The sequence below is a fragment of the Strongylocentrotus purpuratus genome, unplaced genomic scaffold, assembly GCF_000002235.5.
Source record: "Strongylocentrotus purpuratus isolate Spur 01 unplaced genomic scaffold, Spur_5.0 spur5_scaffold_2, whole genome shotgun sequence".
Classification (NCBI taxonomy): domain Eukaryota; kingdom Metazoa; phylum Echinodermata; class Echinoidea; order Camarodonta; family Strongylocentrotidae; genus Strongylocentrotus; species Strongylocentrotus purpuratus.
In genome coordinates, this window is record NW_022145605.1 from 23,564,013 (window position 1) to 23,630,900 (window position 66,888).

The window sequence follows — 66,888 nt, forward strand, 5'->3', positions numbered from 1 at the left end:
ATTTAAAGAAATGGGACCGGAATATGTATTACCTTGTTATATTAGGAATATTGTTATACACTGTTGGTGATAAGGGTGGAATAATTATTTTACCCCAATTTATTAAATGATTTGACAATGATTTATTTCTAGTAGATCTAGATAAAAGTATACATTCTCAGATTTAATTGAATGACAATTGGGGAGTGTTTGTTTTGCGTGATTGCTAAAGTATTTGTGTGCTACAATACTAATCAACTAGGGGACCTACATCCTTAAGTCATAACTGACAGTAATGGGGATTAATACCTTATAAAAGGGCACTTATATAGCACATCGACACGGTTTTGATCCTGATGGCTCACAGTAACGAGGCCATTGCTTAGCCAATGAATCATGACTGTACGCAGCGGGCGCTAGGGTACGTCGACGCCCCCACAAAAACAATAAAACAAAGAAAATGCAATAAATTTTCAATAATTCATTGCATTTTCCCCCAGTCCCCAACAGGAAAAATTCCTCCGTAGGGCTATGCATTATGGTTCAAGGCATGCCCACATAGAAGATTTTTTAATGTTGGGGTCGGGGCAAAAAATAATTATTCCACCATTATGACCAACAGTGTATGAGATCTCTTTATACTGAGTTTCCACTGTAGATTTATTTACTACTTTATCTTACACAAAGGCAGGTGTTAATTATTGTGTATGTAATTTCTCCATCTTTTAACAAAATCTCTGAACAGAAAATTCAGTTTTGAAGAATTTTTTTCTCGCAGAATTAAACTTTAATAACACTAAAATACATTCAATGTACTCATTTTGATAATAGCGAAAAGGATAATCGCCTCCTTAGAATACAGTATGGTCGAGTAATGGTTGGGTTTAATGAAGAAAGGGCATAATTACACAAACATAACCGTTTCTGCGAGAGAAAAAAAAAATCTTAAAAACTAGATTTTCTGTTTTAAAATTGATTTCTTTTTTTTCTAAAGCACACATGGAAGTGGTATCTCCATTGAAACTTGAATAAAGCGGTATTTTCCATATTCATCAAATGTAAAAGCCTGACATAAGGCAGAAAATGTCTGAAAATGTTGGGGTTTTTCTTCCTTCTTTCGATTTTCATTTGTTTTTATATTACAAGAGGGATACTTTTCATCACCAGAGTGATTTCCTTTCTTGGGGTAGTATGCCCTCAGCCATCCCCTGTAAAGTGTATCAGCCTATACTTTGGCATTGATCCATATTACTTGGACTTGGAGTTAACGCCCTTGTGACCCCAAATAGACGTCATTTTAAACGTGTCCGTTAATATTGGTGTCCATTGTGTCACAAGTATTCCATTTAAATACATTCACTTGAATGCATATACTCACACAATGGTAGTCTTGTGCATCATATTAAAAGCTTATATCCCACTACATTATGTTGAAATATAATTCTAACACTTGCATGGTTATATCCATTGCTGGCATTAATGGGTTGTGACTTTCTTTTTCAAAACATTGTTGCTTCGTGAAGCGCGTATGGATACGTTTTATCAAACAATTTTGATAGCACCACACGTCTGTTTTATGGGAGGGGTTCTGGCCTTCCATTCAAGGGATGGACTGAGGTCCCTTTCTCCGACAATAGGGACTTTTAGATTTGCGTGGACTGATACGTGTGACGTCCATTCAAGGCAGTGCATTAAAAGGACGTCGATCGCAGCAATCCACAATGGTCGTTGTGCAAATCTAAAAGTCCCCAATGAATCAAACAGCCTTCGAGTCAAAGATGGGGTTATAGTAGGAAAACTGTATCAAATCCTTCCCAGCCTCCTTTACCAGTCTGCCACCGATGTAATCTAGAGACATTTTTAACCGATGACATTAAATCAATCAGAGCACATTGAAAAAAAACTTTTTAATTTACGCCCTAAAACAGTGTTTTCATATTAAGAATTGATTAGGATTTACATCTTCACTCTGTATCCACTAGGTCTCCAATGTCATAAAAGCAAAGTCAGTGAGTTTGCTAGCATACTGCCCCGTCTCATACCCACCCACATACACTACCTGAAGAGAGATTTACGCCCTTTCACATGTTTAAGGAACTTTAACGATCGTCATCCTCCTTATAGTGATTTCAATGAGACACAGATAGAGAGAGAGAGAGAGAGAGAGACAGGGAAAAAATAAAGAGAATTCTAGTTAAGACAACATATATAATATAAGTTTTGTAAAGATATATCAATATTTAAACTAAAAGATTGTATTGTATATATTCCATTGTGAAAGACTAGGCTCACGTTCAATTTCTTATTTTGCACGACACCACGTACTGTGAGGTTGCTATTGTGACGTAGCGCAATGAACCTTGGGTATTGTGTGTATGATTTGTTTTATTTTATGTTACCATTGTGACGTTGTGTCTTGAATTCAAGAAATATTCAGCATTGTGCGGGGGATACCACTGTGGCGCACCGCAATATAACAGACAGTTCGTGTATACTACATTTATGGTTGTTGTGTGAGTGATTATAGAGCCGTCTTGTACTTACGTTTACTGTTTCAAAATGGCGCCCGGTGGATGTATACGATGCTCGTTTTGGTGGCGACTTATTTTCGTTCTTTTCTGGTTGAATAGTGTCTACAGTCGTAAGTAATATATTATCATATTTCATATCTTACATATGCAAATATATTGTGCTATGCTATCGTGCAAAATATGATTATATCTGTATTGTTTCGTTGGAATTTACTTTCCCGTAGTCTGTCATCCGGCCATGTTAAGTGTTGTTGAAATATACCACTTTATAAGTAAACAAGTATACCACTCATTTCGCCACTCATGTTTACAATTCGATATACACCCGTAGTACAGTTAATTTCAAAGATTCGTTTTTAAATCAAATAGAACCACTGTGATCTTAAGTCTTTATACATAATATAAAGGTAGAACAATAGTTATGACCTAATGCATTACAAAAACGTAGAGGAGATATACAAGTGGTGTCGAATTGTATCACGCATAAGCCTCGTGTCGTAAAGTAGCCTATATTCGGAGTGCACGATAATGTCTTGCAATATTATTATTAGCTTGAAATTATATGACGATAGTCAAATTATATTTTGCTGTAAATATGAATTTTGTTTCATGCAGGCACTTCCACGAACTTAAAGTTATTGTGAAAAACATTTAGTCCCAATAATATGTACGTATGCATTTGCATTATTGATAATTTGTAATAGGGTGGTGTTTATTATCAGGCGGAAGAATATAGCAAACAAATCCTATTTCGATATCATCATATCAAAATATCATTCCACTCTGAATCCAGTGCTGTAAGCTCTCAACGCCCCTTCGTGTGTTCTCTTGTATCTTTATTTGCTTAAATTAAAACATAAAACTGGTACTATCCAATCATCATAAACAGCAAAGACTAAGTAAATCATTGGATTTAGACTAGATGAGACAACATTCCTGCAGGTTTAAGCTTTTAAACAGGAAAAGATAGGAGTTAAACGTTCAATTTATTCCAAGTAATAATTATCCACAAGTTAAAGATATTGTGTCTTTTTTGCAGCCAACATTAAACTATGTATACCTTGCAGGAATTATGAATATGTCATTTATGTCCTATCTGTGAAATTTAAACATTAGCCGTGCCCTAGTATTCAAATTATGCAAGGAAACCCGTTTACTTTCTAGACTTTCCTGTCAGACACTATTAAGTGACTGACTCTAATTTGTATTCGGTAATAACTTACATAAAATGAGCTGTACCAGGTACATGAGCATTTGTCTACATCGATTAAACCCACTACTTGTAATGGCCAAAATTAAACTGATTGAATATTTGTGCACACAAAACGTACAAGGGTCTGAAAATAAGACTATTACTTAGGTAATTGCAATTACTTATGTCGATTCGACAACTAATGTTTGTTATTTTCCCACAACAAATTTCGTCTGAAGGGAAGTTCTAAATAAGTATTTTTTGTCAAATGCCGTTGGAATTTAACCTTTTCATTTTTTGACCTGCAAATGGGACAGAGTACCTTAAACAGACATATAAACAGTATTACATACAATTGGTGAAGCAATAGATTAAAGGACCTAACAAGGCTATAAATTAAAAACAAATGGACAGGTTATAAATTAGCGATACGACCTTTAGGGGAAAGAATTCAAGTTAAGAACTATTTCTCAGAAATGCAGGGATCAAAGTTGTTTCATAGGCGTATAGGGCAACGGGTTGAACTGATTCGAAGCCATGCAGCCTGTTTTCGGGATTTGAGAATGCGAAAGGAAGAAGCTGATGTATATTAAAGTATATCGTTTTCAACTACTGTCATGTTATTTGCTGTTCTTCTATCACCTCCCCCCCCCCCCCTTGTATGCACGTTGTTTCTGTGTTTATTCGTTTTGTCGGTATATCGGGCCGTTTGCCTTATGTAGGTAAAACACGCCCCTTCTTTCTCCTTTTCTGACAGTCTTGGATCGGCCCCTTTAATTAAACAAAATAGTGCGGTGATGCATCTTAACGAATCCGATTCTCTGAAATTTAGAATTTAGTCGATAAACTCTTTGGACGTGTCGTTGATTGATTTTTTTTCCAAATTGCTATTTTTCTATTTTTTTTTGCAGTAAAACTCCGTGACCTATTGAAATGTGTGAAAATGACACTACCCTACTATTGTAATTGCCCTAGATTCGATTTGGGTTATATCGTATTGAATACAAACACTGTGATTGATATGCATATCAGGAATTTAAAAAAAAACCAAGGGCAGAGGTACCTGGTTCAATAGGCGTATGTTTCGGGCCTTTCCAGAAGACCGGCCATAAAACAAATTAGCTGTTGGCGGTAGCCCATGGATTAACTAACTAAATGATTTTAGTAAATGCGTTAATCACTTTACCTGGTCAGTTTTAAATGGGTGGTCTGGAAAAAATAGATTCTAGAAACAATTGCTCGGTCTTCATATTGATTGTAAATTATCATGGAATGTCCACACCGATTTCTTATGTACATTATTTTCAGAAAATGTAGGTCTTATCAAAATACTTACATATTATTTCCCTTTATGTTTATGAACCTTATTTTCTATTTGATTGCTGCTATACTTAACGTATAGATCATTAGCGTGGGGAATTTTTTTTCTAAAACGAAAATTGAATCCATTTTGAAGATACAAAAAAAGCCTTGAGCACAATAAAACTCTGAACATTTTCATGCAAATACAAACTCTATATTCCATACAAATTTTTGAAAATATCAGACTTCTTTTTATATTGGAATATTCATATATCAACTAAATAAAGGCGATCGGCAATTTTCTTTTTAATTCCTATATTTGTAATAAGTAGGGAAATTCATTCCGATTCTTCCAGGCAAAAATCTATTTTCATCTCTTCCTTACTATAACTTATATAGGTCCCTCATTTTTGTAATAGATAGACATACAATATAACATAGCCTACGTCTATGAAGCATGAGAGGGGCAGGTTAACACACAACGCAGGCTTCAGTAATCCGCCTTGGTTAGGTTGAACCCACCTTGGTATGACAGGCAACTCTAAACCAACTCGCCTCCTAGATTTTATCCAGGCATGCGTGCAATACATAACTTTTTAACCAGCTAAATATGACAGACGTACTTCTCATTCAGTTATTTTCTATGATATTTCCCTGCTCTTTATTTCATGTTGCAGAGGCACCCTATACTGTTCGACTTGTGAATGGTCCATCGCTCAGTGAAGGAAGGGTAGAGATTTGGTACAATGGCGAATGGAACACTATCTGTGATGATTACTGGAATCTTGAAGAAGCGCGGGTTGTATGTCGTCAGCTCGGCTATGACACCGATAATGTCGTAGCAAGGAGTTTAGCCTACTATGGTGAAGGATCAGGACCGATGCGACTAGTCCAGTGCTTTGGTTGGGAGTATAACTTGATCTCCTGTACTCTGTCTTCAGGGGATTTCGCATGTAGCCATAGTGAGGATGCAGGAGTAAGATGCGGTAAGTTTATACTTTCTTTTCGCATGATGAGCAGCTACACTCAGCAAAAAAAGAAAATGGATACTATGTACTGTTCAAAATGTTTGATTAAATCCTCAATTAGATATAATAAGATATTTATATCGAATTAAAGAAAAATTGGTACTTAAACGACGTCAATTAAGATCAAGTTCTGAATTTTAACGCATGGATGGGCACAATCATTTTAAAGGTCTGACTACGAAAATTGCAAAACTAGAGTGAGTAGCCTTTAAAATAGTAATGAACATGTGCATCTGTAAGACATTGTGTTTAACAATAAAAACAAAGAATGACAAACATTGAGAGGGATGAGGTCTGGATCTTATCAGTAGTCTCGGGACTCCATGATATTGACTAGCACGGTCAAGATGCTTTTCCTTTCAGCCTAAAAGCGTGGACGAGCCTAGGATACCTCCAATGCTCATCTTTCAGAGCAGGCGCGGATCCAGGATTTCTTAGGGTGGGGGCCCAAATTTGAAATTTAGTGTGCTAAAATTTGAAACTCGTGCCGGCCAATATTTCACTCAGTAGGGGGGGGGGGTAGTGAGTGAGCACAATTTTGTTGGCCCTTGAAAATTTACAGAATCGCGCAACCCCCCCCCCCCCCTTGAACCCCAGGGGGAGGGACCTATTTCCAAAATAAGGTAAAATTAACGTGTTTTTTACACGTTTTTTCCCAGGGCCGAGCCCCCAGAAGCTCAGGGGTTTTGTACATTAAATTATCGTCGGATGAGCATAATAGAGGGCGCTGTTATGCTGCTGACCCATACTTTTTTCGTCTGCTCCTCTTAAACATACACTTTTGTTGATATTTATAACAAAATTTTAGATTTTCAGTCTAACCAACGTGTATGTCCTGTTGTATTGTCGTCAGTGATCATTATGAGTAGCTTTATGCTTTGTTTTGCTGAGTGTTCTGACTGTTTTCAACTTTCTTATAAACATCTAAATGTTATCCCACCTACGTATCATTGTTGCAATGAACCTGTAAATTGTCTATCTCATGTAAAACGAATGACAATTTTATATCATCAATGAAACTGTAAATCCTATTTAAATATACACAATATTTGTTAAGTGGGCTATATATTTTAATGTGTTATCAATGCAATGTTATGCCATGTACTTTTTTACTCTGTAAATTGAACAATTTCAGCTTTTAGCTGCATGTCCGATGATTTTTATCTCAATAAACCAATACAATACAATACAATACAATAATTTTATACCATATTGTGACACTGGTTGGTCACGAATAGGCGAAGGGTCCAGTGGACAGGGCCCCGGAAGCTCAGGGGTTTTGGGCAATAAATAACGGTCAGATGAACATATTTTTATACCTTATTTGTGACACTGGCAGGACACAAATTGGCGAGGGGTCCAGGAGGCAGAGCCCCCTGAAGCTCATGGGTCTTGGGCATAAATAACGGTCAGATGAGCATATTTTTATACCTTATTTGTGACACTGGCAGAACACAAATTGATGTGGCATCCAGGGAGCGGAGCCCCCGGAAGCTCAGGAGTGTTATACATCAAATTATCGTCGGATGAGCATAATTTTAAACCTTATTTGTGACACTGGCAGGACACAAATTGGTGTTTGGTCCAGGGTGTGGAGCCCCAAGAAGCTGAGGGGCTTATACATTAAATAATCGTCAGATGTGTATTTTATACCTTATTTGTGACACTGGCAGGACACAATTTGTGTTGGGTCCAGAGGGCGGAGCCCCCACAAGCTTAGGGATTTTATACATTAAATTTCCGTTAGATGAGCATATTTTATACCTTATTTGTGACACTAGCAGGTCACAAATTGGCGAGGGGTCCAGGGGGCGGAGCCCCTGGAAGCTCATGGGTTTTGGGCAATAAATTACTGTCATATAAGCATATTTTGATACCTTATTTGTGACACTGGCAGGTCACGAATTAGCGTGGGGTCCAGTGGGCGGAGTCCAGTGGACGGAGCCCATGGAAGCTCAGGGGTTTTGGGCAATAAATTACGATCTGATGAGCATCCAGGGGCCCGCCTTAAGGCCATTGGTTGAGTTCGGGGGGCAGAGCCCCGGAAGCTCAGGGCTTTAGGTATGTAATTACGTCAGATGAGCATAATTACACCTTATTTGTGACACTGGCAGGTAACTAAATGGCGTGGGGCCCAGAGGGCGGAGCCCCCAGAAGCTCAGGGTTTTTAGGAATTTTATAACGGTCAGACAAGCATGCAGGGGCCGTCTTAGGGCCCCTGGTGGGGTCGAGGGGGAAGAGCCCCGGAAACTTAGGGGTTTCAGGCATTTAATTACGGTCAGATGAACATATGTTGATACCTTATTTGTGACACTGGCAGGACACTAATTGGCATGAGACCCAGGGGGCCGAGACCCCAGAAGCTCAGGGGTTTTAAGCATTAAATTGCCGTCAGAGTAGCATCCAGCCGTCCGCCTTAGGGCCCTAGGTGGGGTCAAGGGGACAGAGCCACCGGAAGTCAAGGGGTTTTAGGAATTTAATTACATTTGGATGAGCATATTTGATACCTTTGATATCTTTACCCCTTTATTTCCTTCTTTCTTTTTTTCACTTTTTTTTCCTTCTTTTTTATTCCTTCTTTTTTTTCCATCTTTTTTTTCCTTTTTTCGTTTTCCTTCTTTTTTCGCCAGAGGGGGGGGCGGCCCCCCCCCCCCCTTTGATCCGCCACTGTGTCAGAGACCCATTTATTGTTAAACGGCAATGCTCACTCGTGGATAAATAGCTCGCTTGTATTAGCTCATTCATCTAGAATAGGCTACTTAACCACCCTGAATAATACTACCAAAGGATTCCAGAAATATAGCTTGAACGTAACATTTAATGTAACTCAAATTAAGGAGGATATTACAGATATCCTTGCTCAAATGGAACACATCATATTATTGTTGTTTACAAAATAATAAGTTTATGTAAATAGGATACAGTCATTCAATGAAGTTTAAATAAATGTTTGTCTTCTCTGAGTTCATTTTACGTTTATACTTCGATGAAGCTATACGACGACTGCAACGACGAACGTGTGTTGATCAGTAGCGACCGCGAGTCATTGCCCTAAACAGTGGAAAGCTAGAGATGCGCCCCGTTGATCTGGTTGAAGATAACCCTTGAATGACTTTGAAACACCCGACTTTGTCCTAGCCACGGTTGCCCTATACGTAGTCCGAGGTCGACTAAACTGAGGCCGAGGTTTACTGCGGTCTAAATTAATAAAAAACCGAAATCGTAATGGCATGGGTCCTACAATTAACACGAACACGAAAAATACAACTTGTATCACATCGAGCTTCCAACATTAGCAAACATATCCATATTTTAAAGGACTCAGCCAAACAAACAATACATATCATTCGGTAATAAAACAACTTCATATCTATCCTCTTTAAATGTCCATATTTTAGAGGACTCAGCCAGACAAGAAGTACATATCATTCGGTAATTTAAAAAAAATCATATTTTCCTCTTTAAATGACCATATCGATGACTGTTTAAGCATATAAAAATGACATAGGTTTACAATGATATATACAAATGTACTTTATTTACAATTCAGCATACACTGGGTTGCATGGCACCATACCACGCCTGGTTCCTTTCCTTGGAAATTACCCCCCAAAACTGTAACACAGACCTCTCCCTTCAGGATCAAATATCAAAGTGAGCTGTCTGCATGTGCATTTTGACTAGCACACACAAATGAAAATGTGTCATACAAAGAGTCTGCAATTCTACACACCTGACAGAACCTAGCTATTTTGTACACTTGAATACACTTAATATGCATCTAATGAAGCAGAAATCTACATAAGCACCTGTTCATAACTGGGCTCCCAAAAGAACATCTAATTTGCATCCGATCCTTGCATAACTTACATGGGCTCACAAACGACATCTAATTTGAATAAGAGCCTCACAAACTCAAATTGCATATCATCTCTATCATAAATAGTTTTGTTTATTTTGATAACATGAAAGATTAATATAAATTAAACATTTACTTTAAAATCCTAACTATAAATCGTTTCCACTCTTTTTTCTTCCTTTTTGCTGAGTGTATTCCAGCGAAAGATATGGTCTATGATTGCATCTATTTTACACACACGAACAATCAACACTATGGATAATTTGAAGTGATCGATGTCAACTTCCTTATCAATCTAACAGGGAAAATACTCAAATTGATCTCAGAAGAGGCATGGGGACTGGCATTGGATAATTGGGGGAGACATGACTAACAGGACCGCAATTATTTCCGATAAAAACAACTAAAATGGCACTGCCAATACCCTCGGGTATGTCCCATAGAATTAATGTTCAAATTACGTAATACGTCATTTTCATGATCGCACATTTCAATAGTTATAAATAAGTTTTGAAAAACTATTTTAATATTAGAACTAACAAGATTTTATTGTATATATTCAATTTAATTCAATCCATTCCTTTTTATTTGCACATTAGATAAAAATCACAATAACAAGCTTAAACAATACAAAATCAATTCAAACGTGTGTGCTAAAGCCGGGTGCTGAACCAGTAATAAATCGTATTGCTCTTTTTTCTAAAATTGTAATTCTATTAAGACGGGTTGAAGCACAACTACCACAAATAATGTTACGGAACGTCAAATAAGGTATAGGCCTAATCATAGACTGATAAATAGCAATTAGAATATGGTGAGGTAAAACTTCCTTTAATCGATTTAACCCCGCAATGACTTTTGATATTTTACATGCTATCTCAGAATTATGATTCTCCGACTTAAAGGGGGTGTAGCAGCACTGCGAGACTGCGTGCCTTTCCCGTGGCCTGACTCGGGGCCAATCGACGCTACCGCAGTATTCACGTGCGTGCAACATACGCAAAACCGAAGCGTGAGGAGAACTTCGGTCTGTTTCGCGAACGCTATAGCGCGCCCTGAACGTTATTCAAATCCATTCGTTTACGTGTGGTTGGCAATGGTCAATGATTACATTCATATAAGTTATTTTTATAGTTTTGTTCTTGGGTTGAAAAAAACATACATGTTTTGGAAAGATTTATTTTCAATTTGTTAGATGCAAACAAACAAGAAAAAAAATTAGCTCAGTGTTCAGAGTGTTACATGGATAATCAAAATTGTCTCCTGATAAGTTAGTATCATTGGCGTAAATAATTTCATGGAAAATTTTGCTCACAAATTGAATGCCATTTATGTATAGAATTTTAAAAAAGTAATTTTAAAAATGTAACGACGTGAAGTTCCAAAGAAGACACCAGGGGACTAGCGACCTTGTGGAGATTATCGCATGCTTAATGCTCGTACTATTCCTGATAGATACCCTATTCCTCATTTGCAAGATTTCTCTGCGTCACTTAGTGGCAAGACAATCTTTTCAAAGATTGATCTCATCAGGGCATATCATCAGATCCCAGTCGAGCCTAGCGATATCCACAAGACAGCTATAACCACGCCTTTTGGATTATTTGAGTTTGTAAGGATGCCGTTTGGTCTCCGCAATGCAGCTCAGACATTCCAAAGATTGATGGATAATGTCATTCGCGGTCTTCCTTTCGTCTATGTTTATCTCGACGATATTCTGGTAGCTAGTACTACCAAAGACGAACACGAGACACATCTCCGTCTTCTCTTCGACCGCCTGCAAGAGTATGGAATCATTCTCAACCACGCCAAGTGTCAGTTCGGAGTACCTTTACTGTCCTTTCTAGGGCATAAAGTTGACTCAGAAGGAATTCAGCCTCTTAGTGACAAGGTGAAGATCTTCCGTGATTTTCCGATACCTACATCACTTACCAAACTACGAGAGTTCCTCGGGCTGATCAATTTCTACAGACGGTTCATTCCGCGGTGTGCAGAAGTACTCCAACCTCTCACAGATCTGTTGAAAAATAGATCAAAGAAGAACCAACCAATCACCCTAGGTGAACAAGAACTTTCTGCTTTCAATCAGGCTAAAGATCAGTTAGCTAACGCTGCAGTTTTGGTTCATCCTAGAATTGATGTTCCTCTATGCCTGTTGGTTGATGCATCTGATGTGGGAGTTGGAGGAACTATCCAACAGCTGGTAGATGGTGTTTGGCAACCATTGGCTTTCTTTTCTAAGAGACTACAGCCTGCTGAGACTAAGTACAGCACTTTCGGTCGGGAACTGTTAGCAGCCTACCTCGGTGTAAAGCACTTTCGAAATCTACTTGAAGGTCGCATATTGACCATCTACACGGATCACAAACCTCTCACCCATGCTTTGAATTCAAAGCCTGGCCGACACTCACCTCGTGAAATCCGCCAGCTTGATTTCATATCCCAATACACATCTGAGATACACCACATAGCAGGAAGGGAGAACACAGCAGCAGACGCTCTCTCCCGTCTGTGTATCGACAGAGTTGATTCATCCTCCGTCATAGATTTTGCAGCCATTGCGAAAGATCAAGAGGATGATAGTGAGGTACAAGACTCCTCGCTTCGACTCAAGTCGATATCGCTTCCTGGTTCTCTTACTACCATGCTATGTGATGTTTCGACAGGTGTTGCTAGACCCCTTGTTCCAGTCAAACACAGACGAGCTATTTTTGACGCCCTCCACGGACTTTCCCATCCTGGGATCAGGGCCACTCAAAAGCTCATTACGGAACGTTTCGTTTGGCCTGGTATTAATCATGATATCAGGAAATGGGCCAGAACATGTCTTGAATGCCAGAGATGCAAGGTGCATAAACACACAAAAGTTCCACTTGGCACTTTTACCTCACCTGGTGCACGTTTCTCTCATGTGCACATCGATCTTGTAGGCCCGCTTCCTACTTCAGAGGGTAACACGTACCTTCTTACTTGTGTGGATCGTTACACCAGTTGGCCAGAAGCTATACCTATCCCAGATATCACTGCGGATTCTGTAGCACGTACTTTTGTGGCCAGATGGGTAGCGGTGTTTGGTGCTCCAAGTACTCTTACAACAGACAGGGGTAGACAATTTGAGTCAGCACTCTTTCTTGCTATCTCTAATCTTCTTGGCACTAAACGCATTCGCACAACAGCATACCATCCGGCAGCCAATGGGCTTGTTGAGCGTTTTCACAGGCAACTCAAAGCCTCTCTCAAGGCGCATAACACAGTCCGTTGGACTGAGGTCCTTCCCTTGGTATTGCTGGGTATACGTACAGCTATCAAGTCTGATTTGGGATGTTCCGCAGCAGAACTCGTTATTGGTACTACGATCATGCTACCGGCTCAATTTGTGGATCCTTCACAGACCGACTCTGCTGGCGATCCAGCTAATTATGCCCACAGACTGAAGAGACTGATGCGTGAATTCCACCCACCCCTACTCGCAAGCAACGAGCTACCCCTACACAGGTACACCCAGAGTTGCATTCCTCATCACACGTCTTTTTGAGGGTTGATGCAGTCGAGGGGCCCTTTCAACCTCCTTACAGGGGGCCTTTTCGAGTCATTCAACGCTCTGACAAGTTTTTTACTATTGATTACAATGGTAAACGTGAAACTGTCAGTGTTGAGAGACTTAAAGCAGCTTTCATTGAGCAAGACCTCTCTGCTCAATCTAGGAAGGATCAAGATCCACCTATCCAAGTCCCTCGGCAATCCAACTCCGCAGACTTAGCATTGGATCTTGCAACCTTGGCATTGGATCCTGCTCCGTTAGCATTGGATCCTGCTCCGTTAGCATTGGATCCTGCTCCGTTAGCATTGGATCCTGTTCCGTTAGCATTGGATCCTGCACCGTTAGCATTGGATCCTGCACCGAAGCAAGAACACTCCCGAGATTCGAAAGACCAGGTCTGGTCGTCAAGTTAGATGGCCAGCGAGGTTTGTGGACTTTTTCGAAGTCGGGTGAAGCATATTAAACTTACTGTGTTTCAACAGTATTGCCTTATTTTCGTATTTTCCAGTCAACATACATGTAGGTCTATATTTCCTCATCGATTTGGTGCTACTTTTCATTCGACAACAAATCTAGAGGGGAGCTACTGTAGTGACTTGACCTTTGGAGAACTTTGCATTTGTATATATTATTGTCTTGTCTATATTGTATGGCTTGAAATCTAGCCTTTTATTCCATTGTCACTCATTTCTTTAGTGACACCTGTTACATTACTAGAGTGCCACACATACTTATTCTGGCAAGCACATTCCACACCCTATGGGTTGGGTTGTGCAACCACCTAATGTACTGGTATAGCTTATACTGTACAGGCACATTACACTTGCTTGCTTTATTTGCCACACCTATTTTCATCACTTCTCCTGAGCTGTTCATATAGAGCACACGTATTCTAGAGAGTTTTGAATCGATTTACAGCAAAGCTAATTCAGCCTCATCTTAATTCTTGTCCTATTTCTTCGCTTGTTTCTCTACTCGGTTCTGAGGCCTTATTACATTATAGTGATTATAAGTTTCTTCTTCTTTACTTAATTCGCGAAGAAGCGTCATTACTTTGTACATGGTCTTACATATTCTTTCTACGGGTGCTGTGCAATATTTGAACTACTTGTGATATAATATATGTTCCAAGTATCTGTACTCAACAGGTGTTTCGAGACAAGGTAGGAAAGAAATATATTTCTATTTCTTTTATTAAGGTGATTAAATTCCCTAAAGCCCTAACACATATCCTTGTGGAACACCGATATTTGCATTCCTGGTAAAAGCCCGGACACACATAGGGACGCATGGGGGACGCACGGCCGGCGCATTGAAAATCGAAAAAAAGTCGTGAGCCCGACTTTTGTCAGGATTTGGGAGAAGCTAGCGAGCTGAAACCGAAAGCTTAACGTGTTGCTAGCGCGCTACGTGTATACAGGGCATGTGCCCCGCGTATGTCTGGCGTCCTTTTGGCGTGTACATTCATGCGTCGAGCTCCGCGCAAACTTTTGAGCATGCTCAAAAAATCCCGACGAACACAGCGAATGACACCGAATGCATAACGTGTTGCTAGCGCGCTACGTGTAAACAGGGCGTGTGCTCCGCGTATGTCTGGCGTTGGTCTAGCGCGCTCCGCGCATGTCTGGCGTCCTTTTGGCGTGTACATGCGTCGAGCTCCGCGCACACTTTTGAGCATGCTCAAAAAATCCCGACGCACACAGAGAATGACAACGAATGCATAGCGTTGGTCCAGCGTTGGTCCAGAGCACACGACGAATGAGTAACGAAGTATGACGCACACCTAACGCACGATAATGCACTGGCAGATATTGCAAATTTTCAATGCGCTGGCCGTGCTTCCCTCGTGCGTCCCCTGTGTGTGACCGGGCCTTAACGGAGGATTTGTTGAAACATATTGCACTCTGTCATTTAAATAACTCTCAAGCAAGTCTTTTTATATAGAAACCTACAACACCACCACGTTTACATTGCCTTCATTTACCAAGAAAGGCGTACCAGTCCAAATTCAGAGATTCTTTACCACTATATTTCTGATAATGCAATAATAGAAAAAGAATGGGAAACAGTTGAGAGAGTACATATAAAATTGTCGAAGTTTCTCTTAATACTTGTGCAGTTGATTAATGAAGTATAGACAGAGAATTGATAAAGTTGCGAATGTTATTAACAACAACATTGTCATATTCATGGGGAAGTACGTAACGCGTATCATTAACGAAATCATTCTGTATTGCCGAAAAGTTATCGTACACTGCAAGGGTGTCGATTTGTATCCTCGGTTGGGGGGGGGGGGGGGGTGATAGGTGCCAAAATATTTTCGGCAATGGATCAAAGCAACCAAGAGGTAGAGGCGTGTGGCAGGTTGCACCCCCTCCCTTCCAAGTTTTTAACTTTTTTAAATCACCCTCAATAAAGATAACATTTTAGATAATATGGGACCCATGTGTGTCCCACATGCTTGCTACCTGGGTTATTATCCTCTCAAGCATATAGGCAGGATATTATTTTAGGGGGCGGTAGTGAGCACCTCCTAGGGGGTGGGTGCAGGGAGGGGGAATTTCCCCCCCCCCCCCCCCTCCCGCGCGAAGCGCGAAAGCTCTGACGTTTCATTAAATTATTAAAGAAAGAAGACGATTCGTTGTACCATTCTCGACTCTTAATCCTTAATTGAACTGATTTGAAGCCAGCCTGTTTTCGGGATTTGAGAATAAGAAAGGAAGGAGCTGATGTATATCGAAGTAAAGTTCAAGTATTTTTGTTTCAACTATATTATTTCTTCAATTCATTTGTTTTCCCTTGCATGCACGTAACTTCCATGTTTCTTCGCTTTGTCGGTATATTGGGCCTTCGGCCTTGTGTAGGTAAACTACACCCTACTCCCTCCTCTTCTGCTTGGATCGGCCTCTTTCATGATAAATAGTGCAGTGTTTGTTGCATCTTTACGACTCCGATACCCTCAAATTTAGAATTTAGTCGATAATCTCTTTGGCCATGTCATTGATTGGTTTTTTTTTCTCCACATTGCTATTTTTTTTTTAAATTGCAGTCAAACTTGGAATGTTATTTGAAATAACACGAATTCAACTGCTTTCGAAAAATCAACTAAGGGCAATTTTAATAGCCCTCTCCGTGACCTATTGAAATGTGTGAACATGACACTACCCTACTATTGTAATTGCCCTAGATTTGATTTTCGTTATATCGTATTGAATACAAACACTGTGATTGATATGCATATCAGGAATTTAAAAAAAAAACAAGGACAGAGGTACCTGGTTCAATAGGCGTATGTTTCGGGCCTTTCCAGAAAACCGGCCATAAAACAAATTAGCTGTTGGCGGTAGCCCATGGATTAACTAACTAAATGATTTTAGTAAATGCGTTAATCACTTTACCTGGTCAGTTTTAAATGGGTAGTCGTGAAAAATAGATTCTAGAAACAATTGTTCGGTCTTCATATTGATTGTTAATTATTATGGAATGTCACACCGATTTCTTATATACATTATTTTCAAAAAATGTAGGTCTTATCAAAATACTTACACATTATTTCCCTTTATGTTTACGAATCTTATATTCTATTTTAGTGCTACATACTTAACGTATGGATCATTAGCTTGGGGAAATTGTTTTTAAACGAAAATTGAATCCATTTTGAAGATACTAAAATATCCATGAGCACAATAAACTTTTGAACATGTTCATGCACATACAAACTCTATATACCATACAAATTTTTGAAAATAACAGACTTCTTTTTAAATTAGAATATTCATATATCAGCTATAAAAGGCGATCGGCAATTTCTTTTTTAATTCCTATATTTGTAATAAGTAGGGAAATTCATTCTAATTCTTCTAGGCAAAAATCTATTTTCGTCTCTTCCTTACTATAACCTATACAGGTCCCTCATTTTGAAATAGCTTGATCATTAAAACAATAACACAGCCTACGTCTATGAAACATGAGAGGGGCACGTTAACACACAAGACAGGCTTCAGTAAACCGCCTTGGTTAGATTCGAACCCACCTTGGTTTGACAGGCAACTCTAACCCAACTCGCCTCCTAGATTTTATCCAGGCATGTGTGCAAAACATAGTTTATCAACCAGCTATGACAGACGAACCTCTCATTCGTTTTTTTTCTATGATATTTCCCTGCTCTGTATTTCATGTTGCAGGGGCACCTTATAGTGTACGACTTGTGAATGGTCCATCGCCCCGTGAAGGAAGAGTAGAGATTTGGTACAATGACCAATGGAACACTATCTGTGATGATAACTGGAACTATGATGAAGCAGAGATTGTTTGTCGTCAGCTTGGCTATGGCACTGATAATGTAACACCAAGGAGTTTAGCCTACTATGGTGAAGGATCCGGACCGATTCAACGAGTCGAGTGCTGGGGTTGGGAGGATAGCTGGGAATCCTGTACTTTGTCTTCAGGGAATTCCTCGTGTGGCCATTATGAGGATGCAGGAGTAAGATGCGGTGAGCTGAATTATACTTACTGTTCGCAGGCCGTACTTAACCCTAAAAAGGCCGGGCTATTTGAGGTCTTAGTACGGCCGGGGGGCATTTTGACCCCCCCCCCCCCCCTTAAGATCTCGGCCGCGAAGCGGTCGATCGCCTCGAAAATTTGCACGCATGTCAAGTAAAGTATAAAGAATAATATGATAATTTCAATTTTTTGAAAAATTTACTCATTTGCATATTTATGGTAATTTATGCAAATAAAGTCATAAAAATCACATATTTACCCATAAATCACATTATTCATATTTAAGCATTCTTTTTCACTACATATATTCATTAGACCATTCTGAATAATAATACAACTAAAAAATTTGGAAGAGCCAGCTTATTCCTTATGTTGTTCCTTGTTTTGATAATTTCTTTCGTATTTCATTGATTTTTATAACTTATGTATTCCATTGTTTTTGTTGTTTTATTTCATTTCTTACTACAATTCAACTATTTTGACTCCCAAAACAACCACCTAAACTTTAAACAAGACCCAATAACCCATGTTTGATCTGTTTTAGGAAAAATGACTTTTCCATATGTTTTGTACACAAATCACGAAAATGAGCGATTTTCGGGCTGACATGCAAAGACAAATGGTCACGTGACCTTGTAACCGTGGGTCCGATTTTCAAAAAACAATATTTCAAAAGTTGCGCAAGACTTTATTATTATCGAATAAGGCCTTATTAGGGTGAAACAACGATATTTCACCAGTATTCGCATTGTTTCATTAATATATGCATCCATCTAATAATTGTTTCGTTCTTTCTTTTTAGCGGTTAAAAAATAGAAATTTTATGAATTAGAAATACAATTAAATTAAACCTCTTCAAGCATAAAAAGCATATAGTTTTTAACCAGCTTTAAAACACGTAAACCTGATGGAGCTATTTTTCTCTGACATTTCCCTCTTTTCCACTTAATGTTGAAGGGATTGACATTTCCACAACGACCGTAGATCCATTCCAATGGCTAACGACAACCACAAGCTACTACGATGGGATCTATGATGTACGTCTCGTGAACGGTCCATCGCCCAGTGAAGGAAGAGTAGAGATTTTATACAATGGCCAATGGAACACTATCTGTGATGATTACTGGAATCCTGAAACAGCGGCGGTTGTATGTCGTCAGCTTGGCTATAGCACCGATAATGTCGTGGCAAGGAGTTCAGCCTTCTATGGTCAAGGATCAGGATCGATTCAACAAGTCCAGTGCTCTGGTTGGGAGTATACCTTGGCGTCCTGTACTCTGTCTTCAGGGGATTCTATATGTGGCCATTTTGAGGATGCAGGAGTAAGATGCGGTAAGCTTATACAGACATTTCTTTTTTTTTCTGCCTTGTATTATGTAACTGAGCGGATACATGAGCCAGGGGTGTAAAACGAATTGAGTATTCGCATATAATATGAAAGAGAGATATGTTGATCGAATACCCCCCCCCCCCCTCCCGATATCATCCTCGTTATCTCTATATGTGCACAATGAAGGAAATTAATCTTCTTAAGAGTGACGGCACGGGGGTCCGGCCATTGACACCAGTTGCACTGGTGTTATGGGATCATGAGGTTGGTATATAGACACCGGTCCAACTTGGTAAATGAAAGTCAAACAAGAACAAGACCATCAAGTATTGTGAGAATGTGACAGGGGTGTTATATATCATTTTATGTTGCCTTTATTTCTTTTCTGGCTGCCTTTTTCCCATTTGATCGGGGGCACCTAGGTGCGCCATTTGGGTCTTCACACGAACCGCATCTTCTGATGAAGGTTTTGTTCCTTTTTATTAGACTACAAAACCAGTTAGTCATCTTGACTTATTATCAATCATCCTTTCAATATTCGTTTACTCGGGTAACTGTCTTTTGGGGTTGATCTTGATAATGAAATTCTATATTGTCCTTTGTACGACATCCTACAATTTTTTAGAATAAACAAAACCTCGTGGTCTGTTCTCCATTCACAAATTTATTCACAGAGCTAATGTGGCGTAAGGGTTGTGTATTGTATTATCCCATAATTATAATGCTTATTCAAGTCATAGTGGAGGTGTGTAGGGGTATAGGAGTTAATTCACTTAACTCTCAATCCAAGAATAGTGATGCTTCAAATTCCAGCCCGTCACTTAGGTTCTCAGGCAAGACACTAATCCACTTATGCCACTATCCACCCTGTTGTAGATGGGTACCCAGCAACTACTGGGGTAGTAATAATTGCACAGCCTGCAGGAAAAGCAGTTTTAATACCAATGTGGCTCCCTTTTCTCATTTATTATTTTAAATATTATGATAGGTTACACAACAATATCAGGAACATCAGGAGCATCTCCTCGGGTAATCGGATCGATGTCATTCGTCGGAGTGTCCTTGTTTCTCCTAACCATCATCGCTATAGTTGCTGTTGTGTTCGTGTGCAATCAACAGAAGGCTTCTCCTTCGGCAGCTATGGGAGTTCAGTTATCTTCTCTTACCACTCAACCTGCACCTCAACCAGCATCAACCACGCCCATGCCTGCACCCGTCTGTGTCGATGTACCTGTTTAGAGGGTGGACGGAAACCCAAGTCAGTTTGTTAGAATCCACCTGTCATTCTTTAGGTGTGCCTCACTCGGATCGACCTCACATTCTACTTTCTTTTTTTCTTAATCCATGCTATCCATTTCCTATATCTTCATCTGCATCCACCTCTTCTTCCTTTTCTTCGTGTTATTATTAGTAGTAGTAGTAGTAATAGTAGTAGTAGTAGTAGTAGTAGTAGTAGCAGCAGTATTAGTAGTAATAGTAGTAGTAGTAGTAGTAGTAGTAGTAGTAGTAGTAGTAGTCATTTGGCATCACTTGTGGCTTGGAGGGTGAATCAATGCGACCGTAGGGTCTTTCCTCAAGGTATAACTGATAATGGGGATATGTGGAAATGGACAACAACTTCATTAATAATAATAATAATAATAATAAGATATTTGAATACCGCAAATTGCAAATTGCCTCTAAGCGGTTTAGAAGAAAAGAGCTGATAATTAAAGGAAACAGAAATTGCATTACAAATTATATCAATTTAGATTACCATTAAAACTTTGCAAATGAAAATAATACATGTACATAATTACAAATCACTTACAACCAAAATACAAACAGTTCATAAATTAATAGTATCCTACGGTAATCTACCCAAAATATTTAAAAAGGCAAAAGGTCAAAAGAGCTATTCAGGAACAAGACTTAAAGAAATGTGTTTTTCGCATTGTTTTAAATGTATTTTCATTGTACTCTTTTTTTTTTACTTTTCTCTCTCTCTCTCTCTCTCTCTCTTCTAAGTATCACCCACTTCTCATCTTCACCCTCAATTCCTTCCATGTTCTCTCTCTTCTTTCCGTTTCCCTTTGTTCTCCTTTCTCTTCTCTCTTAGTATCTACTTTGCTCACCTCTGACGCATTCATTATTTCATTTTTTTTAAATAAGAGATAGAGCGTAAAACACTCTGTGAGATTGAATATTGAGCAATAAATTATCTAGCAATAAAACAACAGATACAACAAAGATGTTGTTTGTTATAATATTCTGATTTATTTTGGTTTCACTAAATATGATTTATAAGTATTCAATATTTGACATAAAACAATGAAAGAAATTAGTACAAAAAGTGTATATTAAAAAAGACAAAATACATGTAAAAATATTGAAACCTAAAACTGAAAATGTTGGCCTACATATATGTATACGTTGAAACGGTACTCAGATTTCAGTTGTATATACTTATACATTGTACTATCTCACAAAATAATCCAGTATATTATTTTAAATGGTCACTGCTATTTGTCAATGGTTTCATTAGAATCGTGGTAGATTTGTTGAGTGTACGTGTGTACATTATGACTACTGAAATAATAATTGGCATGCATTTAAAAAAAAATATTTTAAAAAAAGTTCCATCTTCAGTTGAATACGCATGTAGCATGTAGAATTAAAAAATCAACAAATGGTAAATGATTAAATAAACTGTTATTTAGAGTATATATATTGTAAGTAAATCTGCTTAGCCTCTCATTTCTCATTTATACCTTACTGTTATCGCAGAATACCATTCATAAAAAGATGTTCTATATTTCAGAAATATTGATACATCTCGTGCAAATATTATTTATTCAAATCATGCGTAGCTATATACCCATTATACAATATATCTTGTCTTTTTCACCCAGCGTTCAAACAGACTTAAATCATGGATTAATAATTGTGCCTTATCGCTCAATTGGTTATTCAAATCACATGCGTGACTTTACACAGAGTACATAAATATATATATATATTTATATATATATATATATATATATATATTTATATTTATATTTATCATTCAATCAAACCCTTGTTCTGATTTGTTTAAAATGATATGAGTTTTATTTGTATTTATTTTTTTAAAAGGCGTGTGTTCTTATTTATTTGAAATTTGATGTGTTCAATGAAATGATCGAATGTAATCCACTATGGACTTTGATTGTCATTTATTTAATTCCGATTATATCTGATATCCAAAAGCCACGTACGTGTACGTGTGAGTCCTGGCATAAAAACGTGATCCGATGTAGATATATTACGTATTCATAAATTTGGTTCAGCTTTCGTAATTTGCTGGTGAAACAAAAGCTGTGTAGGCCTACTCATCTACGAATACATTTTAATTAACTTAAGGTAGTGAAATTAATAACAAATCTTTTTCTTTTTTGAGGTTGTTCATCTTTTAATCTTTGCTGCATTGGCCTTATTATGTATGTCATGATATTTGAATTAATTGTATGAATAAGAACGTTCTAAAGACTAGATTATATTTCACGCTATTTTAATTAATTGTATGACTAAGAACTTTCTGAAGACCAGATTATATGTAATGATATTTTAATTCATTGTATTGCTAAGAACTAAGACTAGATTATATGTCATGATATTTTAATTAATTGTAGGACTACGAACTTTCTGAAGACTAGATTATATGTCATGATATTTTAATCAAGTGTATGACTAAGAACTTTCTGAAGATTAGATTATATTTCATGATATTTCAATCAATCGTAAGACTAAAAACTTTCTGAAGAGACTTTGAACCACTTTTTTTTATCTTTGTTTAGTTTCACTATAATCATAAATCATATTATGTATATAAAGCAAACATGTTATATGTATATTCTTAAAATGGTGGTAGTTTCCAAAGCTTTGTAGGGCATAATAACTTTTGTTTGCAAACTTACTTTATGATAAATATGATATTTTCGCATCACGTTTTAAAACTCTGCACACTATAATGTACCTCGGAATCTTTGCTGTTCTATTAACATGATTAAAGAGACGTTCGGAAAGGAAGGTACCGATAAGAAACAGACCTAGTGAGTGTTCGATTGTATACTGCAACATGCAATTGTTTCTAGCCATATTTTTTCAAAACTGTAACGCTTTAAAGGTAGCTTCTACATGCTTTTCATGTTTTAGTTTTGAATTCATATCTTTTCAAAGACTTTATTATAATTGTATTGCTCACGAGCAATTTTAGGTATGTAGGATACCATTTGATATTTCTCATCTACGTCCCTAAGATTATAATATTTGATTATGTTCATTACAGTGGCGGCCTCAGTATTTCGTTGGCGAGGGGTATAAAACATAACCAAAACAGAAAAAGAAAAAGGCATCATTTTCAGGGGGCTATAGGGTGAGGAACTGTTGCCGGATGCCCGATAAGGGGCACATTTCATTTCATTTTATTTTTATTTAATGTCTGGGGAGTCTTATGCCCGATGACCCCCCCCCCCCCCCCTTCCTCCTCCTGAAGATCCGCCACTGCACTCTTTGTAGAAAAGGAAAATAAAATATAAACAAGAATGTGTTCTCTTTACTTTGTAAACTTTAGTGAAACCTGTGTATAAAGACCACTGAAGTGGGACACGCATGTTGTTGGTCTTCCTGTTCAGGTTACTTTAATGAAGTTACATTCACTACCGCTCAAAGAACACAAAAGGGTGGTCTTCGATACACGTGTGTTCGCTAAAGCCGTTTTGAGATTAAAATCTTCATAAATGTAAATGAGTTAACACTTCTTTTACGCAATTACGCAGAAAGATAATACAAAATTTACATTTTCAGTATAAAGATGACAATGCGTTGTCCTTACTTACTTTGTTAAAGTTTAGAAACTATTACTAAAATTACGCAGAAAAATGTGAAGGGGGAAACCAAGGTATTTTATCAATATTGTAACTTAAGGCGCAGTTGTCTTTATTTTCACATTCGCGAGCCCCATATCTCGAACGTCATTCTGCTTTTGATGTGCGTGTGTGTGTGAAAGTGTATGTGTGTGTGTGCAACATTAAAAAAGGCCAGTACAATTTTTATTAACGCCACATTATGGCATTTCAGCAAAGGCTTCAAATATAAGCTGTCGATATGTATGCCTTGCTGAAATAACATAATATTCTGTGGAAGAACAAATTCACGTTTGAAATACATCAATGATTTTGTTTCTGTGTGTGGAAAAACTCGTGTCTTCATATGCTTTCAGCAACAGACTATTAAATTTCCGACGTATTGTTTATTACGATCGACATATTTTAATCATCAAAATAGATATTCGATACATAAAATACTCTCTGGCTTTCAAAGTGCAAATCTATGCCCACCTAGTATATTAGGATTTGCCAGGTTTTAAATGCTCTTGGTAGTTGTTTTTTCATGGGGGATTCGAAGCCATTTATTTATTTATTCAGTTATCAAAAGCAGGGTAGCTCATTAACTATTCCAGTCTATCATGAAGCCATGTACAGAAAAAGAGAGCAATAAATAAAAATTTATAAACTAACAAAGTATTTAAGTATATACAATAAAAACATGGCAACATTTTGAGATCACGAAAGCAAATTCTATTGATCAGTGAGCGAGCAAATATAAAAGTCAACTGTGGAAGTACTAGGAAGGTATTCGGGTTCATCTTAGACTTTTGAAGTAGTAGGAGAAGTACATGAATCAAGATTCTCATAAATGGCTTTGCTACCACAGAAGTTGTGAAAGAAAGCTACAGAGCTTTTAAAGGATCTTCCTCTCTTTAACATTAAACAATAGTAGAATTGGAAACACAGTAAACGCTGAAAAATACGTTCGGTTTTAAGCTTGAAATATTTCATCAGATAAGATCAACTAGAGTGATATGATATCTTTAGAAACGAACATGAGCCGGTTTGTAATATAAGACCTGTTTAAAGAAGTACAGGCGTCTTAAAAGTGATCACTATAGGTGAACAGGCAAAACCTTTTTGCAAAGTAAGGATTTGGGAACAGGCAGTCACATGTTGCAATAACTGTCTATTTTCTTATTACGGTTTTGTACTGGCAGCTTATTGTAAATTTAAACAACTTAATCATTTCTAGAAAACATGTATGATGGCCGCCTAGTTGAAGGAGGCCATCCTAACGGTGGCTGTGTAGAAATATACTACTACTACCAATGGAATACAATGGGGTGTTTCACAAAACTTGTCATCAGTGACAAATGACAGTTGTTGTTTTAAGCTACTGAAATCCTTGCTTCTGATTGGTTATCAGCAGATTTGTCTCTGATATTTGTCATTTGTCTTTGGAAAAAGACTTTGTGAAACGGGTCCCATATGGGATGATCCCTTTGGTCATGATGATGCGCAGGTTGTGTGTCGTCAGCTTGGTTACGGCATGGAGGCTAGTATACTCCATGATGAGAGCTGGGAAGGGGTGGTGCATCCGGGTTACATAAAAATCTTCCCCGTCTGATCGGGCTTTCCTGACGCTAGCAAGGGGTGATCGTGGCAATGCAGAGGGGACATTCGTTTACGAGAAGGGGTTTCTAGCCGTGGTTTAACCCTTCTCTGGCTACATGATTGGATTTCACATATTTTGATTTTAAGGTTAACGTATGGGGTGCAGATTACATTTATCACATGATTCCTAAATTTTTCAGCTTAGATTCCAGCATTAGTTCTGTAATTGGGTAGGATACTCAAATCTGTGTGTAATGCCATTGTAATATTGGCGTGAATCCATGTACCGCCACGGTAAAATGATATATGTAGAAATGACGTAATCCCATGTTAAATGAAAGCCACGAAAAATGAATAAATTGAACGGTTTGTCGTTCCCTCTTTTATCAGCCGTGAATAATGAACATATGAAATCCCTTATATCTAGTCAACAGTTTTCACGTTCAGTTCAATCCCATATGCCTCTCGTAAGTAAATCTACTCGAATAACAAGGACAACAGTCTCGCTCATGGATAATATATTTACAAAATATGTATGTTCAAGCTATTTCTATTATCATAATCTCAATTATAATTTACCATTTCCCAATTTATTCTTACTTACCTATCTTGTAATTACCTTAAACACGGAAAGGTTCTAATCCGGTGTCGTAAGTTAACTTGTAAACATATTGATAAATTTAAAGAAACCTAAAGTTTGTTTGAGACCGCGATCTCCATGGATAACAAAATCCCTTAACGTTCAATTAATAGGAAAAATCGCTTATTTTACAAATTCAACTCCTAGCCAAAAGAGTCAAACGAAAACCAATTTAAGACTTATAACAAATACACAAGTTAGTATTTTACGTTATGCAAAAAAAAATCTTTAAACAATTTTAATTTCATCGAAATGACATTAAAAACACTTGAAAGCTAATTAACCATGCACTTAATATAAACAAAAATAAGCAGGATATTCATGAGATTTTATTCGGAAGCACATGCTTTCAAGAAACAGCTTCTTTTTTTTGCTTAGAGTCTCAATGATTAGTTCGAAAATATAGGGCTAAATCTTGCACAAGCCATCCTCACTTCAAATCATTCATTTCATTCATTTCTTGATCGTCGAAATCCTGAATCATTTTTGGGGTCTCGGTACAAGAGGTAGAGGTTATTGATATTGTTAACAATTTAAAGAGTAAAAAGAGCGCTCGATATGATGGTATTACAAATAATAATAACAATAATAGAGTATATTTATATAGCGCATAATAAATTGTAAATTTCTCTATGCGCTTTACAGTTTTGTACAATCATAACAATTTGAATATATAAACAACACTAATACAACAATAATTAACAAAATAGATAGCAAATGACAAATTCACTACTTAAACATATTATTTCCGAAATAGTTATCCCACTAACCCGTATATGTAACCTCTTTTTTTACATGTGGTGACGTACCCTTTTTCATTAAAAGAGCAAAAGTAATACCTGTATTTTTAAAAAATTGGCTGACATGAACAGGGAAATTGTAAGCCAAACTCTTTACTTACCTCTTTTTCCAAAATATTAGAAAAACTTATGTATACACAAACCATGAGTTTCCTTCCAAAAACAATTTACTTAATGCTGTTCAGTTTATTTTTGGACAGAAATACGCCACAAGACATGCTATATTAACACTCATTAATAAAATTGTTAGTGCAACTGATAATTTTTGTCACACAAATTCTAGACTTCTCAAAGGCCTTCGACACAATTTACCATGAACGCTAACTTTTCAAAATTAACAGTAAAATCGCCCCACATCTCTGATCCGTCTTAAAATATTGGTCTTACAAATGAGTCAAATAATCGTTTCGCCATTCTAATATTAGGGAGGCTATACCCACATGATTTAAACAATCTAAACAAAACTCTTTGTCTTTTTATCAACTAAATTCGTCATTGAGTAACTGTTCTCATTTTTTTAACTAATAGGTCAAATACTACTTGAGGTAAACAAATCACCATCGATTTTTTTTTTCTTTTTCAGTCCATTATCTATTTTTTTGTGATAAGGAGAACATCTTTTACAGCATGTTCCTGTAGTAGACATGGTGGTCATGTTTAACGGGTTTTCAAAGTAGAGTTTAAGGTAGTTTTCGTCTTTGATCCACCAGCTTATAATCCTACAGCATGCTCGTGTATTATACATTACTAGCAGGACCCGCGGAAACCTGCGGGATTCTGGAGGGGGCGGGGGTGTCAATAGATGTATAGAGACACTCTAAATTAAAACCACCAAGAACTTTATTTGCCTTTTTTTTTTTTACCGATCCAATTCTACCGGTAGTTATTCTATGAGCCTCTTTCACACTGGAACTGCGTAGAGTTGCGTAGTGTGCCGTACCCACTACGCAGAAATTAGGCTGCGTATTAATGGAAAAATGTTGCTTCACTGTAGTCCCTGCGTAGGTTATGCATAGGCTGGCGAACAGGTTTGATTATGATTGCTTACGGTTGCTTACTGTGTGGAAAGCTTTTACTGCTTTGTCGATCTGGCGTAGGGTAGCGTACTGTTGCGTAGGCATGGCGTACAGTAGCGTAGTGTTGCGTGAAAAGGCGTACTTTCTGCGTCAAGTTTCTACGCCGAAAGTACGCGGGAAAAATTTAACATGTTGAATTGTTTGCGTCCATCAGCATAATTATACTAACGTAGGCCAGCGTAGTTGGTACCCAACACTACGCAACTCTACATTTGGACCCCACGCCAATCAGTGACCTGCCAGTGTCACAAATAAAGTATTCAAAATATGCTCATCTGACCCTAATTAAATGCCTAAAACCCGTGAGCTTTCGGGGCTTTATGGCCCTTTGAAACCCGTAGACCCCATGCCTATATACACTCAACTCGCTGCGATCTAACTGATCCCCCCCCCCCCCACACTTTGAAAACGTTTCTTGGAGCCTGCATGTAACATGTAAGAATGGTGCATGGTGATGCAGCTTTTTGTTCTGCAAAACAAAAAACGATTTAACTCACTACGCAACTGACTGTTTTGCAATGCATGAAGACACTTACTTCTGTCTGGTTGATATTGAATTATTAATATGTAAGTGTACAATTCATAACCTTATTTTATGCTTTCTTGTAATTTACTGTAGATATAAGACAATATTAGTCTCTGATGGCTAAGTAGACGTAGAGTCGTATAGTTTCATAGCTGTATTGGTGTACAAAATTATGGCACTTCGGCCCGCACGCTGTTGTGTTGACGGGTTCTTCGATGGATGGATAGACGTATGTGTAGTTGTATAGTTGTACGAATATTGTGTTGACTGAAGGCAGCTTGCAACTGAACTGTCAGACCAATCATTTTCTTGTGAAAACTTTCCTTTAGAAAATGATAATCAAAATTCATTAAACATGGCCGTAATAATCACAAAATAAGCTTTGATTTCATACCTCCATTCACGAAAAATTTATAAAAATCGCGGCAATCATGATGGAAATAGGTCTCTAAGTTTGGACGTCGACGAGAACAGGGAAGCCCCGTGTATCTCTCTGGCTTGTACAGCTACTACAAAGCACATCCTATAGAAAGATGCTTTACACTGCGTAATCCCGACCCTTTGCATCGTGCATTTGATACGCAACATATTATGAATTGATGGTCATCGGTTGTGTGTCTCTTTGATACGGATGTAATGTTGAATATGCATGAGGTATCTCTGTCGTCACGCATATCATGCATTATGCATATCGTGTCTGTTTTCGCCCTGGACGTCGACACGGAAGAGGACCTCGGGCGGGGTATAGCCAACTCCACAGAGTAGACCCTCCCGCGGACGATGGCACCGGGCACCGGTACCCTGAGGGGAGGGTTCAGGAGGAGATAGCTGCACCAACTTCGGTCGGCGATCTCATAAAAAAAAACAATATAATACAAAGGCTCGCGGAGACTTCAAGCCCCCCGCGGACTCTTAGCGTAGACGTCATGCCCCCCCCCCCCCCCCGCGGAGTCTAAGCGTATTACTTACTGTGATGATGGTCATGTTTAGCGGGTCTTTAAAGTAGAGTTTAACCCTAATAAGGCCGGGGGGGCATTATGCCCCCCCCCCCCTCCGCTGTTTTTCTGATTGTTCGGGAAAGCATACGGATGGCGCCCCGCCGCTCCATGAATTTTTTCTTTCGAGTCTTGCGCATCTTTTAAAACAATAATTTGAAAACCGGGGTACAGTTACAAAGTTTAGTGACCTTTTGTCTTTGCATGTCGGCCCGAAAATCGCTCATTTTCGTGATTTGGGTACACAACATATGGAAATGTCATTTTTTTTTTCCTAACAAGAGATAAAACATTGGTTATTGGGTCTTGTTTAAAGTTTAGGTGTTTGTTTTGGGAGTCAAAATAGTTAAATTGTAGTTAGAAATAATTTTAAAAATAAATAATAACATACATAAGTTGAAAAAACAATGAAATACATAAGAAAATATCGAAACAAGAGAAACAAAAGGAATAACCTAGCTCTTCCAAATTTGTTGTCGTATTGTTGTTTAATATGGTCTAACGAATACATTTAGTGAAAAAGGATGCTTAAAATAAAGAATATATGATTCATGGGAAAAAATATAAATGTTATGACCATATTTGCAAAAATTACCATAATATGCAAATGAGGGAACTGGTGGTGGTCATGTTTAACGGGTCTCTAAAGCAGAGTTTAAGGTAGATTTCGTCTTTAAACCTACATATGAAGTATAATCCTACAGCATACTTGTGTACCAGACATCGTGGTCATGTTTAACGGGTCTATACAGCTGAGTTTCAGGTAGATTTCATCTTTGAACCGACAGATTAAGACAGTATATTCCCTCTTTTTAATATGTTCGTGTCTGAGACATGGTGTTTATGGTACGAATCTTTAGAGCATGGTTTGTGGTAGATTGCGTACCACCACTTTGAGTACTTCTACATCATGCTCGTGTTTCAGACACCGCGGTCGAGAAACGGGTCTTTTGCGTAGGGCTTGAGGTAGATCTCGTCTTTGAACCACCACATATTGCGATGAAGGTATAGAGATATGGATTGATGGATGCGTTGATAGGCAAGATAAAGACAATGCTCCAGGCGTAGAGGGATACCGGGAGGGTGACAGCACCTGTTTGCGAAAGGATACCCATGATGATCACCGGCATCCAGCAAAAGAAATCCGTCAGGACAATGATAGACATGCGTGTTGCCAGCTTCACTTCCCGGGCGCGGTCACTGCTACCCGAACCGCTTGCCGGATTGGCCACACTGCGTGCCGACTTGCGAACGTGAACGAATATGACGACATAGGAGAGCAGAATGAGGATGAAAATCAAGAAATTCACACCGAGAAAGATGGCGATTGAGTACACCCAACTTGGTCTCTTTGTTGTTTCATATTTGAGGTATTCCCACACCCTTCTCTCGTAATTATATACTAATTCTCCAGTCTCTGTTGACTCGACATTGAGTGGTAGTCCAACACAAACATCTGACAGGCCGTAGAAACCGCTGATGTAGGAGCTAACAATCAAAGGAACAATGCTCACTACAACAGCAATGGTCCATATAAGCGCCACTCCAACGCGAGCAGAAGTAGCCCGAAACTTCAGTTTTCCAAAGGGGAACATGACGCTAAGGACTCGATCTATCGTAATGATCGCAAGTACGAATACGGACGTTTCGCTGGATAGAACAGCGATGAATCCTGCGACTTTGCAAGTGACCGATCCACGCCATTGCTCTGCGAAGAGGTAGAAATAATCTCCGTAGTACACATCTGCTGATGCTATTATAATCATGTAGATTCCCATCAGGAAATCTGCTATGGCCAGGTTGGAGATGAACAGTCCCTGAGTCTTTGCGCTGACTGAATGATCGGTACGACACCTAAAGACAAGAACTATGGTATTGCCGATGAGGGCGCCCCACCCTATGACCCAAAGGGTTACCCTTAAGATTGTGTTTGGCATAAGACGGGAGCAGGAGTCCAGGAAGTTCGAGGAAGCAATGCTGCACAGATCTGTCTCGTCGAACAAACAGCAAAGCCTGTAGTCATCAGTCGACCTGAAAGATGTACACAAATATTTGCAATAAACAATGTCTCCGATGGATTTGTTTGTTCGGGCGGTTATGTGCCAGAGCAAGGAGGAAACTTCTTATTTGTTAAAGGGCTGTATTTGATGGTGTACGTAAATAATCAAAGTTTCCGTCAACTTTGTTCAAAGTAGAGTGAGTCCAGCGTTACTGAAATTAAGAATAGCACAATAATTTACATCATGATTGTGATACTGGGAATTGTGGTCTGAGTAAGATTTCTTGGGGGGAAAAATGCAGAATCATTTATGCTAGGTTTACATTATGTTCCCAGCGGCAACGGCAATCACGTTTCAGGCTACCTTGGACAAAACGGGTTGGACGTGAGACAACGCGAGGGGATGGAATGGGCAAACGTGACAGGCCGTGATTGCCGATGATGCCGGGCAAGATTTTAAAATTGAATACAGGCCAAAGGGGGGGTGGGGTAAGGGGGTAGTGGTATGAATAATTGGGATTACGTCAGATACAGTTATACATGTAAATGTCATTATTGAAGAAGTCGTAACTTACAAGCCTTTGAGGGAGGTAATCCCTTGAAAGGTATCTGGTTCGAGATTTGCCAGTTGGACATTCACCAAGTTTCTATGGAGAGAGAGAGAGAGAGAAATAGAATAATGAACGACAATACAATTTTGTGAGACATTTTAGAGCGAGCGCTATTAACGCCTAACATTGGCGCTACAGACACTTAGTAATAAGGCGCTATACAAGAAGCAATCATTATGAACATCATCATCAGATTGATGCATATTTTGCACGATTGGCTACAAGCAAATTGTTTAGATTGTAGGACATTATGTGTACGAGTTCTATATAACTTATCAATGTTGTTATTGATATGCAGGGGTAAACTCTTAACATTAAAACTTTAGCTTGTCTTTCAGCTGCTCTATATTTATTCGATCATGCTATTACTTTATTAGACGAGTAAGTTTCCCTAGACTAGACAAATAAATACATTATGACAGGCATATTTTGGTCAATATCTATTTACGAGAATTTACATGGGGATGCGGTATATAAAACAGATACTGACTGCTTATTTTTCGGGCGGGTAAAACTAGAGCTCCTCGGTGACCTCAAGACTGCACTATGCCCCTCTACTGCGTCTAGGGTCACATCACATTTTCGAGATCACATTAGACAATAGTTTCAACCTTCCCCCATAAAGCAGTCAATGTATCCAACACATCCAATTAGTCAATATATATGTTTATATACCTCACTTAAGTAATCCAGCCATCTGATTGGTCGAAATTGCAGTCATAAACTTTAACTATTCCTGTAAAATTCCCGGTAAAATTCCAGTTACCATGGTTACCGGGAAAATAATTCAGTCTTGGTGAAATACCTATAGGTTCACATGTTAAAAACTGGTTTGAGCGATCGAGGATACCGTACTTGTGCAAAGAATTGGTCGGTAATTTAAAAACGGAAATCTCGATCGTACTAAATTCCAAACCGAAGGCAAAAATGGCTGAAGAAACTCTCCCAAGATTTCAACTTCTTGATGATGATCAAATGCAAGACTTGCTGACAGTAAGAGCACCAAAAAGGGTGCGTTAAATTCTCCATAATTTTTTTTCAAAATAGATCTAGTAGGCCTATAGATTCTAGTAAATAGGTCGAGTAGTGCTCAAATCCTTCCCGTAGAGATTGCACACATCCCTATGCATTGGCCATCGCGCATTCATGCTAAATTGGTCGATGTTATACCAGAGATTCAAACTAATATTTCTCGTGATTCTGAAGGTGATACTCAATAAGTGAGGTGTCATATGAAAGCGCAGGTTTTTCTCCATATTCCCCACAAGGCCGGCCCACCCCCAAAATTGAAAAAATATCTTGCTTAGACTAGAATCATAAGAATCTAGATCTAGTCTACTCTCAAAGATACACTCATAAAAAACAACCGTGCAGATAAACTAGAGAAAGGCCAAGGTGGTGTCATAAGTTGACTCTTTTTTTGGCATATAAAAGTATTAATGACTGCTTTAATATTCGAGAAATAGCTGTTTTTATACGCTTTCGGGGCTATTGCTCTCGGCACGCCTCTGGCAATAGCACAATTCTAACCTTCCCTTGAGCGTATAAAAACAACTATTTCTCTCAAAGCAGTCATTAATACTATAATAGTATTTCGAGCTAGCAGTGACTAGTTCACAAACTTACAAATATTCTAGCCGACTCAGATTCTGGAAAGTCCCCGGTTCGATGTATTCCAACGGGTTGTTAGTGAAATCCCTGAAGGAGAAAAGGTGCAAAACAGCCTGGATTAATTTATTATATAATCTCGCGTATTGCCACGTCACTACACTCAAACTTTGGGTGTTTTAATAAGCAATCAGATCATAATCATTATCATCATCATCATCATCCTCATCATCAACATCACCGTCATCATTACTTGGAATGTTACATTCTTTCCAAATCAGTGATAATTCACGCATTGCTATTTTTCTCCTGTCCCTCTTATATCCCAAGTGAAATATTGAAAAGATCTGCAGCTGTGGACATTACCCACAAAGTGTCCTGTCGAAAAAATAATTTAAATATTAATTATTTCATATTCTAGCATTGAATTCCTATGAAAAACATTAAAATAATTCGTGCTGGGGTGGGAAGAAATGAGGAAAAAAATATTGAATCAACTTACACGAAGGTAAGATTTGATTGATCATCAAACATTCCCTTCCTTAATTCTCTGATTGAATTATTTGACAGGTCACTGTGAAGGAACGAGAAAGATCAGAAAACATGCGGCAAATGATAATCAATCATTCGATAGATGTAATATAATGGAAATAACTTAAATTATTGATGAAAGAGAAAGGGTGACAATATTTCATTATTTGGTTTCATAAAAGCATTTAAAAGTACATCAATTAAGTCATACGGCGTACGGCGGTAATGTAACCTGTATTTATCATGTCATACCTCAGTCAAACCACCAAACCGACATCAGATCGACTCCAAACCGACCCATTATTGGTCATATATGTAAATGTAATATTTTTGTTCGCTCTTTTGTCGGTCTTGTCGGTATATGACTGAGGTATCAAGACGACTGCCCGAGGACAACTTTCCCGTCTGTCACTTACCTAGGAATAATTCAATTAGAGGTTACGTAGTTATCTGGGTATTTTGGTCTAGGGTGGTCTAAATATCTTCTTTTCCTGTAACTACTGCACAATGGTGGCTTAACAAAATATTTATCCCCTTTAAGTGTCGAATGAACATGAAATATACTTACATAAAATTCAGAGTATCAAGTCCTCTGAAAGCATCAATATCAATGTTGGAGATTTGGTTGTCGTGAACATGTCTGTGGAAAAAAGGATACGAAGATTACTGACAGCATTATTCTACATCGTTTTCAAATCTTTTCGGGGGTAGTTCAACTTTTTTTTTTAATGTTATTTTGCAAAATATTTCTTGTCAAAATTGTTAATAATAATAATAATAATAATACATAACATTTATTAAAGTCCATTTAGATTATTCAGTAATAAGTTAATAAATCATTACGAGAATTGATTTGGAATTAAAAATAAAATCATTATCAATTTTCTCTAGCTTCTTCTGGTTCAAGTTCAAGTTCATTTTATTTAATATTTTCATTAAAATATACAAAGGAAAACAAACATATAAAAGTTGAAATATAATACATGTATCAATATATAACATGAGAATAACACAAGTGGAGAAGACATGAGGAACAAGGGGAAAACATTATTTTACATGTACATTAATGGCAGTATTTGGAGACTAGACAGGAAGGCCGGGCTTTATGTAGAAGTCTTTCTTAAGTAATTGCATACGAAACTAAGTACATTATTTAGATTTTTTATTTTTATTTTTTATTTTTAAAAGGAAGAAAAGGGAAATAATTTGCATTCACACATACCCTCTTTCCCATACACACCAACACACAATTTTCTATCTGATGAACATTAAAGACCAAGTCCACTCCAAAAATAACTCACTTTCAATAGAAGCAGAAAAATCAGACTAACCATTCAAAAAAAAGTCTGAGCAAAATCGGATAACTAATAAGAAAGTTTGAAAAGCACTAGACAAATTGACAACTCACTCATGAGACGGGGACGTCATGTCCTCACTATCCACTAGATTATTTTCTTTCTAATGATGATATAAATTTCCAATTTTCTCCTTAAGAATCTTATTTCTTCACACCAGCATCCAAGTTAGATTGATAGTAATATGTTTATGTGTGGATACACTAAAATAAAGAGTAATTTTTCCAGTTAACCATGAAAAATGTGAATTTTGATAAACTATTTACATAAAAATCAATAACTATGAATATACAATATTCAGAAAATAGTATAAATTCTTCAAAGCTCATAACATTTTTTGTGAAATGTCATGCACGCAATATGATACAAATCATATAATCTGGGCAAAGGCATGGGGAAATCAAGTTTTGGGAATAAAAAGGGAAATTAATGGGATTAAACCATATAGAGCAATTGATAAATAGTGAGGGCATGACGTCCCCTGACGTCACAAACTTATTACCATCTTTGCAATTTGTGTTGTGATTCTCATTGTTCCATAGTTGTACATACTTTTTCAAAAAATCATTACTTTCATATTAGTTGTCCGATTTTGTTCAAACTTTTTTTGAATGGTTTGTTTGATTTTTCTGCTTTTATTGAAAGTAAGTTATTTTTGAGTGGACTTGTCCTTTAAGAATATAGGTTATTACACTAGTATTGTCTTAATAAGTACAGTTTAAATTTTCTTTTAAAACTATTTCGTGATGGGCTCAGTCTAATATCTATTGGTAAGTCATTCCAAATTTTGGGACCCCTGAAGAAAGTTGTATTTTGGGAAACTAGTGTCCTTACCCCTGGAATATGACGATTAGACCTATTTCAATACCTGGTCTGCATGGTGGCCATGAATATTCTCATTAAGTTGAAAATATTGTAAAATAGTATTTGGTGAAGGTTTTTTAAAGCATAAATACATAAAGATTGCACATTGATAAACATAAATATCGTTTACTCTTAAAATATTTAGGTTGTTAAAAAAAGGTATAGTCAGTATTAGTATTTGCCCTAGTTTATTGGTCATTTTGGTCGAATAGTTTATATTTGATTTGATTTTGATTTGATTTTCTTCTGCATTCATGTACGCATACAATTTTTTGATAACGATAATAATATGAAGTACAATAAGTATTTTTCTGACAATGAATCATCAATAAGAAAATAATTATATATAAATTGTTATTTTCAAAAACAAAATGATAAACTGTCATAAATACTCAATTTCCTCAAACATTATAAAACATTATACAATTATTTGCGGAAGAAGGACTGTCATTGTAAGCAGATTGCTTGATAATACGACAGCCCCAGACAAAACTCATGAAATATAAGCAGAAACGGATAGGTAATTGAAAATACAAATTTCGATGATGGTGATGCAGATGAGGATGATGATGATGATGATGAAGATGATGATGATGATGAAGATGAAAATGATGATGATGATGATAATGATGATGATGATGACGATGGTGGTAATGATTCGAATGAAAGAAGAGATGACATGATAAAGAATGAAGAGTTGACACAGAAATTCTACCTTGAGTATTCTGATGATAACATCGTTTTAACTTTGGCCTTAAATGAGTAGAGGGAGCAACATGATTTAATAGATTCTGGGAGAGAGTTCTATAGATCAGGACCATGGGGTCTTATGGATCTATGGGCAATAAGTAATTTCGGGCTTACTAGATGAAAATTTGAGGAATTACGGGTAGGTTAAGAGTGAATAGCTTTATTCATAGTGTAAGTTTTGAAATGAAAGAGGGAGCATATTATTTAAATAATTATGGACTAAATGCTCGGATAGGAGACAAAAAGTCCACAAGATTAAAGGTTCATAAGGCCAGGCGCCCATGATTATGGACGTCAATGAAACCTAAGGCCCAATAGATCAAAAACCCATAACTCTATAGGCCCAATATACCAAATTACTCCCATGAGACCCAAGGCCCTCGTGACAGAAGGTGCAATAAATGAAATCTCAAGGGGACCCCATTCCCACAAAACTAAATTCATACGAGACCGGTGCCCATGGGATGCATAGAACATGACACCAATAGCCCTTGAGGTCAAAGATTCGTGAGCCTGTTGGCCTATGACTCTGAAGTCCTGAGACCAAAATTTACTCTCCACTTTTTTTCGGTCTCGGCGACCTTCCACTCTCCAAACAGTAGAAGGTATGTGCGATCGAGATATAGCTGAAAAAGATTATAGCTTTGCTGGGTGTAGTCATACTTACAGGTGCGTGATACTCTCAAGTCCTCTAAATGCTCCAGACGGCAGTGAAGTGATGCTATTTCTATACAGCACCCTGTGTTATGACAAGAAGTTACATGCAAATAAAAGTGGTGTACAAGAAGCAGAATAATCTGCAGAAGAAGGGCTATATATCACAATAACCGCTTGCTTGATAGCGTGAAAGCCCGGGGTGAAGAGGGTGGATGATACGTTGCTTTAGAACTTAAAATTGAGTTGTCCCTTTGTTAAAGATTTTCATAGACTAAGCCTGGTGTTTAACTGAATTAGTAGAATAAGGACCAAATAGTCGATGATTGAACCAGGCCTAAATGGATCCTGGTTTTGAGAAAATGCCACTTCTGAGCTGGCACTTGTACAAATGACCCCTGGATATCTACAGATAGTTTACACATGGAGACATCTTACTTTGTGTATTTAAGAATGATCCGGACCAGAGGGATTGAGATTCTTCTTGAATACATGTTGTTTGCCTTCTTGAAAATATTACCTACACCTGTGTAGCATAGAATGTACCGCCGGGCATTAAATGAATAATGATTACGAAACTTTCATGAAAACGTGTCCATCAGTCGTCCCGATGGGTTTTATAGTTTACGACTTTTATCTGCACATGTCATGGGCAGTATTTCCTATGTGGCTTATACCCGCCTAAAAGCTTGTACAAAATACAGTGATAGTAGTATCTTGCTTACAAATTTTGAAGGGCCTCCAATCCTTGAAAGCATCCTGGTTCCAGTTCTTTGATTCCCGTGTAACCAAGATCTCTAAAATTTAAAAAGAATCAAAACAGACAATTAAAAACATAAAGGTAAATTAAAAACCGCAAGAGATTTTTTTCAATAACGAAATAAAAAGTCCATTTTAAAAATAACAAAGAAATAGGCCTATGACCCCAAAAACAAAAACAAAACTAATTGTAAATAGCCTTACAAGGAGATGAAAAGATAATAGCTCACAAAGAATATTATGCACAGTCTGTCATGTCAAATACCATATTAAATGTACACATACAGCGTGTCCAGACACAACAAAAATATCCCGAAACTCTATAAAGAAACGTCATATAAAGACCCATCGTATGAGAAACAGGGCGTCCACACACAAGAACATATTATCCCGAAACTGTACAGGGAAACGTCGTAGAGGTGCGCAGTTTGCTACTGCGCCGCGCCGCGGCCATAAAACGGAAACGGAAATGAGAGCTCATGTATCTTCTTTCGCGTGCGGTCACGTTAAGCCCGCCCAGTTATACCGCTCTAGTTCGACCAACGTCCACACACAAAACATTCCGTGATTTTTATCGAGTTCTAGTTCGAAACGATGCCCAGAACCGTGTTTCGTTATACGACGTATCGTTAGTAAGCGACTAAGCGTATATACACACACACAATTTCATTGTATGGCTATCCCGAAATGGTATAGCCATACCATTTCGTTATAGCTATACGATGAATTTTTCATATGGCTCCGTTTAGTCTCATTTCACAACGCCCCCTATCGTCAGAGCATGGTCAGATTCAGCAGCCTAACATGTTAGCCTATGGACGTTTTTTTTAAAAATCGTTAAAAATTCATTTTTTGTTTAAACGAAAAGCACATCCACCCCGACGTACGTTATCACTAGCTCTTTCATTGGAGCCCTCATGTCTCATTGACTTTTGAAAGTTCACCCACCGTAATTTTTCAAAATAGGTTGCAAGCTCGTCATTGCCTATAATACACATGTGAAACAAGTCCAACTTTGGACTCAGTTTACCAAGCGATTTGGAGATTATAGGTCGAGCACACGAAACGTAAAAAGCATGAATTATCATAGATCACTTCTGCCTATTTCGTTTTGTCCATTTCATCCAACCCCCCACCGTAATTTTTCCATTTAGTAAAAGCAAACATTTTGCTGAGTTTAGCAAAAACATGAATATTCATGAACGGTCAGACAATACAGCCTTTTAGTACGTAACGTATAGTGAATGGGAATGTGCGATGATCCGTGTAGGAGGTAGAGGTCAGTGGTTTGTGCTGGCAATGTTCACGCGAGCGAAAATGAGACAATCGGAGCAATATGTTGTGTGTGGACACGGGGATACAGCATTTATTGTACATAATGTATCAATAACAAAAACAAGGAACTTCAGCGTAATAGACATAGTGACGAAACGTAAGTGAAGAAGTGTATTAAAAGGCACAGCTAATATTTCATTGACGTCTGAAAATATTTCGTTACGATTACTCTAGATAACTAAATAATATTAGGGGGAATGCTCTTATGTACGTCTATGTTGGTAACAAACACGAATATACCGGTGGTTTTTTTTTTTTACCCGACATGGGTAAAACTTGACCAAACTCTCTTAAAGGGAGTTTAATGTGACGAGACTACGTGTCTTTCCCGTGGCCCGTGGCCTGACTCGGGGCCAATCGAGTATACTAGGGAGTTCTCGCACGTCTATGGTTCTCGCAAGCGCTCAACGCGGACGGAGAATCTGCGGTTCGTGTGCCAAATCGAGAAGCTACCATAGTAACAGTGATCGCTGAGGTACTGAAATCCAGAACGGGTTTTTGGCCAAATCTACGGACTCTCTCAATGACGCCCCAAGTGATTCAACAGCCAATCAACGAGCTTTAACCAACGGTGGTATGGAAATTCCATCGTTTTATTACATGCGATGATCACATCAGGGGGTGGAAAAGAAGGATGACGAATTTCAACGCGGACGGCTCTTTGGTGTGTTCTTTTTACGATAATTGTTTCTTAACAATAACAACATGAATATGGATATAACATGAATCGTTTTAAAACTGGATGATGAATTGTTGAAATATGATACAAAGCACAAGCGGTGACGTCAGCTCCTCCATACTATACGTACGCGTTTACCGAAAAGCGGAACCGTTTATTGTAACGAGGGCGGTCTGTGTGAGACGGCCGTAACCCTGAGCGCTCCCTCGTCGTAGAAGGTCTCTCCGTCGCTGAGCGAAACTCGCTAATACGACTACGGACGACGCGACCGCACCAATCACGTGCGTGTAACATACGCGAAACGCTGGTCATGTAGAGATTAAGTCGCTGACTTCCGTTAATCAAGTCCATTCGTTGACGTGCAGTTGTCCAAAAGAAGACGTAGATTGTGTTAACCAGTATTTGCTAAGCTATCCAGCCTTTAAAGTGACTCGGTAACATTGTTGAAGGTTGCAGACAAAAATGCGTGATTTTTGTATGAAATGTTACTTATTGTATTCCTTCTACCGTACTAACCCTCAAAATCCTGAACAAAATTCTCAAACCACAAAGATATTTATGGTTTTCTTTGAAGGCGTCACTGTGCGACACCCTCTCACAAAAAATTCTCCTAACCAATTCTTTGAATTTTGCCAACCGTTTTTCCATGAAAATAAGACATAAAGCAGGCTTTTAAAAACCTTTCAACTCTTAAATGTTTGGAATGGTATATGGAGCCAATTCATTGCTTTGTGGCGATTTCATTCACATAAAATTTTATTCAAATATAATAATATAGTTGGGAAAATTCTGGAATCGATCAGATCATTTTCCCAATTTTTATCGTTATTAATGGTCTGTTTTCAATCAAACTTTTAGATGATCTTTAAATTATTGTACATCTAACATTGAAGTCACTACCTAAGCACCATTTCCTCTCATCTGAACAACGTTACCAAGTCCCTTTAAGATGGTTCGATTTTTTTTTTTAAAGTCACGATTAGGCCTATTCTAGAATTCTACCCTTTACCTTTTGTCGTGGGGGGGGGAGGGGGAGGGGAGGGTGGGTAAATGATTTTACTCACAGATCAAATTCCAATCGGAAATCACTGAAAGCGCGCGCTGGTAACACCGCAATTCTGTTGAACATCAATTTTCTGGATTAAAACAAAACAAAACAAAACGTATAGTTAAACCAGTCTTAGTGGCCACTACTCTATCAAGGCCATGTGTCTACAATAGATACATTTTTTGTTTATCTTGTATGGTCTTAATATACAGGTTTGACTGTACAGGATGTTAGCGTTATTTAGAGTACAGAAAGGAACAAAGTTATGTATACAAAAAGAATGTGATTTTTCTCACGTTCAGAAAATCTCAATGATTTAGGGAAAAAATAAGACTTGGCAATATGAAAAATCACTTTTTCTTAAAACAACAACGTAAATTATTTTTGGATTTGACGAGAAAAGATATCCCAATTAAAAAATAGTTTGTAAAATGTGTGAAGGCTGGTACTGTCGGACCAATTGCGTACAGCCTAAAATATGACAAATGACAAAATAATAATTCAGACCTTCATTGTGATGTAAGATTGTATAGGAATGACAGCTTAATTATCATTAATATCATTGTTATCCTTTTTACCATTGTTACTATTTTTATCATTATCATTATCATCATCATCATAATCGTTATTATTATCATTATTATTAATATTATTATTATCAATTATTAAACTCACATATCTGTAAGACTAGTCAAACCGGCAAAGGTGTCACTCGACAATGATTCAATCACATTGCCAGACAAATCCCTGTAGAGAAAGGAGAATTATTGAACTTTATGTATATACAAAGGAGTCCTGTCACTCATTGAAACATCTGTTAGCAAACGACTGGTTAACTACAAGAGGAAGTGGAGAGACAAAATAGTGACATACTTGAGCTTCGACGTAAGCAATGACAAAAAGATTGGTGAGATCACCAGTCTGAAAGAAAGATTGAAATTCCAGGAGCATCGTATGCAGAGACTCAGCAATTCACTCGATGCACGAGAGCAGCACTTAAAGCCAGTTCATAGATACAATCTGCGCATGGGCAGATAAAGGTCATTTGTACCAAAAAGGTAAAACCCACAGAGATGAATACTGGATATGCGCTCATGAAAGTCATGTAACATTATTTATTTATGCACCAACGGTACATTCTAAGCTACGCAGGTGGAAGTATTCTTTTCAAGAGGGCAAAGAAAATGTATTTATGAAGCACATCTAGGACTTAGGCAGTTATTATTCTAAGATGCTCAAAGTGGAACTTCTCCATGTGTAAAAGATCTGTGGATATTTGGGGTCATTTGTACTATGTGCTATCTGTAAACTCCCTTATTAGAAGGAATTTTCTGAGGCTTGGTTGTCCTGAGCGAGAGGGGGAGAACATCGATGACGTCATTTTAGACATCGCAAGTGATTTGCTGAAGGTCAATCTACAAAGGGGGGACGTTGAAAGGGGTCATCAGGTTTGGGCAAAGCGAAAGAAGCAGGATGGTACGACAATGCCACGGGGAACTATCATCGAATACAAATCATATGGAAAGCGGCGGGAGATCCTAGCAAGCAGACGTCAACTCAAAGGCTAAAAGATGATACTTGTGGAAGATCTTACAGCCAGAAGCCAGGAGCTGCTGAAACATGCGCGAGATCACGAGAAGATCATGTCAGCCTGGAGCATGGAAGGTCGTATATTGGCACTGTTGAGAGGAAAAACAAAGTGACCACAGTGATTCACGGTGAGGAAGACTCTCTGAATATAAACATGTATTTCTTACCTGATCTCATCTGATTCATTGATGAATTATATACATCCTGGAAGAATGGTTATGTTAATGAACAATCACTGCTCTACGTACAGTCTACTGATTTTTATGTTCATAAATACATATGTATATATATATATATATATATATATATATATATATATATATTTCAGCTGCTTTGTATATGTTGTTATAATTTGTATATAATTATGTTTCCGCACCCCAATCTATGTATTACTTGTCAAAGGCAAATCTCAACTCCGTTTACGCATGAATGTTCTACATTCATAGAACTAGATATCCAGGATATAAATTACACATCAGGTAATACTTCAATTGATAATACTGATTATAATGATGTCGTAAAGAATTTATTTTTGAAAAATAAAAGAGTTTTATCCATGATACATTTCAAGTCCCTGATTATAGGTTTATTGGAAATGGTAGACAAAATAAGCGTGTAGGTTGTTTGATAAAAAAGGATATGAAATATAAAAACCGTAAGGACTTAGAGGTTTTTAATCAGTGTATAGAACAAGTTTTATTGAGATATTTTCTAAAACAAAAAGTACAGACCCCTGGGCAAAATGTATCAGACTTTTTTACTGCCTTGGAAGACCCTCCTAGTGCAATAACTCGAGAAAATAAACAGTGCCTTCTTATTGGTGATTTTAATATTGATCTTTTAATGACTAATTCCAATCACGTTCAATATGTTATTGATCTATTAGTAACTTATTCCTGCACACCAGCATGGGCGCAAATCCTTACGTAATATCTATCGTTCAGGGGGGATGATCTATTCACCCCCCCCCCCTGAACAATAGGTATTACGTAAGGATTGACGCCCATGACACCAGTGATTTTAAACTCAACCAGAATAACACAAAGTTCAGCAACTCTCATTGATAACATATTTGCAAACAATTCTTGTAACTGATGTCAGTGATCATCTCAGCGTTTTTACTATTGTTAATTGCGACAATGTTTTATACTCAAAACCCAAATGTTACAAACGTTTTATAAATGATGATAATGTTACTCATTTCTTGAATTTGTTACAGTCTCTCGATTGGAATGATGTGTATGAAAATACTAATGTTGATTGTAGATTTCATGTTTTTTATGAATAAAATAACCAGTGCATATGATCAATTTTTTTCCTTTTAAAGATTAATTAGATGGAAAATCTAATGTAAAACATGGTTTAATAATGATCTAAAAAGATGTGTAGGAAAAGAAAATGTTGTATCGAAAATATGTAAAGAATCCAACTGACTATAGAAAATTAACTTATACCAAATGTAGAAACAAAGTTACTAGTGCAATACGTCATTATACGCAACAGTTTTATAAGACTCGTTTTTGTAAAGTACAGAATAATATCAGAGGCACATGGAAAGTAATAAATGAACTTTTTAATAAAAAAGAGCAACAGTGCAATATTTTAATATTAAACATCTTGGTAAAGATATATCTGTTTGAAAGGAATTTGTTAAAGTGTATAATGCATACGTTACAATTATTTGATTAGACATAGTTTATAAATTGCCTCATACTGTTAATACTTTTGATAAGTTTTTGCCTCCTACGAACTTTTTTAATTCTCTTTTGCTTAGACCCATACAACCTAGTGAAATATTGAGAATTGTGTCTGAACTTCAATTAAATAAAAGTCCTGGGTATGATGGAATTGAATGCAGCGTTCTTAAAAAGTTTATTTATTTTTTAGTTACACCTCTATGTAGTATTTTCAATTTGTCAATAGATAAGGGGATATTTCCTAGTTCGCTGAAATTAGCCAAATTTGTACCCATATATAAGAAGGGTAAAAAGTCCATTTGATCTAACGATAGGCCCATTTCCATTTTATCTGTATTTTCTAAGCTGTTTGAATATGTACTTCTCCACTTTTTCGTAATCACATTTGTCTTCCTAAGAATTTTTTACTAAGTACATTTCTACATTAAAAAAACAAAAACATAGTGAAGCGAAGAAGCTACATCAAACTCGATGTATACTCGTCAAATTAATGAATCCTAAATCCCAAATCCGTGATAGATTATTCCTATTATATATTATGTTTATATATTACCATTACTATTACTTAATATATTTGTTACTATCACTTACTATTGTTACCCCTTGAAAGATATCATTTAGTATGAGAACATTAGTCAAGAGTAGATACAAAGCGAATAAGAGCAACGACGCATTCAATTTCAACAGTTTGTTAATTTTTCATTCACCGATAATTATTATGAATTTATATATTCATTTATATAACAACATACTCAAGCGAAGTATATCGTAACACTTTTAAAGTGATATATGGACACTTACAGTGTTGTCAAGTTGTTCAAATCTCGGAAACTGAAATCCTCAATCCGTGATATTTTATTGTTTGCCAGGTTTCTGAGAAATAAGAAAATATATATTATATACAATCTTTCAATCATGAAAATTATTTCTGTTATAGTTTTGCTCAATTTAATAGTTGCATTTTTAAATAAATTGGTGAAATATAACAAATTTAGTTGCCATTAAATTATAATTGTAGAATTTTAAGTATCCTCCAAACATTGATCATTAGGCTTAATTGTCGTTAGCTTCCAATGAAAATGGAGAACAGAATATCATACAATGATAAGAATTATTGCTCACTTCTTTATGAAGTTATGTTATGATTCAATAGTTGCTATTAGCGTGGCTAAATAGACACAATAAAATAATGTATATAGATAAATATTACTTTACTCACATATTTCTCAGACTAGTCAAATCCATAAAAGTATCAATTGGCAATGATTTAATAACATTGTGAGACAAATCCCTGCAAAGGAAAAGAGAGAAGAGTTCATAACATATACTTAAACACACACACACACACACATATAGACACACACACATACGCGAGCACACACACCCACACGCACACACACGAGTATGTATATATTATACAAATAATACCCAGCAGTGAGGGCATTAGTAAGAATTACCCACTCAAGGTACCTTTGGAACAGTCTAACACGCCCGAGGCGATAGCCAAGGGTGTTTGGACTGTTTCGAAGGTACCGAAATTATGAAAAGAGTGTCGGGTATTATACACGGGGTTGCGCTTTTAAAAGAAACGTAGAATAGGTTTTGTTGCATTATTATAAAATATTTGGTGCATCGCTATTAATGTCCTTTTTTAAAATCTTTCTAAAATGTTATCTAAATTCAAAAGTATGAACAGCTGATCTGTTTGGAATCTTGGGTCTTTCCTTAAGACAATTTTTAGCGCTTTATTTTGTAAAGTTTGAAATGCTATTGCAAATTTTCAAAAATCGTATCGTAGTCAGATTATACCACATACGGTGGGCTCTAAAGTCTAGTCATTTCTTTCAAATGACTGAAAGTGAAATCGTCCATCTAATATATTTACAAATGTCCAACAAAACCGAGAAAAAAATCTTCAACAAGACAGAATGTTTCTCAATAAGGTATAAATTATTAATTTTTATCTAAATTATAGTTTTTTATGATTTAAATGTGATTTTGAAGTGGGTGTGACGGCCAACATTTCCATTTTGCAATAATAAATGTTGGACACTCTTGTTCCTGAATTGTATGCATAATCTCAAATTGACATTCAATATGTATTTGCATATATTTAATGTCCTACTTCCTTATCACAAATTTAAATCTGTAGATCATTCCAGGAACGTTCAGACCGTGTCTTGAATTTCGCAATGTCAAGATGTTCGAAATTTAAATATTTGTATTATCATTCTTTAGTTCATTTTAGTTCGCTAAACAGTTATCGTCTGCTGGAAATAGCAAACGTTTTCCAACATTTAAAAACTGAATAATGTGCAATAAAATGAGAGGAAAATCTGAGAATCTGATAATGTAATATGAGCTTTAAAAAAACCTAAGCTAATGTGTAAAAAGTTGATTGTTAAAACTTACATTTCTGTCAGACTGTTCAAACCGGTGAAGGTATTATTCGACAACGAACCGATGATATTGTAAGATACATCCCTGTAGGCAAATGGGAACCGTTGACAAATGTTACATGCTAATGTTGTATTAATATAACTACTACAATTACTAAGTTTATCAATCACCAACAAAGGTTTTGCTCTTGGTGCAAGAGGTTCTACGACACTATACTGTATTCAAAATATGATCTTCAAATAGTACTTCTAGAAAGACATATTGCAGTTTGAAAAAGACTCCAAGTAACAGTAAAGGGTCTAGTTGACGCACACGTTCACAACTAAAGTCGCACTTGGGTTCCGTACACGGGGTATTATAATATCCATTATTTTATTCATACTCCATAACCGTCAACCTCTGGAATGCAATTGCTTAGGTTTATGTTATACGTTATAGCCACACAGCATTTTCCACAGGTGATTGGTGCTCTATAAACACCATTAATATGTATACATGGCATGCTTTATTTAAATAATTTTTTTCATACTCACAGCACGGTCAACTTGTTCAAACTGCTGAAACTAAGATCCTCAATCCGAGATATGTTGTTGTATTTGAATTTCCTGAAAGAGTGATTAGAAGATTTAATACACAGAACAAAAGAGATATTAATTCGGTGATCTAGAAACTTTATGTCGGGTCAACCGTTTACTCTTTACTCAGTGAAAGACAGGTTGGACTAACATTCTAACCAAGTTTCTTCCAATCTCATCTTGAAATACCTAAAAAATATCTCGAAACTCACCTGCTCTGGTATCAAATAACATAATTGCAAAGCGTAGTTGAACATGTTTAGTGAAATGCACTACTAAGGGCATTATTAATTTGTATTATATTCCACATACTAAGAATCTTGCTCTAAGGTTGGTCAAAAGTAAAACACGTGATGAAAGATAGTTCGCCCATCATTGATGGGAGAAGAAAGGTTCGTTGCACTGTGTAGATAGCAGTACTATCTACATAGTGACACGCACTTTAATTGTATACGTCGCGTGTACGTACGTATGTACTGCATGCACCGTACGTGACGTACACCGTTTGCTAGCTGAATATTATTGATGGATGAATTTGTTGCTCTAAAATGACGGAAGAAGTGAAATGTTTCCGATGTGGAGTATAAAGCAAATAATCACCTTTTGGTTTCAGGCGATTGATATGTGCGCTATATAGTGTACAATTTATTGATGCATTATACGACCTATCCATACTCGGGTTGAGGCTGTATGCATCTATCGTAAGAAGCTGTCAGGCTAAGTACGATAGATGCATAAACAGTCTCAACAAGAGCCGATATACTGTTAATGAACAAATGAAAACAAGCACCTTTGATGTAAAATCAATTCATTTCAAAATTGTTTCTTGTCATTATCACTGAAGAATAAATATACGGGATAAATAACAAGTATAATAGGCTTACTTTAGGGTGTACACAGAAATAATCGCATTATATACCTCTATACGCGTTTACGGGCAGTGCTACTAAAGATTTGGCCCCTACAAGATACATAAGCACATACACCTCAAAGGCACTGCTATGCATCGCGTATTTAAAATCGTTGGATATTACTGGAAACTACTGCAAGTTTTTTCATGATATGATAAAAATAACGTGTGATGTGTTTGGCCAATCATTTGATTAGGATCTAAGAGTTTTTGTTGTATAAATGTAAATATTATAATCTTTATCATTATTATTAGCACCATTATCATTATTATCACTTTATCAGTATTGATATCATAATCATTATTATCATTATTATTATTAAAATTATTAATTTTAGTTTTATTACTATTATGATCATTCTTCGCTTGATTATTATTATATATAATCATCTTCCCCTGGGAATAGTTTTATTTCCATTTACAATTTTCCTTTTCTTTTTGGCAAATCCCACACTGTACAGTTGCCTATAAAATATATTGAGTTATATATTGATTCATGGTTATATAAACATTAACAAAACTTACATAATTCCGAGTTCTGTCAGTGTCAGGAAATCCGCTCGAAGAAGTTCCCTTAGTCCGGTATTGTAAATATTTCTGCAAGTCGTGACATGATAAGTATGTGGAATTCCGTATTAATAATAGACGCCAATTAAGTTTATTAGCCTTTGAAGTGATTATGATTGTTATTCGTAGGCCGAAACGAAACGTTTCGCTAAATGTAGATACAAGGTACGGGTTAAAATACTTTTCATAGCACCAATGTCCTTTGGCAAGAATCTACATTAACCATACGCCACCCAGGAGAGGTAAATAGATTCATGGTAGGAATTAATTCCTAAAATGCTAGAGCGCTACAATGACAGCCGTACGTGGATTATTTTATATCATACTTCTGTGTATTGTGGTTACAAAAGTTAAATATATTATCATATTTATTCATGAACTTTTACTTGGTCTGGTCTCTGTCTTGATTGTGGCTAGTTAAGAATAAGTAGTGTAAACAAATTCCTATTATTACATATATGAATATATATATATATACTATAAAATTATAAAAATACTATAATGAATATTTTACTAAGCTCTAGCTTTGTGTTCCTTACAGTTGTTTTAAAAGCGGATACGTTGTCACGTTGAATGGCATCGATAATGGCATCTTCGTTTCGTTGATCGATTGCCCCATGAAATATCTGCAAAGAGGAAGAAGAAGAAGAAGAAGAAGAAGAGTAGAAGAAGAAGAAGAAGAAGAAGAAAAAGAAGAAGAAGCAGAAGAAAGAAGGAGGCTTAGGAAAAATAAAGGCTGTCACTTGTGCCTTTGGATTTAACAAAAGATATGCATCAAATAGCCCTAACCATAATAATAATAATAATAATAATGTCAATTTATAAAGCGCACATATCCATTCTAAAAGACTGCTCAAGGCGCTCTTGTACAACCATCATGATTTTATAATTCTGTCCAACATAGGTCTTAAAAGATCGTTGAAATATTGCTTGTAAAATTCATCAAAATAGTGTTTCAAATCAGCTGTCAAGATAACCAACCAAGAGTTTCAAGAGTTTCAAGTTTTATTTATCTTTCTTTCATAACACACTTTACAAATATGACATGAATATAACAAGTTTACAGAATATGGCGTTACAAAAGAAAGATGAGGTGACCTTGGTTGAAAGCAAGGCTTGTGGATTTAAGGTCCCTCACGAGTAGCTTATGCTGTCCGGTAACACGACGTGTCGTTATTGTTATTCATGTATTCATATTGCTTGACAAATGAAGAATTTAAGGTGATAGTGAAAATTCTAGGATGTAGTTTTTTTTCCCTCCAACTTACAGATCTCTTGTTGATTTTGTAATGTTGGTATCATCGACAATGTTACGACCTTTACAAGATACCTTGTAAGCAGAACATCGGCAAGACGGCACGCAATCTAGCAGATCTTTAAAAAGAGAAACAATGGTGTGATTAACGCGAAAAATGTCATTGATGATGAAAGACACATATATATATATATATATATATATATATATATATATATATATGGAGATATAAAGAGGAAGAGAGAGGAGGGGGAGAGGGAGAGAGAGGGAATACAGTCAGAGAGAGAGAGAGAGAGAATAAGAGATGAAGAGACAGACAGACAGACAGAGAGACAGCTAGACAGAGAGAGAAATATATACAAAGAGATAGATAGACAGAGAATGAGACACACACAAACACGCACACACACACCCACCCACACACACACACACACACACACACACACACACAAAGGTAGTAAGATAGATAGATAGATCTCCCCACTCTTTCAATATCAGAGAACATCATACTCCGTTAGATCTAGCTCAACTCCTTCTCACTTCCAAATCCCGAAAACAGACTGGCTTCAAATCCTTTGAACCCGTTGCTCTATGCCTATATAACAAACTCCTTGTATTTCTAAGAAATAGCACTTCACGTGACTTTTAAAAAATATGTTAAAACATACCATTTGTTAATAGACTAAAGGCCCTATCTCACTGAGAGGTGAATGCTTAAGAACGTGGCGAATTTTGATTCGACAACTTTTCTGACGAATGTTGGCGTAAATCAGCGACTTAAATTTAAGCGAGACTAATTTGTAACATTTGAGCGAATGTTTCCGAACGTGTTTGCGAAAGGCAGTTGGCGACTTTTAGCGACTGTAAGCAAACGTTAGCGACGGTTTTTGCGAAGATAAGCAACTATTTACCAATCCTTTGCCAGTATTTGTGAACGGTCGAGACCTTTTGCTAGTTCCTGGTACTCAATGGGTCGATTTTATGCTAAGTTCACACCGACGCCGAATTAATGGCGAATTAAATCGGCGAGCAAAGCGGCGGAAAAGCGTAACAAAGCTTAATTAAAGCGTAAAGACTGTAATAGAGCGTGAGAAAGCTTTGAGCAATTTGGGACATTCGGCAAGAGCGCCAAAAAAATTTAAACTGTTTAAAAATTTGAGGCGATCTGTCACGAATTGCGTAAAGCGGGGAGAGCGTATTAAAGCTTATCAAAGTTTTGCTCAAAGCGTAGAAAAGCTTAACAGAGTTTAACAGAGCTTGGTTCAAAGCGGTGACCCCACTTTGTACGCTCTGTCACCAATTGACACGCTTTGTTAAGATGTCTCATCTGAGGAGATCGTGAGATTTTTTGAAAAGTAAACAAAAATGACGCCGAATTGATCGCCGATTTAAAGCGCGACATTCAGCGTCGGTGTGAACTGTGGTAACGTGTACGCTAGCATTGGCTTTTGTTAACAAAGAGCGACACCGTGTTACAACCGTTTACAAAGGCTTACGACTGTTTTGCAAACGCTTACGACTGTTTTGCAAACGCCTGCAACTATTTGCGAAAAAATGAATTCGAGAAGATTCAAAATTTCTTTACGACAAGAAAAAATGTTTGCGACAATGAAAACTGTTTGTGCACTTTCTTGCAACCTTCTGTAACCTTTTACGAACCATGGCGAAACCCCACATTTGCCACGTTCGTAAGCATTCGCCGCCCAGTGAGATAGGGCCTTTAGGGACAGCGCCTTGTATCCTCTAGAAGAGGCGCAACATCTTCTTTGATATTATTATTATCATTATTAATATTGTTCTTATCATCATTATCTTATTATCACTATTATCATTATTAACATCATCATCATCATCTTTATCATGATTATCATTATTTTATTATTATTGTAAGTAACGGGGGACGTGGATTTCTTTCCACAATAAAAATTCGCAAACAAATCAGACTTTACCGCATAATATCTCATCGACTGGAATCCCGTTCTGTTCACAGTTAGGATATCCATCGCAAACATACTGCAGTGGTATACATACATACGGATTCTCGAAGTCGCACATATCATCGTCTGATTCGCAATAGTCATTATCTGGCGGCGTAAAAAAGAAGAAGAAAAAAAATACCAATACAAAATAAATGCATCTACATGATAAAATCCAGTTTGCGGCCGTCCGAGGACAATAGCGAGCTTTCGATTTAGGCACCCGACGTGGGCTACTACGCGTGACGTCATATTTATCCCCTGCGCATGCGCGAGCTTTTGTCTGGGCCAACGTTCACTTCCAAATCACACGATGGGAGTCGGGGGCAATTTCCGTGAATCCCCGTCGTCGTGAAAACGTCAACGTGAGTGCAGTTTCATCGATATCCCTGATCAAACTATACCAGACGACTCAGTATAAACTAGGTATGTTCTTTTTAATTCTTATATAAAGTCATTGTTGTAATTTCATCTTCTGCTTTATTTTGTTATTTCTTATCATTCTATCATTTTCTCTTTCTGTTTTTCCATCTTTCATCTCCTTTCCTATCTTTGAATTTTGTATTATTTATCAATTTCTCTTTCTGTTTATTCTTCGTTACTTTATTATTCTATCTTTTTTTCTTTCTATCTTTCGTCATGTTATTCTTTGTTTTCCTTCTATTTTTTTTTCTTTTTCTGTTTTCTCATGTTATTTGGGTTTTTCTATCTTTCATTTTCTCTTCTATCTTTCCATCAGTGGCGTACCTGGGGTACTCCGTCAGGGGGGGCAAGCGACCGAAACAAACAAAAAAGGCGATGCTAATTTTCACTTCTGGCGAGCGAGCGAGCGAGCAAAAAAAAATCTTTAAGTAACGTTTGGTATATAAACTGGTATTGTTGCAAGTTGGGGGTGGGAACATTCACTTGTTAGCGACGTTAATTTCATTTTTTTTGCAAACTAGTGTAGCGAGCAAGAAAAAAATCACTTCTTTTTTAATAATTGCCACTTTAACTTGGTTCAATTGTCCCATGCAGGGCGCGGGAACAATATTGCGTTTAGGGTGATTTTATACCCATTTTAGCTAGCGAGCGAAAATACATCTTTCTCTCAATGAATTGCTATATAAAATTTGTTTCATTGTTGCAGGTAGGGGGCGGGCACAATCGTGTTTAAGGCAATGTCAATCCCATTTTGGCGGGCAGGCAACCCCCTACATTTCTCTTTTTAATGATATTGTAGCAGGTTAGTGGTGGGCACATAATTCCACGAGCTAGCGAGCGTAGCGAGCGAAAAAAAAAAATCACTTTTCTTTTATAGGGAAAATATGGTACATAAAACTTGGGTTCATTGTTCCATGTCAGGGACGTGATTATTAAAAGCGGTGTTAATTCTATTTTGGCGAGCGAGCGTAGCGAGCGAGCAAAAAAAATCACTTCTCTTTATAGGGAAAATATGGTATATAAACTTGGTTTAATTGTTCCATGTCAGGGACGTGATTATTAAAAGCGGTGTTATTTCTATTTTGGCGAGCGAGCGTAGAGAGCGAGCAAAATTTTTGTAATGATAATTGGTTCATAAATTTCAGATTTTTTTGTTGCAGGGCAGGGCTTACACAATCATGTCTAAGGTGATGTTAATTCCGTTTTGGCGAGCACGAGCACACCAAAACTTCTTTGAATAACGTTTCGTACATAATTATTAACTGGTTGTTGCAGGTTGGGGCGGGCACGTTAGCGGTGTCAATTCCATTTTGGCGAGCGAGCATAGCGAGCAAGCAAAAAAAAATAATTCTCTTTTAATAGAAATTAATAAATAAACTTGTTTTTATTGGTGCAGGTCAGGATGGACGCAATCGCGTTTAACGCGATTCAATTCCTTTTTGGCAAGAGGGCGAAAAAACTCTTCCATTTTTAATGATATTGTTGCAGGTCAAGGGTGGGCACAATTGTTTCCAAAGCAATGTCTATTCATTTTATTCGCGAGCGAGTGTAGCGAGCGAGAAAAATGAATTAGTCTCTTTTAGTAACATTTGGTACATATATTGTGTGTTATTGTTGCCATGGTTGCAGGTCGGGGACCTTCGGGGCAGGCACAATTGTATTCTAGGCAATACTAATCCTTTTCTTTTTTCAGGGGGACGAGGAAGTGAAAACATTTAATACAAAATAGGCTAGCAAGCAGTTCGCGCCAGCGAAGAGTTTCAAATTTGTTATATCACTTATATTTTCCTATTTTCATTTGTTTTAATTTTTCAGGGCCGTATGCGGAATATTTTTCTGATGGGGGAAGGGGGAAACCGAACTGGTCATGAGGGTACTTTTGCATTTTCAAAAGTAGAATTGAAGGATTTGGTATAGGCCTACACTACATTTTCAGGAAAAAAACTGTACGATTTCAAAATATCTGGGGTCAACTGCCCCCCCCCCCCTGGTGCTTACGGACATGTTCTTTATTTTTTTCCCCATTTTTATTCCTTTCCTTTTCTTTTCCCTTTTTCTTCCTTTTCTCTTCTTCTTCCTTTTTTCTTTCCTTTTTTTCCTTTTTTCTCTTTCTTTCCTTTTTTCTTTCCTTTTCCTTTTTTCTTTTTCTTTCCTTTCCCTTTCTTTTCTTTTCTTTCCCCTTTTTCTTTTTTTCCCCTGGAGCCCGTCACGGGGGGGCACTCTGCCCCCCCCCTGCCCCCCCCCCCATAGGTACGCCAGTGCTTTCCATTATCTATTTTTAATCATTTTCTCTTTCTGTCTTTTCTTATGTTGTTCTTTTTATATTCTATCATCTCTGATGTTATTGTTTGTTTTTATTATTCTATTATTCCCTCTTCCTTTCTTTTCTTACGCTACCCTTTCTTTCTTCTATCACATTCTTTAATGTTATTCTTTGTTTTTATCATTCTATCATTCCCCTTTCTATCTTTCCTCATTTTATTCTTTGTTTCTTCCTTTTGTCACCTTCTCTTATGTTATGCTTTGTTTTTACTATTCTATTATTTTTCCTCTTGCTGTCATTTTTTTCTTTTTCTATCACCTCTTCCGTATGTTATTCTTTGTTTCTTCCTTCTCTCACCGTTTTTTATGTTATTCTTTGTTTTTATCATTCTATCACTTCCTCTTTCTATCTTTCCTGATGTTATTCTTTGTTTCTTCCTTCTATACCTTTTCTTATGTTATTCTTTGTTTTTATCATTCTATCACTTCCCGTTTCTATCTTTCCTCATTTTATTCTTTGTTTCTTCCTTTTATCACCTTCGCTTATGTTATTCTTTGTTTTTATTATTCTATTATTTCCTCTTGCTTTCCTTTTTTTCTTCCTTTTATCACCTATTTTAACGTTATTCTTTGTTTTATATTTCTCTATCACTTTCTCTTTTGTCTTTCCTCATGTAATTCTTTGTTTTTATCATTCTATCACTTCCTCTTTCTATCTTTCGGTATGTTATTCTTTGTTACTTGTACCATCTCAATACTTTAAAAAGAAATTAGCTGACATATTCCCCTTTTTTACCGTTAATCTTTTTAAACCCAGTCTTGTGTATTTATTGACTCTCGGTCTGTGCCTGATTTAGTTATTGCACAGCTCGAGAGCCAGATTTTGATGTAATTGTAATGATGTATACCTATTGTTGTTATTGTTTATATGTCATTTAAATTGCAATATTCAGTGATGATAGTTTAGTTATTTGATATTTTAACTCATTTAACTTATGTATTTATTCATTACTGCTATTTTATTATGTATATCTGATTTAAATCTTATTTTGTACCCAAGACAGTTGTCAGTCTTCGGACTGTTTGCTCTTGGTTTTTGATGTTTTGATTTCAATAAAATCCTATATATATATGTTTGGATCTTAATTCATTTACAAGTTTAGAATATGCCAAAATATCATCTTACTATAAACAACAGCGCAATGTTTCACAGAATCCTTTATCGGGCAATTAAATGTGATTTTATCTTAAATAATAATAATAATAATAATAAAAAATTTACAGTACAGGAAATATATCACATAGATCAATGGGGAAAAGGGTGAGTTTTGAAGGATCTTTTGAAGGTGGCAAGACAGGTAATTTCCCTAAAGTATTGGAAGCCCCAACAATTTGATGTCTTAAATCCCATCTGCACTAATTTGGCTAGGACTAGGAGAGATTAGACCTCCCTGTGTGGTAGGTGGTTATCTCTTCAAATCAGCTACCAATTAACATAAGAAAAAAGGGTCCATGGGGGTATTAGCGGGTACCGATTAGGCATTGTTGGCTATATAGAGGGCGCAAGTAGCTACAAGTAGTGCAGTCTCCCTTTAAATGACATCCTCTTTCACATTATGATACAATTTGAGTGCAATTTTGCCATCGATTTTTTTTGTTGCGAATTTGGTGCTCCAACCACTATAGAGAGGCATAAAGGAAGTAGATGGGCTAGTAAACGTGTTTAATGATGTTGGCCAAGGGTATTGAATTTTTCTGTGAGAATTTCTTTGTTCTATGTTTTGGGGTAATTAATGATATCATGGGCAAGAAGGGGTACCCCCCCCCCCCCCTCCCATCCAGACCCTCACTTGAGTGGGCCTTTCACGCCTTCGCATATTTCTATACAAGATCCATACAATATTATTGAGCGGGAGGCGTTGGTTTTCCAAAGGTTCGTCTTCCAAAGGTTCATAGTTCCGAAGATTAGTTTTGTTTGATGTTGATTGTTTAACCTGATTGCTATGGAAGCATGTGCATGCTTGTATTATCAACCATGGGACTTAGAGTTCGTAATTGCGAAACAAAAATTTCCTATAACACGGGTTCATGATTCAGAAAGTAAAATAGGGTTACTAATCCTGAACATGTGTTGTTATTCCGAAGGTCTGTTTATCCGAAGGTTCGTAATTCCTAAAATCAATACAGGTTTGTATGTCATTTCGTTTTCGGGAATATGAACCCTTCGGAATATCCCCACCGTAACGTATCACAACAAAATAAAAACCAAAACAATATCAGCCTGCAAAGCTTTTATAACTTACCGCAAATGTATTCATCATCTGAATAAGGGCACTGGTATTGTCCATCACATACGTCACCAATGTCAAAGGTCAGATTACTGTTGACGCAAGTAAAGCGCCCTTCATGTCCATCGATTGTAGAATTTTTTGAAAAAGCTGCAACAAAATAAAAGTTTTAAAGAAGATTGCATTTAAAATTGATGTTATTAACATTAATTTCCAAAGGGGGAGGGGCTTTCAATTTCTTATAATTCCAATATCAGGCTTTTTAACGCATGTCTACAACGCAAATGATATGTTTTCACTTTTTATGGTATACATCTACAATAGCTTGTGTCAAGTCAGGTGTCAACTACATGAAAACTGATATATCCACAGATATGATTATTATTTACATTGTCCCGTATACTATTCCACTGTCTGGACTGTTTCTGTACATAGCGCGTCCAATATGCTGAGAATACAAGACACCCTCAACGCTAAAACGGAGACAGTCTTTGCCCATCTTTCTTACCTAACTTTTTTCGACGGGTGTATTTTGGGGGATCGCGCGATCAGTGTTGACACAACGCTGTGCGTGGTGTGTGCGTGTGTGTTTAAGTAGGAGGACAAAGATGATTGAAGAATACAAATATATGAAAACGGACAGAATATGGACTACCCGTATACATGTCAAATAGTGAAGTCTGTTTTCCACACTGTTCAACATTATATCAATAAAAATAGTTTCAATTTCTGAAAATTATCCAGCAAACTTACGTTCGTAAATAAAAAAAAAAAGATTCAATTTCAGCAATAAAAGTTGATCAAGAATTAAGACGGTGTTTTTTGTGGTGTGTATTTGAATAAATATAAAAGAAATTCGCGCATTTCATTTTATCTCTACTCTGCACAGACCTCTGCTTCAACACATTGTGTCCTCTCCAGCTAAAAACACGTAATTAATGCACTTTGCATTTTTACTCTTAAAATACAATTATCCGTAACATGTAAATGAAACAGTTTGTAACGAGGCACTTCACAAGAAGGCATTAATTAAATGTATCAAATTCTTATAAGCCAGCAGTATACCTTTACATATTATACTTTTATACAGCCAAATAATTTATTTGCGAAGCTATCAAAAGTGCAAGATTGAATATTCCTTGAATAGAAGTTGTCTTTTAACGATAAGAATGTCAAAATTATGTTATAGCAGAAATCAGGAATCTTGTTTTTAAGAAAACCTATGCAATTCAGGATAACCCTTTACCACTTACATTTCAGAACTAATGGTTAATATAGCATTGAATTTACGTTTAATTCATCGTTTAAATATTTACAAAACCAATTCATAATTAACAATGCAGTCGTGAGGGTCCCACATGGGCTTGTTACCTGGGTTATTATCCTCTCTTTTTCTCATTATCTCTCTCTCCCACGCTCTACTTCTTTTTTTGAACTTTTTCGGTTCGCACTTAACATTTAGCTCGTTGCTTTTTAACGCTGCGGCTTTGCATTAGGCGCCCTGTATTTCTATGATGCTGTTGATTGAATGAATTGAATAAATTCATCAATTCCTGATGAAGCCGTATGAGCGAGCATTCAAGGATAAATTATCCTTGTCTCATATGCGGTTGTCTCATTTACTTCGTTTTCTATTTATATGTGTATGTATTATGAAAATAAGATAGCAAAATGTGTATATTGATGGTCATCTTGCGGGTTCTCATCATTAATTTTTCTCTTTTTTGTGTTTTGATGGTGAATTATTGGGAGACTCCCCCGCCCCACCTGAAATATTGGGGGATATATCCCCCCCCCCCCCCCATCCCCCCGGGATCGATGTCTGATGGAAATGTGGATATGCATGCAGACGATATCACTTTAACCGTGAGTGAAAGTAGCGTAGCTGAGGTTGAACAAAAACTTTCTATTGCATTGCAAGAATTAATGGTATGGGTTAATCAAACCACCTTGTACTAAACACAGAAAAAACATGCGTCATGGTCATAGCTTCGCGTGCAAATTTAAACAAAATAAAAACCTTCAACGTTTCTATGAATGGAAAGGCACTGAAAAGAGTTGACGTCGTCATAAGTGTTGGTATATTAATTGATGGAGAATTGAAATGGTCCAAACACGTTGACAAAGTAACAAAAGTAACGCAAAGAAATGTAAGTGTAATAAAACTAGCTAAGGACTATTTACCAATAACATCTTTAAAGATAGATGCTGCGTGTAAGTATCGGCTTGCATGGTGATGTAGGTATACAATGGGGTTGCGGTTGCATGTGTGAGAGAGAGGGAGGATTAAAGGTAATACAAAGTTTTGGTATGGGGTCATGAATTTGGTTCAATTGAACATATTGGAAGCATATACGATCCTACAATATTCAGTGTCGTTGTCGCGGTCGAAATTGACTCTTAAGTTATGAAATTGTAAATAATAAACACTTTATGTTGAATAGATCCCTCTCAAGGTCAAGATATTAATTAAGCTATAAAACAATGTTTATTGACTAAAATCGACCGATTAGCTATTCTCGTTCTGAAATTATATACCACAACTACATACTCTGAGATTTTCAAGGTCGCATCTACCATTGTACGGCCGTAGGAGCTATTCGAAATTTATCAAAATTTACCGGGAGCAGCGGTAAATCTTTTAATTCAATTTTTCTCGAAAGCAGAAGTGTTTTGGGGCTAAAATTGTTGGTGTTTTTAATACATCCACAGGGGCATCCAAATATATCAAAATTGTAATAAATCACTATCCACCCATTTTCGAAATTTACCAAAACGACTCTCGGTAATCTTTCTTGTAGTCTTGAAAAGGACTGTTGGTGTAGTCTTGCAAAAGACTGTTGGTTATCTTTCTTAGCTTATAGTTCCGCCGATTGGAGAGAATTGGTTAATGATGCACTTGCAGAACAACATGATAAAATATGGTATTCAATCCTCATTGCTAGGAAAATGTCACTTGATGCTTTTTATTTTTTGACTCTGTCCAGGATATGACAATTGTAATTGTCCTGCTTGCACAAGATGTGTGATTGTCTGTTTTTTAGCCCTGAATCTAGGACGACATGATGCTTTTCAAATTGAAAGAATGATTTCATAAGATTTATTATCAGTTATAAATATATTTGTATTTTTACTGTTAATTAAGAGTGTATATTCAATTGCTACACTACATTAATTTTGCATATTATCCAGTAATTTATGATCATGTAATTTTCTTTTTTTTGTAAATATGTATATAACAATTTCAAAATCCCTAATTTCTTTCTTAACTGAGCCTAAGTAGTTTCTATACTTTGTGTATAAACTCTCAAAGTATATATTGCCTTTTTTCAAAGTCTAATACATACCTAAATAGGCTAACAGTTATTTTTCATCGGATTTAAAAACTAATTTTATAATTGTTATATTAAGCTAATATAAATATGCAACAACGTTTTCTTGAACGAAAAATCAAAGCAAAACAACACACGCCAACCATTCAGTCATTACGAGGATACCAAATACTTTGTTTATATGTTTATACATGGTGTTACTTATTCTCTGTTGCTGTTATGATTTTGTTATAATTATTATTACTATTGTTTCTTATCATGCTTAACAGGGCTTCACGGAAGACCACTATTATTGGTGATAATGAGTCACCCTGTCTAAATATCAGAAATAAATAAATAAAGGAATTAATAAATTAATAAATAAATAAATAATCCGAAAGAAATCGCTTCGCATTTTGGTTGGCTCCCTTTATTTAGCCCATACAAACCCATTATTAATTTAAAACATTGACAATTTTTGTATATAAACGCTAAACACTAGGGAAAGATTTTCATGTTTAAATACATGAATAACCTGCTTCTTGATACATTTCAGATTTGTTCTCACATTAAATAATACTATCCATTATTACCCTACATGGAATTCATTTAACTTTTATTTGATATATCCTAAATTATCGATCCTGCGTGAATCCTGCTGTAAAGCATTTTTTAAATCGTTGATTGAAAGTCATCCTTCACCTTTGTCTGCTTCAGACACAATTGAGTGCTCTTTAGTTGCTTAAAGACCGTCAATACTACTGGGCTAGAAGTGATTAGACCACCCAGCCAGGTCACTGACAGGTGGCTATCTCATCAACTCAGCTCTCAACTAACATAAGAAAAAGAGGATCATGGGGGATCAACAGGCACCGATTGGGGAATTTTTCTATATAGAGGAAGCAAGTAGCTACAAGTGCTTAAAGTATGTATCGTCTGCAGAAGGATCCAGGTATTATATTTTTTATGAGAAAGAATAATTTTTTCAGCATAGTTTATAAGTTTACTGGTATCATTTTCTAAATTACTTCCTATTTTTAAGCGGATATGTACTTTCTTGCTCCATTTCTTTTTTTCCAAATTCAAGATGTATTTAGAATTGCTTTCATCTCCTTAAAAATAAGTAACTCTTGCCCCCACTCTTGCACCATCACACTCGTTGTTATGATACATATTGATCTTTTCCTAAACACGTTTCATTTTTTCTTCTTACTCATTATTGCCTACATGTTGTTGCTCATGCAATTCTTTAAGACTTTTTCTAAAACACTCAAATTTTTCTTTTTAGATTTTCAAAGCTTTTGTGGTTTGTTTTGAAACAAGACAGTGTAATTATTAATCCTCGATTTGCATTGGTCCCATGCATACTGATGACCAAGTTTTGTATGATTTTTCTTTGTACGCCAAATAACGTCTTTAACACCATCTTTGTAAGAATCATTTTTGAGTATATTCCAATATGAAGAACCATGCATGTTATGTGGTAAAGATATTGACATAGTACCTGCACAATGACCAAGACACATAGAAACCAGTTTAATTGATACGTGTTTTTTTTAATAAAGTCGACATATTCAACTTGCACAAGCCAAAATATCTATTCTTAATGACATATTCATATATTCGCTTTCATATGTCTATCATCCTGTACTTTTAAATTACCTGCATATAGTTCGGTGACTGTTTATACACTGTCCATCCCATCAATAAGTGGATTATCAATACATTTGACCCCCCCCCCCCCTGCGATTATGTGAACCAATACAGTAATAGTCCTTTCAAAAGCCTTTCAAATTTAGGAGCATCTCTTTATCATTATTCTCTGTAAGTACCCAGTACTTAATGGTAGTGAAACATGGACTTTAGCCTCTGATACTAAAAAGCATTTGGAAAGTTGAGAAATGTGGTTTTTAAGAAGAATGATGAAAATCCCCTGGACTGACAAAGTTAGTAATGAGGAAGTTCTTACACGAGCTGGAGTGCAAAGGAAAATGATACGTGAGATGTTGATTAGGCAGTTGAAGTTCATGGGTCACATTACACGTAAAGAAGGCCTTGAGAATCTTGCTGTGACAGGGAAAATTGTGGGAAGAAGGAGTGGGGGAAGAAGGAGGATACTTTGGATGGACAGTCTGCAGAAATTGTTGGAAGAGAGAGGAGTAAAAGAACTGGGAGTGGTACTCATACAGAAGGCTAGGAGCCGAGGGTTGTGGAACAGCATGATCGCCAAAGTCAAACGATATGGCACTTTACAAGAGAGAGAGAGAGAGTATAGGGCTATAATATACATTGATCAAAAGCACATTCTTGCTGCATACTTCAGTATCTGTTATCAATATCATCCCATCACATGATAAATGAATCTAAGGACTGGTATTTGCGTATTCTTCTTCAAACAAATTGAAACATCTCTCCAATGACTGCTTCCACATGATTAAAAACAGTACCATTCCATTCTCCTTTTACAATACTGTCGAGATCTTCCATGAACAATTTTACTGTCAGGAAATTATATCTGTACCAGGCTTCATTAAAACTGGAATTATGTATTTTTTTTATTTTTTGCCCATTTCTTATCCCTCGTACGTCTACATATGAAAGTGCACAGTATCCTTTTCATAATCTGTTTCATCATTTGTTTTTGTATCTTAGTTTTGAAGAAGAAAAAAACAGAAAAAGAAATCTAGTGACTTATACCATACCATGGTACATGTAGAAACATTCGTCAATGATTGGATATTGTCTGTCGATTTTAGTGAGAGAGTGACAATAATATTAGAGAAAGAGAGGGAAAGAGAGAGGGGGAGAGAAAGAGGGCACAGAGAGAGAGGGGGAGAGGGGTAGGGTGTGAGGGAGGGAGAGAGAGACAATGAGAGAGAGAGAGAGAGAGAGAGAGAGAGAGAGGGGGGATCAGAGAAAGAGAGGGAAAGAGAGGAGGAGAGAGAGAGTGGGAGGGTGTGAGGGTGGGAGAGAGAGGGAGACAATGAGAAAAGAGAGAAAGGGAGAGAGAGAGAGAGAGAGGAAGAGAAAGATAGTGTGAGAGAGAGAGAGACAGTGAAAGGGAGAACAAGAGAGAGAAAGTGAGAGAGAGAGAGAAGGAGAGAGAGAGAGAAAGGGGAGGGAAAGAGAGAGAGAGAGATGACGTTTCATTCCATAAAATCCCTCGTCGATGAATCACACTGTGTCCCATTCCATTTTTTTAAATCACTCACCACTTCACATACGAGTCTGACATGTCTGGTTTAAATGACTCGACTGTTAATTGTCACAGTAGGATAATGATAATTATCATTATCATCGTCATCGTAATCATCATTATCATTATTATAATTATTATAATTAAAGTTGTTATCATTATTACTACTATTATCCTAATCGTTACTATTATCGTTATCATTCTTGTTATTATTATTATTACTACTTTAATTAATATCATAACTATTTTTATTAATATTACTATTATCATTAGTAGAAGTAGTAGTAGTAGTAGTAGTAGTAGTAGTAGTAGTAGTAATAGTATTTAAAGATAAAGACCAGTTATTGCATTGTGAAAGAAACGTTGTAAAATCGATCAGAAAAGGTTGATCATCTAGCATAGATGTACTGCAAGGTTCTGGAATCATCAAAATGATTAGAAATTTGGCCCAGTCTTCATAAAGTTACAAGCACTGTACACAAAGATGTATATGGGACTACGCACACGTGCGCGACACGTGCGTTTTTATCTCTCATACACCAATAGATAAACAAATTTACCAAATATATCAATTAGGCGATTTCCCGGCAAAATTTGTATCATCATGTATTATTCAAAACATATTCTTTCACATGATTGATAATAAGAGCTTTCATTTCATTTTTTTAAATTGGGGCGTTTCCAATACTGGTCTTTACCTTTAAAGTAGTAGTGGTAGTAGTGGTAGAAGTAGTTATATATATATTCAGTTAAATCAGGGTTCAATTTATGTTTACGAGCAATAATTTGTTCAGCATAGCACAAAAAGGTACGAAATGTAGATAATCTTGCTTCAATGGACTAGATAATCATGACATGCAAAATTAATTCCAAGTATCAGATCATACTGATTTCAATGTAGATTGCCGTATAAATATAAAGTATAAAGGTCTTTGTTCTGTAGGAATGTACAAGTGGGCTGCTAAAGAATTAGACCTAAACAACAAAATTGTTATGAAAGAATGATCATTGAACCAATACACGTCAACAGCTTATGGATATTGAACTGTTTGATTGAATTTTATTTCTGCATTCAATATGTAATCCTAAATAATTTCATATTGCAAAAAAATATGTTAACATATTTTCAGACATAATTTACTCTTTGACAAATAAAGAAATATGGGAACTGAGCAGTTTACAATTAACAGGGACCCCGGGAGTCCTGAAGCAGCTGCTGTCCATCGCAACCCAATAAAGGAAATTAGCGAAAAATCATGTATTTTACCGATTAAAATATAAAAACATATGCTATATGATGTGCTGAACCCATTGTTGATAGGTGTGGATAACAAGTTATACACCGCGGTCACCTACACCTTCCATCACAATTCTTAAAATCCATTTTCTTGATCAAATCGTAAAATTGGACGAGTATACCTTTTTTATTTACATGGGCATCACAAAATCATTTTTTCCTTTGTCTTAGATGAGTAAAATAAACTTGCACATGACTTGTATCAAGTTTTTTTTAAAATCAATGAATAAACAAATGAATGAATAAATAAATGAATGAATAAGTAAGTAAATGAATAAATACATGAATAAATAAATGAATGCATCCGTAAATAAATAAGATAATATTGAATAAATAAATAAATAAGTAAACAAAAAGGTAAATAAATAAATAAAACCTCGCATTCTTACTTTGGTTAGACGTGTTTCCCTGTGACTGAGCCTCGACGTTTATGACAGCGATGGCAACAATCATAACAACCAACCAACTCGCGAACGACGTCGAGTAAAGCGTCATCATGGAAAAGATATTATCACACACCGACGTCCAAAAAGTTTGTTAAAATCAGCTCAAATGTTCACTAGCTTAGCCATTGGTATGTAGAGCGAGGTGAAGATGAGCTTGCTGTGGTTGCCTTTGCAGATCTATAAAGCTTGAGTATTTTGCAACGTGCAGGTTGAAATTATATAAAGAATTGAGACTACCGCAGAGAACAAACTTCACGTACACATAGATCATATTTGTGGTCCTCGACTGTAATGTAACTACTAGAATATTGCGTCCTGTGCTTGCTTTATAGGTTTACACGCGCCGGTAATCACCGATATGCAGGTCGGGATTGAACTCGCTTCATGATTGTGAAGGTTAGGGAAAAAACAAGGACAATAAGATTTCACACATCATTTATCTTACATACCTAGGTTTTGCAAATATTGGGGCGATGAAAAGTCAGGCCCGGATCCAGCCGGCGGCAGGGGAGGGGGCCAAAGAGGGGGCCCAATTCGTAAGAGAATATATAGCGGGGAAACGGCCAGCCGGTGAATAAGCGGGGGGGGGAGTTGCATAGTGAGCACTATTTTTTTTTTTTTTTTTTTTGGCCCTCGAAAATTTGAAAAATTGCACCACCCCCCCCCCCCCTTGAGTGCCAGGGGAGGGGGCCAATCTAAAAAAAAAGGTAAAATTAACGTGTTTTTAACTGTATTT

General features: G+C 36.8%; 2 protein-coding genes across 2 annotated transcripts; one reads left to right on the forward strand and one right to left on the reverse strand.

Moving 5' to 3' along the window:
- The first annotated feature begins 16,587 nt into the window (after nt 1-16,587).
- LOC100888598 (deleted in malignant brain tumors 1 protein) lies at nt 16,588-20,701 on the forward strand. Its single transcript, XM_030991135.1, has 4 exons — nt 16,588-16,606; nt 17,617-17,925; nt 18,893-19,267; nt 20,254-20,701. The coding sequence occupies exons 1-4, from the start codon at nt 16,588-16,590 to the stop codon at nt 20,502-20,504; spliced, it is 954 nt and encodes a 317-aa protein (XP_030846995.1). The 3' UTR covers nt 20,505-20,701.
- Nucleotides 20,702-30,419: 9,718 nt separating this feature from the next.
- LOC105445574 (G-protein coupled receptor GRL101-like) lies at nt 30,420-35,943 on the reverse strand. The gene is made up of 5 exons (XM_030991136.1): nt 35,924-35,943; nt 35,084-35,155; nt 34,003-34,074; nt 32,341-32,412; nt 30,420-31,797 (listed from the first exon to the last, which is right to left on the reverse strand). Exons 1-5 carry the CDS (start codon nt 35,941-35,943, stop codon nt 30,675-30,677), a joined length of 1,359 nt encoding a protein of 452 aa, XP_030846996.1. The 3' UTR covers nt 30,420-30,674.
- Nucleotides 35,944-66,888: the final 30,945 nt, after the last annotated feature.

Coding starts and splice junctions, on each gene's coding strand:
- LOC100888598 (XM_030991135.1), top strand. Junction 17,926..18,892: donor GGATGCAGGAGTAAGATGCG/GTGAGCTGAATT, acceptor TTAATGTTGAAG/GGATTGACATTTCCACAACG. Junction 19,268..20,253: donor GGATGCAGGAGTAAGATGCG/GTAAGCTTATAC, acceptor ATATTATGATAG/GTTACACAACAATATCAGGA.
- LOC105445574 (XM_030991136.1), bottom strand. CDS start 35,943: ATGACGTCCCCGTCTCATGA. Junction 35,156..35,923: donor ATGACGTCCCCGTCTCATGA/GTGAGTTGTCAA, acceptor TTTTTTCCACAG/ACATGTTCACGACAACCAAA. Junction 34,075..35,083: donor CTTGATACTCTGAATTTTAT/GTAAGTATATTT, acceptor TTTCTCCTTCAG/GGATTTCACTAACAACCCGT.